At 41.4% G+C, this 62,043-nt stretch overlaps 5 protein-coding genes across 8 annotated transcripts in view; 4 read left to right on the top strand and 1 right to left on the bottom strand.

Annotated features, from left to right (window-relative positions):
• Window positions 1-33,512: 33,512 nt before the first annotated feature.
• On the top strand, window positions 33,513-43,434 carry prmt7 (protein arginine methyltransferase 7). The gene is made up of 17 exons (XM_054619939.1): window positions 33,513-33,726; window positions 34,576-34,612; window positions 35,616-35,765; window positions 36,483-36,591; window positions 36,704-36,816; window positions 37,473-37,702; window positions 37,793-37,973; window positions 38,947-39,074; window positions 39,185-39,323; window positions 39,409-39,492; window positions 39,594-39,641; window positions 39,726-39,815; window positions 41,256-41,417; window positions 41,808-41,882; window positions 42,209-42,369; window positions 42,469-42,565; window positions 42,696-43,434. The coding sequence occupies exons 1-17, from the start codon at window positions 33,632-33,634 to the stop codon at window positions 42,852-42,854; spliced, it is 2,058 nt and encodes a 685-aa protein (XP_054475914.1). The 5' UTR covers window positions 33,513-33,631; the 3' UTR covers window positions 42,855-43,434.
• Window positions 43,435-43,527: 93 nt separating this feature from the next.
• Window positions 43,528-48,196, bottom strand: ciapin1 (cytokine induced apoptosis inhibitor 1). 4 transcript variants are annotated; one of them, XM_054619942.1, is made up of 9 exons: window positions 48,159-48,196; window positions 47,385-47,547; window positions 47,097-47,240; window positions 46,726-46,805; window positions 46,371-46,530; window positions 45,529-45,608; window positions 44,536-44,654; window positions 44,304-44,385; window positions 43,528-44,211 (listed from the first exon to the last, which is right to left on the bottom strand). In XM_054619942.1, exons 2-9 carry the CDS (start codon window positions 47,539-47,541, stop codon window positions 44,101-44,103), a joined length of 933 nt encoding a protein of 310 aa, XP_054475917.1. In that variant the 5' UTR covers window positions 47,542-47,547; window positions 48,159-48,196; the 3' UTR covers window positions 43,528-44,100. The 4 variants fall into 4 exon arrangements, with proteins under 4 accessions (XP_054475917.1, XP_054475915.1, XP_054475918.1 ...); XM_054619940.1 differs by having other exon boundaries at window positions 47,385-47,569; window positions 48,159-48,191; XM_054619943.1 differs by lacking the exon at window positions 48,159-48,196 and adding an exon at window positions 48,064-48,154.
• Window positions 48,197-48,490: 294 nt separating this feature from the next.
• On the top strand, window positions 48,491-55,256 carry coq9 (coenzyme Q9 homolog (S. cerevisiae)). Its single transcript, XM_054620252.1, has 9 exons — window positions 48,491-48,601; window positions 49,652-49,847; window positions 50,913-51,048; window positions 51,745-51,887; window positions 52,031-52,115; window positions 52,539-52,643; window positions 53,121-53,276; window positions 54,633-54,686; window positions 54,908-55,256. The coding sequence occupies exons 1-9, from the start codon at window positions 48,544-48,546 to the stop codon at window positions 54,941-54,943; spliced, it is 969 nt and encodes a 322-aa protein (XP_054476227.1). The 5' UTR covers window positions 48,491-48,543; the 3' UTR covers window positions 54,944-55,256.
• Window positions 55,257-55,638: 382 nt separating this feature from the next.
• Window positions 55,639-59,580, top strand: polr2c (RNA polymerase II subunit C). Its single transcript, XM_054620246.1, has 9 exons — window positions 55,639-55,823; window positions 56,233-56,282; window positions 56,512-56,580; window positions 56,725-56,777; window positions 57,677-57,805; window positions 57,885-57,936; window positions 58,657-58,825; window positions 58,929-59,003; window positions 59,080-59,580. The coding sequence occupies exons 1-9, from the start codon at window positions 55,738-55,740 to the stop codon at window positions 59,222-59,224; spliced, it is 828 nt and encodes a 275-aa protein (XP_054476221.1). The 5' UTR covers window positions 55,639-55,737; the 3' UTR covers window positions 59,225-59,580.
• Window positions 59,581-61,095: 1,515 nt separating this feature from the next.
• LOC129108684 (diacylglycerol O-acyltransferase 1-like) overlaps window positions 61,096-62,043 on the top strand; it is a 13,118-nt gene continuing 12,170 nt past the window's right edge. Inside the window, 1 exon segment of the mRNA XM_054620578.1 lies at window positions 61,096-61,132. The gene's annotated coding sequence lies outside the window, so the exon portion shown is untranslated.

Below are 62,043 nucleotides of genomic sequence, written 5' to 3'. Positions count from 1 at the left end.
GCTGGTAAGTTTCTGAAGTTACCAGCCAATCAGAATTTCCACTAGCCACATTTTTTCCCGTGCAAAAAAGACAGATTATGAGAGCCACTGAATTCATTTGATCATTTTATTAACTAAAGCTTTAAATTCATCTTACAGTGAAGTTGGGAATGTATATCCAATTAAAATTAAATCCTAACCGCCAGAAGGTGGGGCTGGGGCCAGCGTTTTACAACTTAAAACTTTAAACAACTCTAAACATGTTTTAGTGCAGATAATGTACAAAATTACACAAATGTATTATGTACAAAGAGACAGGTTAAACATCATCAGAGGCAGAGCTCTCTGAGGACTCTGACTCAGAGCCCCCATCTACATCAGTTCCATTTTTTTTTTTTTTCCTTTACTGCTTCTACTTTGAAATTATTGGTTCCTACCACGAAATTATTCGTTTTGTGTTTTTCTTTAGCATACATTCGGCAATCCTGACAGAACATTACGCTGTTTTCGTGATCATACACGAGCCACTCACGACCAGTTAGCCATTTACAGTTAAATTTCCTTTTTTTTTTTTTCGCGAGGTCCAATATCCTCCTCCTCCCCTACCTCTTTGGTAGGAATATCCTTTCTCTTGATGGCCGGCTGTCCCAACCATCGCCACATCTTGTTTGTGTTTGTGTCTGTATTTGTATTCGTTTTTTCCAACCCAAGAGTGACCTACGCCCCCTCCCCTAGTACGGCAGCCTCGACGGATGCGTTCCCATAGAAACCGTGCTCACGCGTCCCGCGAAATAGATGGTAAAGTTACTCATTTATCACCGGCCAAGCCGGCTAGTGAGTTTTTTTTAATACACGCCAAAATGAATTTTCACCCGCATTTGGCGGGTTGGCGGGTGTTAATTTAGAGCCCTGGTTACACCATTTGACAATATAAAGGGCCATTAGTTCTGTATTTGGTTAAAAATGGTAAAAATGTCATGTCAAATACTATGAAACCAACAGAAATCATTATCAGTAAACTACATCTAAATTAGTAGGAATCCTGAAATAAAGGAATTCACCTCTGTGGTCATTTAAAAATATTGACGGCAGCCTAACAATTTCAAGGTAGTTTAATTTACCACAACTTAAAACTGTTTCAGAAAAGGCTGTAATAATTACCAATTTGTTACAGGAGTAGTTAATGCAGGGCTGTTGTTTTTCACTAAATTATTATTATTATTATTATTATTATTATTAAATGAAAGCTGTCACGAACCAAAAGTTTGAAAGGCAATACTATGATATTGAGAGAGCATACATTGTTCCGTATTGTTCCATATGTTCTGATTTATTTTTTTATATGTTTATGTGGGGCACTTGATTTAAAATAATGTGTCTCTCTTTACACAAGCAAACTTTATTTTCCAAGTAGTATTTAGTTATTAAGAAGAGAAATATTCACACCTTACAGTGTTGCGAGGCGAGTAACACTTGTATATTTAACAAACGATCCCATTAGAGAATTAATCAGATGAACTTACACTGGTTTGTGTTAAGAAGTGTTACATTTTCACTCCAAAAAGAGTCAGTAATAACACTAAATTAGTGTTAAAGGTACCAACTCTCCAAAAAGAGTTAAATGAACTCGCATATATACACTTTGAAAGTGTTGAAATCAATTCTGACAGAGTCAATTTGTGATTTTGCTCTGAGTAGTCTGGTATCGAACAGTGAAGTGGCCTTGAAAACAAAATATTTTCTTTTACCTTGGTTAATAATTTGATACATTTTAAGAATACCTCATTTAAAGCACGGAATCTGTCTGTTCATCTATCCGTGTGTTCTTCACATATCTCGCGAACAATTCATCTGATCCTCTTCACATTTGATGGCTGTTTTATTTGGGACCCCCGTGGAGATTGTTGTCAAATTTCGGTCAATTTTGACGCATGACATATTCAATAATAATAATCTTTGCATACATTTGTGAACAGCGCTCTGTGTAGCAGCGCGGCGCAGAGCCTCAGGGCTCTGGTGACTATTTAATTCCACATGTTTACTTGTGTATAACACCTTCATCACCAAGTTTATATGTAATACCAAACATGTAATCTTTGTCAAGGCAGAGCTCTGTGTTGACAGCTGCATCTGGACTCACCTCTCCCAGCAGAATGTTGCACACCAACACTGAGAGATCTGAGAAAATGTAGATTTTATATGCAGCAACTGTGTGAAACTCTGAAATGTATTGATTTTGTGATTGGATGTTGCTCTAAGAGTGACTCTATAACAGTAAAGAAGATTCATTTAGATGTTAATTTGGTTATATAAAAATGAACCGTTTAGCACAGGTCAGCTTGACATCCCTAGCACTAAAGTATCTACTTACTATTTTGGGTCATGATTATTACATTAACGCTGGTGCGAGTGGTTTTCATATGAAAAAAGGAAAATCTGTTGCAAAAGACCACCCTTTTTTATTTGTACTTATTTTGGTACTTCATTTGTATGGTATATGAAGGTAAAATTCACTGAATCAGAATAGTTCACCTCTTACAGCGTATGAAAAGTGAGATATGCATTTTTTAAAATTAATTTCATTTATTTATTGAATCAGTTATTAGATGTTACACTGAATGGGGGAAAACCGGAGATCCCGGGGTAAACCCATTTCTTAGAGCTCAAGTCCTGCCCCACATGTAGGTCACCTCCTGCTCCAATGGTCTCAGTCCCTCTATGATGAAAGACGGAGCACAGTGGAGGAGACGGTACCGGATGTAAGGCAGGACTGGAGCTCTTGGTTGAATTCATTTTAAAGGAAAAAAAGGGACTGGCAGTTTTCTTCCTTCAAGATGAATACAACACTTTAGAGATTTTTTTTTCTTCATTTGATGATTGTGGGAGAAACCGGAGCACCCGGAGAAAACCCTATTTGTTGCATTTCACCTATACAACGGCGTAGCTGCAACTCAAGCAGATGATGGTGAGGACTTCGCACACACCCAATAAGAACCTGCAGATGGGGCTCTTCTTTTTTGGCCGTGGCGTCAGGTGTTCTTTTACAGCAGAGACAATGCAGTTTTCAAGCGCTGGTTCCCACATTTTCATGGAGAGCAGCACCATTTCTGCAGAGCCCCACTTCCTGCACAGTTCCTGGAAAATGGCCTTGACGAGTTTTTTCAAGATTTTCGAGGTGACGTTGAAATCAACATCCTTGACTGCGGCCCATATCCTTTCAAACATGATCCTCATGATGGCCTCGGGGTTTGCTGTGGTCCAGGTCACTTTTGCTTTCCTGAATACCCTTGAAACCAGCATCTCCGCGATAATCTCAATGGCCATTCTCTTCTTTTCTGCCTGTGCTGTTGCTTCTTGGGAAGGTTCCACAAGAGCTGGCGAGGGTACGCTGGTCTGGATGTCGCGAACGGTGACTGTGGTTCGGCGCTAGTTGGTGAGGGTACGCTCTTCTCGATGACGCTGACTGGTGACTTTGGTAGTTCCAGTGACTCAGCTTCCGCTATAGCGTTTCTCAGTCTTTGAGTGTGGCCGTCGACCTGAGTGTTCTGCCACCACCACTGCAGTCTCAAGAAAACCAGCACTTTGCTCCGTATCGTGGCATACACGTCCGCATGTGACTCAGGGATGTTCACTGTCCTACGAGAATTTCTGTTCCTTGTTTGTTTTGGGACGTCAACGGCCGCCATCCACTGTGCGATGTGTTTGTAGAGGAGATCACTCAGCTCCTGTGTGAAGATCAGGGCTTTACCTTCTGACATTTTCTTGAACATCGGAAACGCAGAAACCTCATTTCTGGCCTGTGGTCTCTCGTCGTCCTCTTTCACGAGTTGATCGACGATGGAAGTTAAGCCTGACAGCGGTGAGTAGCCGCTTTTGTCTTTGGAGTTATGGTGGAATTTGGCCTTCAGTTGTTCCACCAGAAGTAGTAGCCATGTCTTGGCAAATCGCTTTGCAAGAAAGGTCTTGATTTGGCTTCCAATTCCTTTCATAGACTGTTCAGGCTTTGGACTTGGAGCAGCAGAATCTCTCTCCTCTAAACTGATCTCTATCTCAGCAATGGCCTCAGCGATGTTTTCTGCCACGTCTTCAGCCTCCCGAGAGCTCTCAGATTCCAGCCGCTCATACTCGGGGTCCGGTATGTCATCCAGGAGAGGATCCATGATTTCTTTCAGCTCCTTCTCAATTATGTCTTTGACTGACTGAATTGTTTTGAAATCAAGCACAGGGGTTGATGTGACAAATTCCAGGTTTTCTTGTCCTACAATTGTATCTGAGGACTGAGAGCGGTCATCAGGCTCTGAGAGGTCTGGTTCCATGGATTCCAACGGTGAAGCAGACCGGTCATCACCTGACGCCACACTATCGTCCTGTTGTTCCTGGGAGCTGGTCGGTTTTGTTCGTTGCCTACGTGTGCGCGGTAAGAACTTGGGTTTCATCTTGGCTGTGAATGCTTCTAACATTTTGATGGTATTACAAACCATTGTGTTGAGCCTGCGGGGGTTAGTGAAGTGCTGAATAATTACAGGATCTTCAACAGTGGAGAGGGCAGATTTGACACTGATTGAAACCTCTGCGCTTATCAACTTTGCCAAGCTTTCTGAGCTGGCACACTGCTCTTGGTCTTGGACGTTCAGGACATCCGAAAAAGCCTTTGTGACCGTCTCCCCCACACTGGCCTTCAAATCTTCTTCACACACCTCTTCACCTTTGTTTGTAACGGCTGTCTGGATGGATTTTGACACTGTTGTTATTATCTCCAAAAGCAGTTCTGCCAGGAGAATTTTGGTGGTGTCATCTGCGGTGCCTGTTTTCAACGTTTTCCACTGTTTCGCCGTCATCCTTCTAAAAAAGGTTTCGATCAGCGTGTGAATAATGTACCTGACCTTCATCCTGTCTTCGGTCTGTGGTGTTGGTGACGTATCCATGGTGCTTGTTGCTGTGTGGTTATGGCTGAAAATGTTTCCGCTTGTGAGAACTCCCTGTTTTCACGTTCGTTTAAACTGAATGACTTGTGTGTTGTTGAACACTCGAGAGAGGTCCTGTTGTGATTCAATCCGTGGGAGCATTAAGACTATATAATGTTTAAGCCTACATATTCAAAGAATCAAATCAAAGCATCAAAGACGATGATGTCACATATTAAACCCATGACTGTAACGTAAGCCCCGCCCCCAACTGTTGCTAAGCAACGGCAACACTAGCTAGAACCTCTGGCTGGAACCAGGGGCGTTTCCGCTAAATGTGAGATCCATTGCACGTGACCTAATGTGTGACGTCGCTTTTAAAGATGGCGGCCTCCATCAGTGCACCGCTGCAACAGTAGTGCAACTTACTTTTAGGCCTGACCCAGTGAACACTAGACGGGATTTAGACGTCTAAATCTGGTCTAAAACTGGTTGAAATGGTCTAAACGTCTATAGATGTCTTTTAGACGTCTTTTCAACCGGCTTAAACACGGTTACAACTTCAACATGTCACAAAACACCATTTGGTTGATAATGTGTTCTGTTGTAACGTAAGGCTGTAAGAGAGACGATATTAACATATTCTATATATTATAGTATTTATGTAAAGTATTCAACTGGTCGTTGAAATGTGGTCTACACGTAGACGTGATTTCAACGCATTTAATGTTTCATATAAAAAGTCGGACTTTATCGACTGTTTGTTGCTAAAATAAGCTTCTAGGATGTCGTAATCCGGTCATTTTTATACATTACTCTGAAATAAGAAAGTTTGCTTACAGCTGTAACGCGCATGCGCAAGAACTTGGACGCTAGAGTTTGGAACTTCGACTGAACTGCACGAGAGCAACTGTCGAAACTCACGAGCCGAGACTCACGAGACGAGACTCACGAGACACAACGACAGGAACGGGCTGATGAACCCGAAGCTTCACGCTGCACACACTGTGTAAGTACTGAACTACTGGATTCAGTTATTCAAAGCGAAATTAGCATCATTAATATCATTTTAAACTGCTCACGATGCAGGCGAGGCTGCTAGCTTGTAGCGTTAGCATGTTAGCTTGTAGCTACTGCTACATGGACCAACAGTAAACATTAATATGTGTGTAAGTTAATGTTGACTGTGTTTATGGGCTGTCGCTGTAGTTCAGTGATATAAAGTGAGTTTTAGGCCATTTTACATCTAAAATACATCACAGAGAGCTAGTGGGGCTGTACACAGTTTAAATGGTGCTGTACACAGTTTATATGGGGAGGAAATGAGTAAAACTATTTGATGTACAAACAATAAGACGGTCAGAACAACTTATAAACAATATAAAGTATTACAATGTGTAATATGCCAGTGAGCATCTTTCCGTTGAAAAGACGTTTAAAAAACGACTAAGGTCACCGGTGAAAAGACGTTCAACAGTGAATATGTTTTTCTAATTCTTGTTTAATTTACAGACATCTGAAATATGGCAGATCATCTGAAACTGGCTCCTGGAGGCTTTGACAACCACATTTAAAGAAGAAACGGGAGATTCTGTTGTGTGTTTTTTCAATTTCATTGTAGTTGTATGAATAAAAACAAATGAATTGTTGCCTGTGTCAGATGGTCCTATTTGTCCTGTCAATGTAAACTGGTAATGTGTTACTATGACTACGTGTTTAATTGGTCTTTTAGACGTCTATTAGACAGAAAAATGCTCACTGGGGTGTACAATATTCATTAAAAATGAATGAAGACCTTCTGTGGAAGAGCAAACCCGAGCACTGGAGCTTTAGACTGGGTGGAGGAGAGTGAGGAGTACGACTACCACCAGGAGATAGCCAGGTAGCGCTAACGTTAGCTCCGATCCTAGCACCTCAGCATGGAGAGAAGCGGCACACGTTTGAATGGTGTGGTGTTTGTGGTTTCCTGAAAGTTGTTTAGCTTAGATCCACATGTAGAATCTTTCGGATGAGCGTGTGGCTTTGTCACCGTGGTGATGCTAAGAACCCCATAAAGAGAACGAGAAGAGCAATTGGAAAGAGCACCTACCGCAGATTGTATAATTGCACCAAACCTGAAGCCACAGGTTTTTTCACCACACCACTAACTGTATGGATGTCATCCGCGCCTACCTGTTGACCTATTGTTGGGGCTGTCCCCCCTTGATGAGGAAGCAGATTCTCCCATGGGTTACGCAGAGAAACGGTCAAAGAGAATGAGCGAAGCCTATTCATAGTTTTCACGTGACGTCACATCCTTAGGGGAACGCCCCCCTTGGAGGGGAAAACAACGCTGTCCTCGGCTGCCCGGCAGGTTACGACGCAAGTGATTTCTGTTGTTTTCTTCAAAAAAAAAAAAAACGGAGAACGGAAGTGACCATAATTGGACTGCGGAGGAGTGGCGTAGAGACGCCGTAAATTTCAGCGTTTTTAAATATTTGAACACAGAGTCCTTCTAAATGCAAAGCATACTTTAATAACCTGTATATGTACATTGCCTTTCTGTTTATGTTTCCATTATGTTTGGGGGCGAAGTATCTGGGAAGTTGCAAAGCGGCCTGTGTATTTCAAGGACAGTCATCCTTGGAAAGTCAGAGTCCATCCTTGCAAAGAAAAGTCATTGCACAATGTTAGTGTCCCCTCAAAAGGTTGCATGCTTTAATAAGTACATTATCAGTAAACTACATCTAAATTAGTAGGAATCCTGAAATAAAGGAATTCACCTCTGTGGTCATTTAAAAATATTGACGGCAGCCTAACAATTTCAAGGTAGTTTAATTTACCACAACTTAAAACTGTTTCAGAAAAGGCTGTAATAATTACCAATTTGTTACAGGAGTAGTTAATGCAGGGCTGTTGTTTTTCACTAAATTATTATTATTATTATTATTATTAAATGAAAGCTGTCACGAACCAAAAGTTTGAAAGGCAATGCTATGATATTGAGAGAGCATACATTGTTCCGTATTGTTCCATATGTTCTGATTTATTTTTTTATATGTTTATGTGGGGCACTTGATTTAAAATAATGTGTCTCTCTTTACACAAGCAAACTTTATTTTCCAAGTAGTATTTAGTTATTAAGAAGAGAAATATTCACACCTTACAGTGTTGCGAGGCGAGTAACACTTGTATATTTAACAAACGATCCCATTAGAGAATTAATCAGATGAACTTACACTGGTTTGTGTTAAGAAGTGTTACATTTTCACTCCAAAAAGAGTCAGTAATAACACTAAATTAGTGTTAAAGGTACCAACTCTCCAAAAAGAGTTAAATGAACTCGCATATATACACTTTGAAAGTGTTGAAATCAATTCTGACAGAGTCAATTTGTGATTTTGCTCTGAGTAGTCTGGTATCGAACAGTGAAGTGGCCTTGAAAACAAAATATTTTCTTTTACCTTGGTTAATAATTTGATACATTTTAAGAATACCTCATTTAAAGCACGGAATCTGTCTGTTCATCTATCCGTGTGTTCTTCACATATCTCGCGAACAATTCATCTGATCCTCTTCACATTTGATGGCTGTTTTATTTGGGACCCCCGTGGAGATTGTTGTCAAATTTCGGTCAATTTTGACGCATGACATATTCAATAATAATAATCTTTGCATACATTTGTGAACAGCGCTCTGTGTAGCAGCGCGGCGCAGAGCCTCAGGGCTCTGGTGACTATTTAATTCCACATGTTTACTTGTGTATAACACCTTCATCACCAAGTTTATATGTAATACCAAACATGTAATCTTTGTCAAGGCAGAGCTCTGTGTTGACAGCTGCATCTGGACTCACCTCTCCCAGCAGAATGTTGCACACCAACACTGAGAGATCTGAGAAAATGTAGATTTTATATGCAGCAACTGTGTGAAACTCTGAAATGTATTGATTTTGTGATTGGATGTTGCTCTAAGAGTGACTCTATAACAGTAAAGAAGATTCATTTAGATGTTAATTTGGTTATATAAAAATGAACCGTTTAGCACAGGTCAGCTTGACATCCCTAGCACTAAAGTATCTACTTACTATTTTGGGTCATGATTATTACATTAACGCTGGTGCGAGTGGTTTTCATATGAAAAAAGGAAAATCTGTTGCAAAAGACCACCCTTTTTTATTTGTACTTATTTTGGTACTTCATTTGTACGGTATATGAAGGTAAAATTCACTGAATCAGAATAGTTCACCTCTTACAGCGTATGAAAAGTGAGATATGCATTTTTTAAAATTAATTTCATTTATTTATTGAATCAGTTATTAGATGTTACACTGAATGGGGGAAAACCGGAGATCCCGGGGTAAACCCATTTCTTAGAGCTCAAGTCCTGCCCCACATGTAGGTCACCTCCTGCTCCAATGGTCTCAGTCCCTCTATGATGAAAGACGGAGCACAGTGGAGGAGACGGTACCGGATGTAAGGCAGGACTGGAGCTCTTGGTTGAATTCATTTTAAAGGAAAAAAGGACTGGCAGTTTTCTTCCTTCAAGATGAATACAACACTTTAGAGATTTTTTTTTTTTCTTCATTTGATGATTGTGGGAGAAACCGGAGCACCCGGAGAAAACCCTATTTGTTGCATTTCACCTATACAACGGCGTAGCTGCAACTCAAGCAGATGATGGTGAGGACTTCGCACACACCCAATAAGAACCTGCAGATGGGGCTCTTCTTTTTTGGCCGTGGCGTCAGGTGTTCTTTTACAGCAGAGACAATGCAGTTTTCAAGCGCTGGTTCCCACATTTTCATGGAGAGCAGCACCATTTCTGCAGAGCCCCACTTCCTGCACAGTTCCTGGAAAATGGCCTTGACGAGTTTTTTCAAGATTTTCGAGGTGACGTTGAAATCAACATCCTTGACTGCGGCCCATATCCTTTCAAACATGATCCTCATGATGGCCTCGGGGTTTGCTGTGGTCCAGGTCACTTTTGCTTTCCTGAATACCCTTGAAACCAGCATCTCCGCGATAATCTCAATGGCCATTCTCTTCTTTTCTGCCTGTGCTGTTGCTTCTTGGGAAGGTTCCACAAGAGCTGGCGAGGGTACGCTGGTCTGGATGTCGACGAACGGTGACTGTGGTTCGGCGCTAGTTGGTGAGGGTACGCTCTTCTCGATGACGCTGACTGGTGACTTTGGTAGTTCCAGTGACTCAGCTTCCGCTATAGCGTTTCTCAGTCTTTGAGTGTGGCCGTCGACCTGAGTGTTCTGCCACCACCACTGCAGTCTCAAGAAAACCAGCACTTTGCTCCGTATCGTGGCATACACGTCCGCATGTGACTCAGGGATGTTCACTGTCCTACGAGAATTTCTGTTCCTTGTTTGTTTTGGGACGTCAACGGCCGCCATCCACTGTGCGATGTGTTTGTAGAGGAGATCACTCAGCTCCTGTGTGAAGATCAGGGCTTTACCTTCTGACATTTTCTTGAACATCGGAAACGCAGAAACCTCATTTCTGGCCTGTGGTCTCTCGTCGTCCTCTTTCACGAGTTGATCGACGATGGAAGTTAAGCCTGACAGCGGTGAGTAGCCGCTTTTGTCTTTGGAGTTATGGTGGAATTTGGCCTTCAGTTGTTCCACCAGAAGTAGTAGCCATGTCTTGGCAAATCGCTTTGCAAGAAAGGTCTTGATTTGGCTTCCAATTCCTTTCATAGACTGTTCAGGCTTTGGACTTGGAGCAGCAGAATCTCTCTCCTCTAAACTGATCTCTATCTCAGCAATGGCCTCAGCGATGTTTTCTGCCACGTCTTCAGCCTCCCGAGAGCTCTCAGATTCCAGCCGCTCATACTCGGGGTCCGGTATGTCATCCAGGAGAGGATCCATGATTTCTTTCAGCTCCTTCTCAATTATGTCTTTGACTGACTGAATTGTTTTGAAATCAAGCACAGGGGTTGATGTGACAAATTCCAGGTTTTCTTGTCCTACAATTGTATCTGAGGACTGAGAGCGGTCATCAGGCTCTGAGAGGTCTGGTTCCATGGATTCCAACGGTGAAGCAGACCGGTCATCACCTGACGCCACACTATCGTCCTGTTGTTCCTGGGAGCTGGTCGGTTTTGTTCGTTGCCTACGTGTGCGCGGTAAGAACTTGGGTTTCATCTTGGCTGTGAATGCTTCTAACATTTTGATGGTATTACAAACCATTGTGTTGAGCCTGCGGGGGTTAGTGAAGTGCTGAATAATTACAGGATCTTCAACAGTGGAGAGGGCAGATTTGACACTGATTGAAACCTCTGCGCTTATCAACTTTGCCAAGCTTTCTGAGCTGGCACACTGCTCTTGGTCTTGGACGTTCAGGACATCCGAAAAAGCCTTTGTGACCGTCTCCCCCACACTGGCCTTCAAATCTTCTTCACACACCTCTTCACCTTTGTTTGTAACGGCTGTCTGGATGGATTTTGACACTGTTGTTATTATCTCCAAAAGCAGTTCTGCCAGGAGAATTTTGGTGGTGTCATCTGCGGTGCCTGTTTTTCAACGTTTTCCACTGTTTCGCCGTCATCCTTCTAAAAAAGGTTTCGATCAGCGTGTGAATAATGTACCTGACCTTCATCCTGTCTTCGGTCTGTGGTGTTGGTGACGTATCCATGGTGCTTGTTGCTGTGTGGTTATGGCTGAAAATGTTTCCGCTTGTGAGAACTCCCTGTTTTCACGTTCGTTTAAACTGAATGACTTGTGTGTTGTTGAACACTCGAGAGAGGTCCTGTTGTGATTCAATCCGTGGGAGCATTAAGACTATATAATGTTTAAGCCTACATATTCAAAGAATCAAATCAAAGCATCAAAGACGATGATGTCACATATTAAACCCATGACTGTAACGTAAGCCCCGCCCCCAACTGTTGCTAAGCAACGGCAACACTAGCTAGAACCTCTGGCTGGAACCAGGGGCGTTTCCGCTAAATGTGAGATCCATTGCACGTGACCTAATGTGTGACGTCGCTTTTAAAGATGGCGGCCTCCATCAGTGCACCGCTGCAACAGTAGTGCAACTTACTTTTAGGCCTGACCCAGTGAACACTAGACGGGATTTAGACGTCTAAATCTGGTCTAAAACTGGTTGAAATCGGGTCTAAACGTCTATAGATGTCTTTTAGACGTCTTTTCAACCGGCTTAAACACGGTTACAACTTCAACATGTCACAAAACACCATTTGGTTGATAATGTGTTCTGTTGTAACGTAAGGCTGTAAGAGAGACGATATTAACATATTCTATATATTATAGTATTTATGTAAAGTATTCAACTGGTCGTTGAAATGTGGTCTACACGTAGACGTGATTTCAACGCATTTAATGTTTCATATAAAAAGTCGGACTTTATCGACTGTTTGTTGCTAAAATAAGCTTCTAGGATGTCGTAATCCGGTCATTTTTATACATTACTCTGAAATAAGAAAGTTTGCTTACAGCTGTAACGCGCATGCGCAAGAACTTGGACGCTAGAGTTTGGAACTTCGACTGAACTGCACGAGAGCAACTGTCGAAACTCACGAGCCGAGACTCACGAGACGAGACTCACGAGACACAACGACAGGAACGGGCTGATGAACCCGAAGCTTCACGCTGCACACACTGTGTAAGTACTGAACTACTGGATTCAGTTATTCAAAGCGAAATTAGCATCATTAATATCATTTTAAACTGCTCACGATGCAGGCGAGGCTGCTAGCTTGTAGCGTTAGCATGTTAGCTTGTAGCTACTGCTACATGGACCAACAGTAAACATTAATATGTGTGTAAGTTAATGTTGACTGTGTTTATGGGCTGTCGCTGTAGTTCAGTGATATAAAGTGAGTTTTAGGCCATTTTACATCTAAAATACATCACAGAGAGCTAGTGGGGCTGTACACAGTTTAAATGGTGCTGTACACAGTTTATATGGGGAGGAAATGAGTAAAACTATTTGATGTACAAACAATAAGACGGTCAGAACAACTTATAAACAATATAAAGTATTACAATGTGTAATATGCCAGTGAGCATCTTTCCGTTGAAAAGACGTTTAAAAAACGACTAAGGTCACCGGTGAAAAGACGTTCAACAGTGAATATGTTTTTCTAATTCTTGTTTAATTTACAGACATCTGAAATATGGCAGATCATCTGAAACTGGCTCCTGGAGGCTTTGACAACCACATTTAAAGAAGAAACGGGAGATTCTGTTGTGTGTTTTTTCAATTTCATTGTAGTTGTATGAATAAAAACAAATGAATTGTTGCCTGTGTCAGATGGTCCTATTTGTCCTGTCAATGTAAACTGGTAATGTGTTACTATGACTACGTGTTTAATTGGTCTTTTTGACGTCTATTAGACAGAAAAATGCTCACTGGGGTGTACAATATTCATTAAAAATGAATGAAGACCTTCTGTGGAAGAGCAAACCCGAGCACTGGAGCTTTAGACTGGGTGGAGGAGAGTGAGGAGTACGACTACCACCAGGAGATAGCCAGGTAGCGCTAACGTTAGCTCCGATCCTAGCACCTCAGCATGGAGAGAAGCGGCACACGTTTGAATGGTGTGGTGTTTGTGGTTTCCTGAAAGTTGTTTAGCTTAGATCCACATGTAGAATCTTTCGGATGAGCGTGTGGCTTTGTCACCGTGGTGATGCTAAGAACCCCATAAAGAGAACGAGAAGAGCAATTGGAAAGAGCACCTACCGCAGATTGTATAATTGCACCAAACCTGAAGCCACAGGTTTTTTCACCACACCACTAACTGTATGGATGTCATCCGCGCCTACCTGTTGACCTATTGTTGGGGCTGTCCCCCCTTGATGAGGAAGCAGATTCTCCCATGGGTTACGCAGAGAAACGGTCAAAGAGAATGAGCGAAGCCTATTCATAGTTTTCACGTGACGTCACATCCTTAGGGGAACGCCCCCCTTGGAGGGGAAAACAACGCTGTCCTCGGCTGCCCGGCAGGTTACGACGCAAGTGATTTCTGTTGTTTTCTTCAAAAAAAAAACGGAGAACGGAAGTGACCATAATTGGACTGCGGAGGAGTGGCGTAGAGACGCCGTAAATTTCAGCGTTTTTAAATATTTGAACACAGAGTCCTTCTAAATGCAAAGCATACTTTAATAACCTGTATATGTACATTGCCTTTCTGTTTATGTTTCCATTATGTTTGGGGGCGAAGTATCTGGGAAGTTGCAAAGCGGCCTGTGTATTTCAAGGACAGTCATCCTTGGAAAGTCAGAGTCCATCCTTGCAAAGAAAAGTCATTGCACAATGTTAGTGTCCCCTCAAAAGGTTGCATGCTTTAATAAGTACATTATCAGTAAACTACATCTAAATTAGTAGGAATCCTGAAATAAAGGAATTCACCTCTGTGGTCATTTAAAAATATTGACGGCAGCCTAACAATTTCAAGGTAGTTTAATTTACCACAACTTAAAACTGTTTCAGAAAAGGCTGTAATAATTACCAATTTGTTACAGGAGTAGTTAATGCAGGGCTGTTGTTTTTCACTAAATTATTATTATTATTATTATTATTAAATTAAATGAAAGCTGTCACGAACCAAAAGTTTGAAAGGCAATGCTATGATATTGAGAGAGCATACATTGTTCCGTATTGTTCCATATGTTCTGATTTATTTTTTTATATGTTTATGTGGGGCACTTGATTTAAAATAATGTGTCTCTCTTTACACAAGCAAACTTTATTTTCCAAGTAGTATTTAGTTATTAAGAAGAGAAATATTCACACCTTACAGTGTTGCGAGGCGAGTAACACTTGTATATTTAACAAACGATCCCATTAGAGAATTAATCAGATGAACTTACACTGGTTTGTGTTAAGAAGTGTTACATTTTCACTCCAAAAAGAGTCAGTAATAACACTAAATTAGTGTTAAAGGTACCAACTCTCCAAAAAGAGTTAAATGAACTCGCATATATACACTTTGAAAGTGTTGAAATCAATTCTGACAGAGTCAATTTGTGATTTTGCTCTGAGTAGTCTGGTATCGAACAGTGAAGTGGCCTTGAAAACAAAATATTTTCTTTTACCTTGGTTAATAATTTGATACATTTTAAGAATACCTCATTTAAAGCACGGAATCTGTCTGTTCATCTATCCGTGTGTTCTTCACATATCTCGCGAACAATTCATCTGATCCTCTTCACATTTGATGGCTGTTTTATTTGGGACCCCCGTGGAGATTGTTGTCAAATTTCGGTCAATTTTGACGCATGACATATTCAATAATAATAATCTTTGCATACATTTGTGAACAGCGCTCTGTGTAGCAGCGCGGCGCAGAGCCTCAGGGCTCTGGTGACTATTTAATTCCACATGTTTACTTGTGTATAACACCTTCATCACCAAGTTTATATGTAATACCAAACATGTAATCTTTGTCAAGGCAGAGCTCTGTGTTGACAGCTGCATCTGGACTCACCTCTCCCAGCAGAATGTTGCACACCAACACTGAGAGATCTGAGAAAATGTAGATTTTATATGCAGCAACTGTGTGAAACTCTGAAATGTATTGATTTTGTGATTGGATGTTGCTCTAAGAGTGACTCTATAACAGTAAAGAAGATTCATTTAGATGTTAATTTGGTTATATAAAAATGAACCGTTTAGCACAGGTCAGCTTGACATCCCTAGCACTAAAGTATCTACTTACTATTTTGGGTCATGATTATTACATTAACGCTGGTGCGAGTGGTTTTCATATGAAAAAAGGAAAATCTGTTGCAAAAGACCACCCTTTTTTATTTGTACTTATTTTGGTACTTCATTTGTACGGTATATGAAGGTAAAATTCACTGAATCAGAATAGTTCACCTCTTACAGCGTATGAAAAGTGAGATATGCATTTTTTAAAATTAATTTCATTTATTTATTGAATCAGTTATTAGATGTTACACTGAATGGGGGAAAACCGGAGATCCCGGGGTAAACCCATTTCTTAGAGCTCAAGTCCTGCCCCACATGTAGGTCACCTCCTGCTCCAATGGTCTCAGTCCCTCTATGATGAAAGACGGAGCACAGTGGAGGAGACGGTACCGGATGTAAGGCAGGACTGGAGCTCTTGGTTGAATTCATTTTAAAGGAAAAAAAAGGGACTGGCAGTTTTCTTCCTTCAAGATGAATACAACACTTTAGAGATTTTTTTTTTCTTCATTTGATGATTGTGGGAGAAACCGGAGCACCCGGAGAAAACCCTATTTGTTGCATTTCACCTATACAACGGCGTAGCTGCAACTCAAGCAGATGATGGTGAGGACTTCGCACACACCCAATAAGAACCTGCAGATGGGGCTCTTCTTTTTTGGCCGTGGCGTCAGGTGTTCTTTTACAGCAGAGACAATGCAGTTTTCAAGCGCTGGTTCCCACATTTTCATGGAGAGCAGCACCATTTCTGCAGAGCCCCACTTCCTGCACAGTTCCTGGAAAATGGCCTTGACGAGTTTTTTCAAGATTTTCGAGGTGACGTTGAAATCAACATCCTTGACTGCGGCCCATATCCTTTCAAACATGATCCTCATGATGGCCTCGGGGTTTGCTGTGGTCCAGGTCACTTTTGCTTTCCTGAATACCCTTGAAACCAGCATCTCCGCGATAATCTCAATGGCCATTCTCTTCTTTTCTGCCTGTGCTGTTGCTTCTTGGGAAGGTTCCACAAGAGCTGGCGAGGGTACGCTGGTCTGGATGTCGACGAACGGTGACTGTGGTTCGGCGCTAGTTGGTGAGGGTACGCTCTTCTCGATGACGCTGACTGGTGACTTTGGTAGTTCCAGTGACTCAGCTTCCGCTATAGCGTTTCTCAGTCTTTGAGTGTGGCCGTCGACCTGAGTGTTCTGCCACCACCACTGCAGTCTCAAGAAAACCAGCACTTTGCTCCGTATCGTGGCATACACGTCCGCATGTGACTCAGGGATGTTCACTGTCCTACGAGAATTTCTGTTCCTTGTTTGTTTTGGGACGTCAACGGCCGCCATCCACTGTGCGATGTGTTTGTAGAGGAGATCACTCAGCTCCTGTGTGAAGATCAGGGCTTTACCTTCTGACATTTTCTTGAACATCGGAAACGCAGAAACCTCATTTCTGGCCTGTGGTCTCTCGTCGTCCTCTTTCACGAGTTGATCGACGATGGAAGTTAAGCCTGACAGCGGTGAGTAGCCGCTTTTGTCTTTGGAGTTATGGTGGAATTTGGCCTTCAGTTGTTCCACCAGAAGTAGTAGCCATGTCTTGGCAAATCGCTTTGCAAGAAAGGTCTTGATTTGGCTTCCAATTCCTTTCATAGACTGTTCAGGCTTTGGACTTGGAGCAGCAGAATCTCTCTCCTCTAAACTGATCTCTATCTCAGCAATGGCCTCAGCGATGTTTTCTGCCACGTCTTCAGCCTCCCGAGAGCTCTCAGATTCCAGCCGCTCATACTCGGGGTCCGGTATGTCATCCAGGAGAGGATCCATGATTTCTTTCAGCTCCTTCTCAATTATGTCTTTGACTGACTGAATTGTTTTGAAATCAAGCACAGGGGTTGATGTGACAAATTCCAGGTTTTCTTGTCCTACAATTGTATCTGAGGACTGAGAGCGGTCATCAGGCTCTGAGAGGTCTGGTTCCATGGATTCCAACGGTGAAGCAGACCGGTCATCACCTGACGCCACACTATCGTCCTGTTGTTCCTGGGAGCTGGTCGGTTTTGTTCGTTGCCTACGTGTGCGCGGTAAGAACTTGGGTTTCATCTTGGCTGTGAATGCTTCTAACATTTTGATGGTATTACAAACCATTGTGTTGAGCCTGCGGGGGTTAGTGAAGTGCTGAATAATTACAGGATCTTCAACAGTGGAGAGGGCAGATTTGACACTGATTGAAACCTCTGCGCTTATCAACTTTGCCAAGCTTTCTGAGCTGGCACACTGCTCTTGGTCTTGGACGTTCAGGACATCCGAAAAAGCCTTTGTGACCGTCTCCCCCACACTGGCCTTCAAATCTTCTTCACACACCTCTTCACCTTTGTTTGTAACGGCTGTCTGGATGGATTTTGACACTGTTGTTATTATCTCCAAAAGCAGTTCTGCCAGGAGAATTTTGGTGGTGTCATCTGCGGTGCCTGTTTTCAACGTTTTCCACTGTTTCGCCGTCATCCTTCTAAAAAAGGTTTCGATCAGCGTGTGAATAATGTACCTGACCTTCATCCTGTCTTCGGTCTGTGGTGTTGGTGACGTATCCATGGTGCTTGTTGCTGTGTGGTTATGGCTGAAAATGTTTCCGCTTGTGAGAACTCCCTGTTTTCACGTTCGTTTAAACTGAATGACTTGTGTGTTGTTGAACACTCGAGAGAGGTCCTGTTGTGATTCAATCCGTGGGAGCATTAAGACTATATAATGTTTAAGCCTACATATTCAAAGAATCAAATCAAAGCATCAAAGACGATGATGTCACATATTAAACCCATGACTGTAACGTAAGCCCCGCCCCCAACTGTTGCTAAGCAACGGCAACACTAGCTAGAACCTCTGGCTGGAACCAGGGGCGTTTCCGCTAAATGTGAGATCCATTGCACGTGACCTAATGTGTGACGTCGCTTTTAAAGATGGCGGCCTCCATCAGTGCACCGCTGCAACAGTAGTGCAACTTACTTTTAGGCCTGACCCAGTGAACACTAGACGGGATTTAGACGTCTAAATCTGGTCTAAAACTGGTTGAAATCGGGTCTAAACGTCTATAGATGTCTTTTAGACGTCTTTTCAACCGGCTTAAACACGGTTACAACTTCAACATGTCACAAAACACCATTTGGTTGATAATGTGTTCTGTTGTAACGTAAGGCTGTAAGAGAGACGATATTAACATATTCTATATATTATAGTATTTATGTAAAGTATTCAACTGGTCGTTGAAATGTGGTCTACACGTAGACGTGATTTCAACGCATTTAATGTTTCATATAAAAAGTCGGACTTTATCGACTGTTTGTTGCTAAAATAAGCTTCTAGGATGTCGTAATCCGGTCATTTTTATACATTACTCTGAAATAAGAAAGTTTGCTTACAGCTGTAACGCGCATGCGCAAGAACTTGGACGCTAGAGTTTGGAACTTCGACTGAACTGCACGAGAGCAACTGTCGAAACTCACGAGCCGAGACTCACGAGACGAGACTCACGAGACACAACGACAGGAACGGGCTGATGAACCCGAAGCTTCACGCTGCACACACTGTGTAAGTACTGAACTACTGGATTCAGTTATTCAAAGCGAAATTAGCATCATTAATATCATTTTAAACTGCTCACGATGCAGGCGAGGCTGCTAGCTTGTAGCGTTAGCATGTTAGCTTGTAGCTACTGCTACATGGACCAACAGTAAACATTAATATGTGTGTAAGTTAATGTTGACTGTGTTTATGGGCTGTCGCTGTAGTTCAGTGATATAAAGTGAGTTTTAGGCCATTTTACATCTAAAATACATCACAGAGAGCTAGTGGGGCTGTACACAGTTTAAATGGTGCTGTACACAGTTTATATGGGGAGGAAATGAGTAAAACTATTTGATGTACAAACAATAAGACGGTCAGAACAACTTATAAACAATATAAAGTATTACAATGTGTAATATGCCAGTGAGCATCTTTCCGTTGAAAAGACGTTTAAAAAACGACTAAGGTCACCGGTGAAAAGACGTTCAACAGTGAATATGTTTTTCTAATTCTTGTTTAATTTACAGACATCTGAAATATGGCAGATCATCTGAAACTGGCTCCTGGAGGCTTTGACAACCACATTTAAAGAAGAAACGGGAGATTCTGTTGTGTGTTTTTTCAATTTCATTGTAGTTGTATGAATAAAAACAAATGAATTGTTGCCTGTGTCAGATGGTCCTATTTGTCCTGTCAATGTAAACTGGTAATGTGTTACTATGACTACGTGTTTAATTGGTCTTTTAGACGTCTATTAGACAGAAAAATGCTCACTGGGGTGTACAATATTCATTAAAAATGAATGAAGACCTTCTGTGGAAGAGCAAACCCGAGCACTGGAGCTTTAGACTGGGTGGAGGAGAGTGAGGAGTACGACTACCACCAGGAGATAGCCAGGTAGCGCTAACGTTAGCTCCGATCCTAGCACCTCAGCATGGAGAGAAGCGGCACACGTTTGAATGGTGTGGTGTTTGTGGTTTCCTGAAAGTTGTTTAGCTTAGATCCACATGTAGAATCTTTTGGATGAGCGTGTGGCTTTGTCACCGTGGTGATGCTAAGAACCCCATAAAGAGAACGAGAAGAGCAATTGGAAAGAGCACCTACCGCAGATTGTATAATTGCACCAAACCTGAAGCCACAGGTTTTTTCACCACACCACTAACTGTATGGATGTCATCCGCGCCTACCTGTTGACCTATTGTTGGGGCTGTCCCCCCTTGATGAGGAAGCAGATTCTCCCATGGGTTACGCAGAGAAACGGTCAAAGAGAATGAGCGAAGCCTATTCATAGTTTTCACGTGACGTCACATCCTTAGGGGAACGCCCCCCTTGGAGGGGAAAACAACGCTGTCCTCGGCTGCCCGGCAGGTTAATGACGCAAGTGATTTCTGTTGTTTTCTTCAAAAAAAAAAACGGAGAACGGAAGTGACCATAATTGGACTGCGGAGGAGTGGCGTAGAAACGCCGTAAATTTCAGCGTTTTTAAATATTTGAACACAGAGTCCTTCTAAATGCAAAGCATACTTTAATAACCTGTATATGTACATTGCCTTTCTGTTTATGTTTCCATTATGTTTGGGGGCGAAGTATCTGGGAAGTTGCAAAGCGGCCTGTGTATTTCAAGGACAGTCATCCTTGGAAAGTCAGAGTCCATCCTTGCAAAGAAAAGTCATTGCACAATGTTAGTGTCCCCTCAAAAGGTTGCATGCTTTAATAAGTACATTATCAGTAAACTACATCTAAATTAGTAGGAATCCTGAAATAAAGGAATTCACCTCTGTGGTCATTTAAAAATATTGACGGCAGCCTAACAATTTCAAGGTAGTTTAATTTACCACAACTTAAAACTGTTTCAGAAAAGGCTGTAATAATTACCAATTTGTTACAGGAGTAGTTAATGCAGGGCTGTTGTTTTTCACTAAATTATTATTATTAAATGAAAGCTGTCACGAACCAAAAGTTTGAAAGGCAATACTATGATATTGAGAGAGCATACATTGTTACGTATTGTTCCATATGTTCTGATTTATTTTTTTATAAGTTTATGTGGGGCACTTGATTTAAAATAATGTGTCTCTCTTTACACAAGCAAACTTTATTTTCCAAGTAGTATTTAGTTATTAAGAAGAGAAATATTCACACCTTACAGTGTTGCGAGGCGAGTAACACTTGTATATTTAACAAACGATCCCATTAGAGAATTAATCAGATGAACTTACACTGGTTTGTGTTAAGAAGTGTTACATTTTCACTCCAAAAAGAGTCAGTAATAACACTAAATTAGTGTTAAAGGTACCAACTCTCCAAAAAGAGTTAAATGAACTCGCATATATACACTTTGAAAGTGTTGAAATCAATTCTGACAGAGTCAATTTGTGATTTTGCTCTGAGTAGTCTGGTATCGAACAGTGAAGTGGCCTTGAAAACAAAATATTTTCTTTTACCTTGGTTAATAATTTGATACATTTTAAGAATACCTCATTTAAAGCACGGAATCTGTCTGTTCATCTATCCGTGTGTTCTTCACATATCTCGCGAACAATTCATCTGATCCTCTTCACATTTGATGGCTGTTTTATTTGGGACCCCCGTGGAGATTGTTGTCAAGTTTCGGTCAATTTTGACGCATGACATATTCAATAATAATAATCTTTGCATACATTTGTGAACAGCGCTCTGTGTAGCAGCGCGGCGCAGAGCCTCAGGGCTCTGGTGACTATTTAATTCCACATGTTTACTTGTGTATAACACCTTCATCACCAAGTTTATATGTAATACCAAACATGTAATCTTTGTCAAGGCAGAGCTCTGTGTTGACAGCTGCATCTGGACTCACCTCTCCCAGCAGAATGTTGCACACCAACACTGAGAGATCTGAGAAAATGTAGATTTTATATGCAGCAACTGTGTGAAACTCTGAAATGTATTGATTTTGTGATTGGATGTTGCTCTAAGAGTGACTCTATAACAGTAAAGAAGATTCATTTAGATGTTAATTTGGTTATATAAAAATGAACCGTTTAGCACAGGTCAGCTTGACATCCCTAGCACTAAAGTATCTACTTACTATTTTGGGTCATGATTATTACATTAACGCTGGTGCGAGTGGTTTTCATATGAAAAAAGGAAAATCTGTTGCAAAAGACCACCCTTTTTTATTTGTACTTATTTTGGTACTTCATTTGTACGGTATATGAAGGTAAAATTCACTGAATCAGAATAGTTCACCTCTTACAGCGTATGAAAAGTGAGATATGCATTTTTTAAAATTAATTTCATTTATTTATTGAATCAGTTATTAGATGTTACACTGAATGGGGGAAAACCGGAGATCCCGGGGTAAACCCATTTCTTAGAGCTCAAGTCCTGCCCCACATGTAGGTCACCTCCTGCTCCAATGGTCTCAGTCCCTCTATGATGAAAGACGGAGCACAGTGGAGGAGACGGTACCGGATGTAAGGCAGGACTGGAGCTCTTGGTTGAATTCATTTTAAAGGAAAAAAAGGGACTGGCAGTTTTCTTCCTTCAAGATGAATACAACACTTTAGAGATTTTTTTTTTCTTCATTTGATGATTGTGGGAGAAACCGGAGCACCCGGAGAAAACCCTATTTGTTGCATTTCACCTATACAACGGCGTAGCTGCAACTCAAGCAGATGATGGTGAGGACTTCGCACACACCCAATAAGAACCTGCAGATGGGGCTCTTCTTTTTTGGCCGTGGCGTCAGGTGTTCTTTTACAGCAGAGACAATGCAGTTTTCAAGCGCTGGTTCCCACATTTTCATGGAGAGCAGCACCATTTCTGCAGAGCCCCACTTCCTGCACAGTTCCTGGAAAATGGCCTTGACGAGTTTTTTCAAGATTTTCGAGGTGACGTTGAAATCAACATCCTTGACTGCGGCCCATATCCTTTCAAACATGATCCTCATGATGGCCTCGGGGTTTGCTGTGGTCCAGGTCACTTTTGCTTTCCTGAATACCCTTGAAACCAGCATCTCCGCGATAATCTCAATGGCCATTCTCTTCTTTTCTGCCTGTGCTGTTGCTTCTTGGGAAGGTTCCACAAGAGCTGGCGAGGGTACGCTGGTCTGGATGTCGACGAACGGTGACTGTGGTTCGGCGCTAGTTGGTGAGGGTACGCTCTTCTCGATGACGCTGACTGGTGACTTTGGTAGTTCCAGTGACTCAGCTTCCGCTATAGCGTTTCTCAGTCTTTGAGTGTGGCCGTCGACCTGAGTGTTCTGCCACCACCACTGCAGTCTCAAGAAAACCAGCACTTTGCTCCGTATCGTGGCATACACGTCCGCATGTGACTCAGGGATGTTCACTGTCCTACGAGAATTTCTGTTCCTTGTTTGTTTTGGGACGTCAACGGCCGCCATCCACTGTGCGATGTGTTTGTAGAGGAGATCACTCAGCTCCTGTGTGAAGATCAGGGCTTTACCTTCTGACATTTTCTTGAACATCGGAAACGCAGAAACCTCATTTCTGGCCTGTGGTCTCTCGTCGTCCTCTTTCACGAGTTGATCGACGATGGAAGTTAAGCCTGACAGCGGTGAGTAGCCGCTTTTGTCTTTGGAGTTATGGTGGAATTTGGCCTTCAGTTGTTCCACCAGAAGTAGTAGCCATGTCTTGGCAAATCGCTTTGCAAGAAAGGTCTTGATTTGGCTTCCAATTCCTTTCATAGACTGTTCAGGCTTTGGACTTGGAGCAGCAGAATCTCTCTCCTCTAAACTGATCTCTATCTCAGCAATGGCCTCAGCGATGTTTTCTGCCACGTCTTCAGCCTCCCGAGAGCTCTCAGATTCCAGCCGCTCATACTCGGGTCCGGTATGTCATCCAGGAGAGGATCCATGATTTCTTTCAGCTCCTTCTCAATTATGTCTTTGACTGACTGAATTGTTTTGAAATCAAGCACAGGGGTTGATGTGACAAATTCCAGGTTTTCTTGTCCTACAATTGTATCTGAGGACTGAGAGCGGTCATCAGGCTCTGAGAGGTCTGGTTCCATGGATTCCAACGGTGAAGCAGACCGGTCATCACCTGACGCCACACTATCGTCCTGTTGTTCCTGGGAGCTGGTCGGTTTTGTTCGTTGCCTACGTGTGCGCGGTAAGAACTTGGGTTTCATCTTGGCTGTGAATGCTTCTAACATTTTGATGGTATTACAAACCATTGTGTTGAGCCTGCGGGGGTTAGTGAAGTGCTGAATAATTACAGGATCTTCAACAGTGGAGAGGGCAGATTTGACACTGATTGAAACCTCTGCGCTTATCAACTTTGCCAAGCTTTCTGAGCTGGCACACTGCTCTTGGTCTTGGACGTTCAGGACATCCGAAAAAGCCTTTGTGACCGTCTCCCCCACACTGGCCTTCAAATCTTCTTCACACACCTCTTCACCTTTGTTTGTAACGGCTGTCTGGATGGATTTTGACACTGTTGTTATTATCTCCAAAAGCAGTTCTGCCAGGAGAATTTTGGTGGTGTCATCTGCGGTGCCTGTTTTCAACGTTTTCCACTGTTTCGCCGTCATCCTTCTAAAAAAGGTTTCGATCAGCGTGTGAATAATGTACCTGACCTTCATCCTGTCTTCGGTCTGTGGTGTTGGTGACGTATCCATGGTGCTTGTTGCTGTGTGGTTATGGCTGAAAATGTTTCCGCTTGTGAGAACTCCCTGTTTTCACGTTCGTTTAAACTGAATGACTTGTGTGTTGTTGAACACTCGAGAGAGGTCCTGTTGTGATTCAATCCGTGGGAGCATTAAGACTATATAATGTTTAAGCCTACATATTCAAAGAATCAAATCAAAGCATCAAAGACGATGATGTCACATATTAAACCCATGACTGTAACGTAAGCCCCGCCCCCAACTGTTGCTAAGCAACGGCAACACTAGCTAGAACCTCTGGCTGGAACCAGGGGCGTTTCCGCTAAATGTGAGATCCATTGCACGTGACCTAATGTGTGACGTCGCTTTTAAAGATGGCGGCCTCCATCAGTGCACCGCTGCAACAGTAGTGCAACTTACTTTTAGGCCTGACCCAGTGAACACTAGACGGGATTTAGACGTCTAAATCTGGTCTAAAACTGGTTGAAATCGGGTCTAAACGTCTATAGATGTCTTTTAGACGTCTTTTCAACCGGCTTAAACACGGTTACAACTTCAACATGTCACAAAACACCATTTGGTTGATAATGTGTTCTGTTGTAACGTAAGGCTGTAAGAGAGACGATATTAACATATTCTATATATTATAGTATTTATGTAAAGTATTCAACTGGTCGTTGAAATGTGGTCTACACGTAGACGTGATTTCAACGCATTTAATGTTTCATATAAAAAGTCGGACTTTATCGACTGTTTGTTGCTAAAATAAGCTTCTAGGATGTCGTAATCCGGTCATTTTTATACATTACTCTGAAATAAGAAAGTTTGCTTACAGCTGTAACGCGCATGCGCAAGAACTTGGACGCTAGAGTTTGGAACTTCGACTGAACTGCACGAGAGCAACTGTCGAAACTCACGAGCCGAGACTCACGAGACGAGACTCACGAGACACAACGACAGGAACGGGCTGATGAACCCGAAGCTTCACGCTGCACACACTGTGTAAGTACTGAACTACTGGATTCAGTTATTCAAAGCGTACGGGAGCTCTCTGAAGCCAGAGAGCTGTCAGACGTGTCAAACAAGCGCAAGTTGCCAGGAGCTGCGGTTTATCTGGATAAAAATCACGATAACCTTTTACATTTCGCAACCAATTTCATGGAGTATTCAAGGGTTTATGCTCTACGTGAAGTGTGTGAAAAAGATTTGCCTCTACGTTACTTTGAATCTCGCTAGTTAAATCGCCAGTCATACATGTGCATGGGTCTATGATAAACGCTCACTTTTCTTGCACAGCCCGTGCACTTTGAAAATACTGAGAAGATCTATAAACTATCGAAATAGTGCTTCTTTAGTTACTACGTATTGACCATCATTAAGAGAAAGAGCATACATCAAATAGTGAGAAACTGGCAGTCAGTGTGTTTTTCATAGTTTAATAGTTCCTTTTCAAGTATGTGCATTAAGAAACCTTGAACAGTGCAATTGGCAATACACATTTATTTCACAAATCAACATTACCAAAAAAAGCTATATATTTCTATAGCAGTAAAAATATACACATCTCAATATATACATACACATCTCAATAGTTGAACTGTAATATAAATAACATAGCATATATATAATACAATATAATATAATGACTCAGTATAATGTGCAATGGAATAACATATATATGATATATATAATATGTGAAACAATATAATATATTTTAAGTATAGGTATATATTCATATTATATAATATATATATATTTGTACATTTGTACAATTTGACATAATATACAATCATTCTCATAACATTTTCACATCTATGCAGTGCAATTGACACAATATATAATTTCACACAATATATGATATAATATAATAATTGAATCTAGGCTAGAACCCTTTAAAAAGTATTGTCTTGCTGAGCTTTTTTCGACTGTTGCCAGTCTGTAATTGCAGCGTGCTCAGTTTTGCAATGTGGTGCAGCCTGATCTTGTGAAATACAGACACAACCAAGGACAACAGTGCAAAGTGGTGGTTTTCAATGCCAAATTGTGTGTCCTGAATGTGCTCCTTGAGGAGAAACACATCATCTGTCCAGATGTCAGCCCGGACAAACTGCTTGACCACAGACACACTGACAGCTTGCCCTGATGCACGCTGGCGAATGAACCGCTCTGCTGACCTGACCACCTTCACTGTCCCCTCTGAAGGAATCATCAGCCCTCCTTTGTTCTTCAGAGTCATAATGGAAGCTAATGGAAGATCTGAAATGCAGATAGCACAGAGTAATTAATAATTAATTAATTAATTAATTAATAATCTTTTGAGATGTGTTGAGAAACTGAACACAGATGGTTTAGTTCCATCCCTGAGCCTGACATTTTGGCCTGTCCGGTCAAAATCCTCCGGCTGAAAGTGCTGGCTACAGAGCATTGACCTTAAAATTGCGAGAAAGGTTAGCTAGCCAGTCAGTCAGATTCATAATACAGATGTATCTTTAAAAAAACAACAACATTTAAATAGAAATAACGTTTAAAACGTCAATTTCGGCCGGCGACTGACTGCAGGTGCATCTCACAGGTGCATGTAGAGTATCGTGACATTTTTTCCGTAGTTTCATTCATTACGTGACACCTTCATATATTGTAGAACCATTACATATACAGTGGCATGTTTTGAGCCTTTTTTTGTTTTAATCTAGTCTCTTTTTTAAATACATCACAGAGAGAAATTAAGGCCAGTCGCTCAGCCGAAACGCAGCTTTCCGTCGCGACCATAAATGCTATATAATTACATTATACATACATTGTAATTACTCACAAGCAAGTAGTGGTAGATTATATATATATATACTGTATATCCTATATTTCTTGACAATATTATCTCCTGTTGACGAACGATAGAATAAGGCTTTGCTCACCATGTCCGTTTCACGTTAGACTAGCTATAGTCTGATTCTGGTGGCAACTTAGCTGTCTCAACAGCTCTTAGCTCTCAACATAACACATGATCTACGTGACATGACTGAATTTTACAATTACAAATATGTGTGTAAGTTAATGTTGACTGTGTTTATGGGCTGTCGCTGTAGTTCAGTGATATAAAGTGAGTTTTAGGCCATTTTACATCTAAAATACATCACAGAGAGCTAGTGGGGCTGTACACAGTTTAAATGGTGCTGTACACAGTTTATATGGGGAGGAAATGAGTAAAACTATTTGATGTACAAACAATAAGACGGTCAGAACAACTTATAAACAATATAAAGTATTACAATGTGTAATATGCCAGTGAGCATCTTTCCGTTGAAAAGACGTTTAAAAAACGACTAAGGTCACCGGTGAAAAGACGTTCAACAGTGAATATGTTTTTCTAATTCTTGTTTAATTTACAGACATCTGAAATATGGCAGATCATCTGAAACTGGCTCCTGGAGGCTTTGACAACCACATTTAAAGAAGAAACGGGAGATTCTGTTGTGTGTTTTTTCAATTTCATTGTAGTTGTATGAATAAAAACAAATGAATTGTTGCCTGTGTCAGATGGTCCTATTTGTCCTGTCAATGTAAACTGGTAATGTGTTACTATGACTACGTGTTTAATTGGTCTTTTAGACGTCTATTAGACAGAAAAATGCTCACTGGGGTGTACAATATTCATTAAAAATGAATGAAGACCTTCTGTGGAAGAGCAAACCCGAGCACTGGAGCTTTAGACTGGGTGGAGGAGAGTGAGGAGTACGACTACCACCAGGAGATAGCCAGGTAGCGCTAACGTTAGCTCCGATCCTAGCACCTCAGCATGGAGAGAAGCGGCACACGTTTGAATGGTGTGGTGTTTGTGGTTTCCTGAAAGTTGTTTAGCTTAGATCCACATGTAGAATCTTTCGGATGAGCGTGTGGCTTTGTCACCGTGGTGATGCTAAGAACCCCATAAAGAGAACGAGAAGAGCAATTGGAAAGAGCACCTACCGCAGATTGTATAATTGCACCAAACCTGAAGCCACAGGTTTTTTCACCACACCACTAACTGTATGGATGTCATCCGCGCCTACCTGTTGACCTATTGTTGGGGCTGTCCCCCCTTGATGAGGAAGCAGATTCTCCCATGGGTTACGCAGAGAAACGGTCAAAGAGAATGAGCGAAGCCTATTCATAGTTTTCACGTGACGTCACATCCTTAGGGGAACGCCCCCCTTGGAGGGGAAAACAACGCTGTCCTCGGCTGCCCGGCAGGTTACGACGCAAGTGATTTCTGTTGTTTTCTCAAAAAAAAAACGGAGAACGGAAGTGACCATAATTGGACTGCGGAGGAGTGGCGTAGAGACGCCGTAAATTTCAGCGTTTTTAAATATTTGAACACAGAGTCCTTCTAAATGCAAAGCATACTTTAATAACCTGTATATGTACATTGCCTTTCTGTTTATGTTTCCATTATGTTTGGGGGCGAAGTATCTGGGAAGTTGCAAAGCGGCCTGTGTATTTCAAGGACAGTCATCCTTGGAAAGTCAGAGTCCATCCTTGCAAAGAAAAGTCATTGCACAATGTTAGTGTCCCCTCAAAAGGTTGCATGCTTTAATAAGTACATTATCAGTAAACTACATCTAAATTAGTAGGAATCCTGAAATAAAGGAATTCACCTCTGTGGTCATTTAAAAATATTGACGGCAGCCTAACAATTTCAAGGTAGTTTAATTTACCACAACTTAAAACTGTTTCAGAAAAGGCTGTAATAATTACCAATTTGTTACAGGAGTAGTTAATGCAGGGCTGTTGTTTTTCACTAAATTATTATTATTATTATTATTATTATTATTATTATTAAGAAAGCTGTCACGAACCAAAAGTTTGAAAGGCAATACTATGATATTGAGAGAGCATACATTGTTCCGTATTGTTCCATATGTTCTGATTTATTTTTTTATATGTTTATGTGGGGCACTTGATTTAAAATAATGTGTCTCTCTTTACACAAGCAAACTTTATTTTCCAAGTAGTATTTAGTTATTAAGAAGAGAAATATTCACACCTTACAGTGTTGCGAGGCGAGTAACACTTGTATATTTAACAAACGATCCCATTAGAGAATTAATCAGATGAACTTACACTGGTTTGTGTTAAGAAGTGTTACATTTTCACTCCAAAAAGAGTCAGTAATAACACTAAATTAGTGTTAAAGGTACCAACTCTCCAAAAAGAGTTAAATGAACTCGCATATATACACTTTGAAAGTGTTGAAATCAATTCTGACAGAGTCAATTTGTGATTTTGCTCTGAGTAGTCTGGTATCGAACAGTGAAGTGGCCTTGAAAACAAAATATTTTCTTTTACCTTGGTTAATAATTTGATACATTTTAAGAATACCTCATTTAAAGCACGGAATCTGTCTGTTCATCTATCCGTGTGTTCTTCACATATCTCGCGAACAATTCATCTGATCCTCTTCACATTTGATGGCTGTTTTATTTGGGACCCCCGTGGAGATTGTTGTCAAATTTTGGTCAATTTTGACGCATGACATATTCAATAATAATAATCTTTGCATACATTTGTGAACAGCGCTCTGTGTAGCAGCGCGGCGCAGAGCCTCAGGGCTCTGGTGACTATTTAATTCCACATGTTTACTTGTGTATAACACCTTCATCACCAAGTTTATATGTAATACCAAACATGTAATCTTTGTCAAGGCAGAGCTCTGTGTTGACAGCTGCATCTGGACTCACCTCTCCCAGCAGAATGTTGCACACCAACACTGAGAGATCTGAGAAAATGTAGATTTTATATGCAGCAACTGTGTGAAACTCTGAAATGTATTGATTTTGTGATTGGATGTTGCTCTAAGAGTGACTCTATAACAGTAAAGAAGATTCATTTAGATGTTAATTTGGTTATATAAAAATGAACCGTTTAGCACAGGTCAGCTTGACATCCCTAGCACTAAAGTATCTACTTACTATTTTGGGTCATGATTATTACATTAACGCTGGTGCGAGTGGTTTTCATATGAAAAAAGGAAAATCTGTTGCAAAAGACCACCCTTTTTTATTTGTACTTATTTTGGTACTTCATTTGTACGGTATATGAAGGTAAAATTCACTGAATCAGAATAGTTCACCTCTTACAGCGTATGAAAAGTGAGATATGCATTTTTTAAAATTAATTTCATTTATTTATTGAATCAGTTATTAGATGTTACACTGAATGGGGAAAACCGGAGATCCCGGGGTAAACCCATTTCTTAGAGCTCAAGTCCTGCCCCACATGTAGGTCACCTCCTGCTCCAATGGTCTCAGTCCCTCTATGATGAAAGACGGAGGACAGTGGAGGAGACGGTACCGGATGTAAGGCAGGACTGGAGCTCTTGGTTGAATTCATTTTAAAAAAAAAAAAAAGGGACTGGCAGTTTTCTTCCTTCAAGATGAATACAACACTTTAGAGATTTTTTTTTCTTCATTTGATGATTGTGGGAGAAACCGGAGCACCCGGAGAAAACCCTATTTGTTGCATTTCACCTATACAACGCCGTAGCTGCAACTCAAGCAGATGATGGTGAGGACTTCGCACACACCCAATAAGAACCTGCAGATGGGGCTCTTCTTTTTTGGCCGTGGCGTCAGGTGTTCTTTTACAGCAGAGACAATGCAGTTTTCAAGCGCTGGTTCCCACATTTTCATGGAGAGCAGCACCATTTCTGCAGAGCCCCACTTCCTGCACAGTTCCTGGAAAATGGCCTTGACGAGTTTTTTCAAGATTTTCGAGGTGACGTTGAAATCAACATCCTTGACTGCGGCCCATATCCTTTCAAACATGATCCTCATGATGGCCTCTGGGTTTGCTATGGTCCAGGTCACTTTTGCTTTCCTGAATACCCTTGAAACCAGCATCTCCGCGATAATCTCAATGGCCATTCTCTTCTTTTCTGCCTGTGCTGTTGCTTCTTGGGAAGGTTCCACAAGAGCTGGCGAGGGTACGCTGGTCTGGATGTCGACGAACGGTGACTGTGGTTCGGCGCTAGTTGGTGAGGGTACGCTCTTCTCGATGACGCTGACTGGTGACTTTGGTAGTTCCAGTGACTCAGCTTCCGCTATAGCGTTTCTCAGTCTTTGAGTGTGGCCGTCGACCTGAGTGTTCTGCCACCACCACTGCAGTCTCAAGAAAACCAGCACTTTGCTCCGTATCGTGGCATACACGTCCGCATGTGACTCAGGGATGTTCACTGTCCTACGAGAATTTCTGTTCCTTGTTTGTTTTGGGACGTCAACGGCCGCCATCCACTGTGCGATGTGTTTGTAGAGGAGATCACTCAGCTCCTGTGTGAAGATCAGGGCTTTACCTTCTGACATTTTCTTGAACATCGGAAACGCAGAAACCTCATTTCTGGCCTGTGGTCTCTCGTCGTCCTCTTTCACGAGTTGATCGACGATGGAAGTTAAGCCTGACAGCGGTGAGTAGCCGCTTTTGTCTTTGGAGTTATGGTGGAATTTGGCCTTCAGTTGTTCCACCAGGAGTAGTAGCCATGTCTTGGCAAATCGCTTTGCAAGAAAGGTCTTGATTTGGCTTCCAATTCCTTTCATAGACTGTTCAGGCTTTGGACTTGGAGCAGCAGAATCTCTCTCCTCTAAACTGATCTCTATCTCAGCAATGGCCTCAGCGATGTTTTCTGCCACGTCTTCAGCCTCCCGAGAGCTCTCAGATTCCAGCCGCTCATACTCGGGGTCCGGTATGTCATCCAGGAGAGGATCCATGATTTCTTTCAGCTCCTTCTCAATTATGTCTTTGACTGACTGAATTGTTTTGAAATCAAGCACAGGGGTTGATGTGACAAATTCCAGGTTTTCTTGTCCTACAATTGTATCTGAGGACTGAGAGCGGTCATCAGGCTCTGAGAGGTCTGGTTCCATGGATTCCAACGGTGAAGCAGACCGGTCATCACCTGACGCCACACTATCGTCCTGTTGTTCCTGGGAGCTGGTCGGTTTTGTTCGTTGCCTACGTGTGCGCGGTAAGAACTTGGGTTTCATCTTGGCTGTGAATGCTTCTAACATTTTGATGGTATTACAAACCATTGTGTTGAGCCTGCGGGGTTAGTGAAGTGCTGAATAATTACAGGATCTTCAACAGTGGAGAGGGCAGATTTGACACTGATTGAAACCTCTGCGCTTATCAACTTTGCCAAGCTTTCTGAGCTGGCACATTGCTCTTGGTCTTGGACGTTCAGGACATCCGAAAAAGCCTTTGTGACCGTCTCCCCCACACTGGCCTTCAAATCTTCTTCACACACCTCTTCACCTTTGTTTGTAACGGCTGTCTGGATGGATTTTGACACTGTTGTTATTATCTCCAAAAGCAGTTCTGCCAGGAGAATTTTGGTGGTGTCATCTGCGGTGCCTGTTTTCAACGTTTTCCACTGTTTCGCCGTCATCCTTCTAAAAAAGGATTCGATCAGCGTGTGAATAATGTACCTGACCTTCATCCTGTCTTCGGTCTGTGGTGTTGGTGACGTATCCATGGTGCTTGTTGCTGTGTGGTTATGGCTGAAAATGTTTCCGCTTGTGAGAACTCCCTGTTTTCACGTTCGTTTAAACTGAATGACTTGTGTGTTGTTGAACACTCGAGAGAGGTCCTGTTGTGATTCAATCCGTGGGAGCATTAAGACTATATAATGTTTAAGCCTACATATTCAAAGAATCAAATCAAAGCATCAAAGACGACGATGATGTCACATATTAAACCCATGACTGTAACGTAAGCCCCGCCCCCAACTGTTGCTAAGCAACGGCAACACTAGCTAGAACCTCTGGCTGGAACCAGGGGCGTTTCCGCTAAATGTGAGATCCATTGCACGTGACCTAATGTGTGACGTCGCTTTGAAAGATGGCGGCCTCCATCAGTGCACCGCTGCAACAGTAGTGCAACTTACTTTTAGGCTTGTGTACAATATTCGTTTAAAAAAATGAAGACCTTCTGTGGAAGAGCAAACCCGAGCACTGGAGCTTTAGACTGGGTGGAGGAGAGTGAGGAGTACGACTACCACCAGGAGATAGCCAGGTAGCACTAACGTTAGCTCCGATCCTAGCACCTCAGCATGGAGAGAAGCGGCACACGTTTGAATGGTGTGGTGTTTGTGGTTTCCTGAAAGTTGTTTAGCTTAGATCCACATGTAGAATCTTTCGGATGAGCGTGTGGCTTTGTCACCGTGGAAGTCGACTTAATGTTGACATTATTTCATATCGACTTCTTACAAGAATATAATTTCATTGGTTCATGTTTGTGTAGTATTCTTCGTGTAATTGCGATAATATCGGCACTATGCACTTGTGACCAAGACACTGTTATGACTGAACAGGACATTTCACATTTACAAAAAAGGCTCAGGCATTTCTGTTCTGTGCAATGTACTATTAATAGTATTATGTTGCACCTTAAACTACACTGTACTATACAGTACTATATAAGAGTACTATGTTGAAATGTTTGTATATTCTTACCTCATCATATACTAGTATTTCATTTCTATGTGTATTCTATATTAATACAATTCATCATCATTACCTAATAATAGTACATATTATACTGGTGTACACTGTTAAAAAATAATGTTATACTATCAATGCTATTAATCATACCATGTCACTCACATCACAGCATTGTCCTAGTATAGTTCTTGTATAGTTGCTACTTTTCTAATGGTTGTTTGCGAATAATATTATTTGCTTATTTAAATTAAATTTCTTGCTGCAAAACCTGGCTCATCTCAACTCATCTTACTTACATCTCTTGTTAGTTATTGGCCGACATGTACACCGATTGTGATACATCATGTTTCGTTACTGCAACAAAAACATCAAATATACCAACACCGGTCCATCTGAATCTGTTGTCCTGTTTATCTTTCAGGTCCTGTTATGCGGATATGCTACATGACCATGACAGGGTGAGTCCACCTGTGCTGAATGAATACATAAATATGTATCACATGATGCACATTTGTTTGCTGTCATAATGAAGTTATTTAAAAAATGAGTGTCTTATATGTTAAATGAGACTTTTGCCAGATAGGATGCCTTCTGTATATACTTTAATTTTCTTGAGTGTGTGTGTGTTTCACAAAGTCACAAAATCTACACTTACTAAACCTGTAATAGTTTCCTTTAGTTCTAGGCATTAAACCTTTCTCTGTCAAAACAAAAAACTAAACACCTCTGATGGTAATAATTAAAACACACTGTGATACTTGTGAGTTTACATTAGGGCTGTTCACGAATAAAGAAATTAAAAGTCCACTAAGACTGAAACGACAGATTAATCTTTGTTAATACTTGTGCTTTGCACCGTAGCACGAGCCTCCACAGATGGCATACAAGTTCACATGTTTATGCCCCACGCACTGTTCTTTGAATTATTCTCCCAATCGCCTGACAGCGAACAAACCAAATTTTTTGTGAAGAATCAAAAATACGAATGTTAACTGTGACACTTTTGGTGTGACACTTTTGGTGTTTGTGCAAACTTAAATTTCTATTTATTGCCTTTGTACAAGCCCTTTAACTAAATAAGTAGAGTATCAAATGCATCAAAAGAAACAAAGGTTGAATATCCTGTAACAATTTGTTGTGGCTGCAAAATATTTAGTCCCTAGCCATGTAAATTAAGTTTTTATCAATTAACTATTTGTGACAGTCACATGATGACGCGTGCCATATTGCTAAATTTCAGAGGTGCGCGACCACATTCGATCCTTTTAGAGTAAGAGGAGGCAGCCCTTGAGAACACACTGTTGATATACTCTGTTTATAGTCATTAATGTTTGTAGAACAAAAGAAAGAAAACAAACGTGATGAGGCAGAGGCTCCACACTGACTTTTTATTAAATCTGTCAGCGGAGCGTTCTTGCTCTTCTTCTGCATTGACGCAGCTGATGTCCTCTCTGCCTCCAGAATAAGAAGTACTACCAGGGCATCCGGGCAGCCGTAGCCAGAGTTAAGGCCCGTGGTGAAAAGGTCATCGTCCTGGACATCGGGACAGGAACAGGCCTACTGTCCATGATGGCCGTCACTGCTGGAGCTGACTTCTGCTACGCTGTGGAGGTAGAGATGCTCTTTCTGTATGAACTGGATGAGGACTGTACATCCCCCATTCCCCTCCCCAATTTTACTGTGTAGTATCTACTCGTAAAGATGTGTAATCTGTGAAAAGTTCTTTTAAAAAGTAACTTGGTGCCACCAGGCTGAAAAGCAGTGATTTAGTGTCCGTGCTTGAGGCCTGTTTGGGTCAGAGGCCGGCTCTGTTGCACCTCTAACTATCGTTAGGATTTCATCGATACTATTGATTTTGCTTATCAGTTTGGTTCCTTATCAATACACTTATTGGTTATTTTTTATTATTTTGTGAGAAAAAAAAATATGCTGCTGTATCCTCATGTCATTGGGTCTTGAAGTACACCTGTACATCACTGTAGTGAGGTGAAAAGTTGAACCACTGAAGGTCAGCAAAAACAAGATTTTCAGATGGTGATAATTTAGAAGAAGACACAATTTGCATGTTGTGACATGTTCTGAAAAACACCACGACAGCTTTCAAACGAGAAGTTGTTGGAGAATTCCTTGATACTCTGAAAACAATGTCCTCTCAGTGCTATAGATGTTATAATGACATGAAAGTAAACACAGCTTTACACTGAACTGTACTTGTTTTCAAGTCTGTTACATGTACACACTGACTGTTCTGTCCTTGTTACCTTGACATGATTTGCCGCATTTCCCAGACTGCCTCAGGTGTCACCTCTGTCTCTTTTGTGTTGGCAGGTTTTTAAGCCCATGGCTGAGGCAGCGCGGTGCATTGTGGAGAAGAACGGCTTCACTGAAAAGATCAAGATCATCAACAAACACTCCACCGATGTCACCGTGGGGCCAGGTCACTGCTGCAATATATGAATACTGGGGTCGCCTGTGATTTTCTACACTACCAAATGTGATGTTGGTCGCTTTGATGAGATTTGTGTCGTGTTTTTTGTAATTGAACACAGATGGAGATATGCAAATGAAGGCCAACGTTCTGATCACAGAGCTGTTCGATACAGAGCTGATAGGTGAAGGAGCCCTGCCCAGCTATGAACATGCTCACCAAAATCTTGTCCAGGTGTGTGTGTGTGTGTGTATGTTTATATGACTGACTATACGAATGTGTTTGCATAATCTGCAGGTTTTCCACTGCACTTAAAAAATATATTTGAAAGTCCATATTGTAATAAGTGAGATTCTCATGTTTTTCTTTTTAGTATAAAGCATGTGTAGATGCTATGTAAATACTGTGAATTTATTTAAATGCTCAATCCATGTAGAAATACACAAAGCCCCTATTCAGACACTGTGCTTCAAGGTTTTTCGTACGGTTGTGATGTCACAACTCAATATATATCCAGTTTATTCGGGTACAATGAATTGCAGCAATAGACCATTTCCGTTTGAAACTTAAAGAATCTAAATGTGTCCCAGCTTATTTCCTGTTGCACGAAGTAAACATAGAACCAAGCTTCAGCCTAGCAAAACAATTACGTTGAAAAGTGCTAAAACAGAGAGTTTCAGACAGTGGGTGAATACAGGTATATTCAGAAACATAAACATGTTCTAGTAGAAACCCAAAATACAGGTATGAACCTGAAAATGAGTACAATATGTCCCCTTTAATATTTGTTAAATCCAGCGATGCATAAAACAACCTACAGCCAGTGCAGGTGAAATGTCTAATCCTCATTGGTGGTCCGATCTGTCTCCTCGTGTCCCTCCATCCTACAGGAGGCTTGTGAGGCAGTCCCTCACCGGGCCACCGTCTACGCCCAGCTGGTGGAGTCGGAGCTGCTGTGGAGCTGGGCTCAGCTGCAGCCGGTGGAAGTGGAGGGGGTCCGCCTGGTCCCGCCGCCCGCCGTTGGCCACTGCGCCGGAGCCCACTCTGTGTGTGACATCCAGCTGAGCCAGGTGTCTCCGCACAGCTTCACCCCGCTCGGTCCCCTCTGCACCATGTTCAGGTACGAGAGTGACACGCCATCTTCTCCTAGATCGTTTTCACTCAACATCACTTTTCACTCCCTCCCTCTTCACGGTCCTCCCCCTCTCAGCGTGGATTTCAGTAAGCCAGTGAGCAGCGCATTCAAGTCCCACACCTCCCAGTTTGTGTCCAAGTCCGGCGGTCGGGCCCAGGTCGTCTTATCTTGGTGGGACCTGGACATGGATCCCAGTGGAAGCGTTGTGTGCACCATGGCTCCCAGCTGGACATACCCACAGCCAACGATGGCTCCGGTGAGTTCAAGGACACTATGGCTGTTTTTAAAAGTCAAGGATGCATCCTTGGTAGGACGGGTCCTTCCAAGTCAGGTCCTACAGAGGCTAGGCCAGACTCTTTTCTAGCATTGAGAGAGCACACGTTGGGAAAGTGTAGTGAGTGTGCCGGTGTGTAAAAGCAATCCACGCTTTTTTAAACTTAATACTGTTAAATACATAATCATTTCTAGTTGGAATATTGATTTTTATTTTATTTTTATCCCAAAACAATCTTCATATTCGAAACATGCAGGCGTATTAAAAATAAATTAAATCAACAGAGATCTTTACAATTTTTATGATCTATAAACGTGTAAAACCTACAATTAATAAGCTCTCCTAAAAGCCACCAGACTCCATTGGAAAAATACATGTATTTAACTCAAACATGACAGAAACAAAATAAAGCACACCAAACCGTTGTGGTTGGTTCATTCTATCTTCCACCATCACCAACTTTGTTTTAGTTGAAACAAAGCCCTAAATCACAGAGTTAGATATGAAAATATGCTGACTTTACCTCCCTGTCTCTCTCTGCCGCTGTCAGCGTCACTGCTATAGATAGCTCCCTGAGCGCTGAAAGTCGGATCAAACTTTTAAATAAGGCTTTGTAGATCTACTATAAGTGAAGCTGCAGCAACTGGATTGTTTACCAGCATATTTCCCGTTTCCAAATCAGATGACAGGAAATTCATCATGCGCATACACTAGGACTGTGGGTGTCTTCAGGAAGGCGGAGGATAGTTGCATGCATCTTTTGAAAAAGGACTCAGTCCTCGTTAGAATTTGAAGGATCCTAGACGTCGACACAATGCTTCTTCAGAGGGATTGCCTACAAAGCCTCCTTCTGAATTCAGCTGTAGAAGGATCTTATTTGACTTTGAGAAACAGGCTCTGTTCTGATGTTCTAAGACTACCATCACCCCCTGCTGATCACCGCGATGTGTTTCAGTGGCGGGACCACTGGATGCAGAGTGTGTACTTCCTGCCTGCGGAGAGAAGAGTGACAGAAGGGGAGGAGCTGAGTCTGACTGTGTGCCATGACGACTACAGCCTGTGGTACAGCCTGCAGTCTCCAAGGTAAAAGCTCAGAGGCTTTACTTTAGAAACACTGTTTGAATCTCCTTTAGCTCTGAATAATGCAACAAAAAACAGCAGCACCTTTGTTTTTTTCTGGTCGCCGTTCTCAGCCAGCATGACTCCCAGACCGAAGCTCCTCCCTCTCGGCCCTGTTGTACTTGCCAGGCCCACCTGGTTTGGACTCGACCGCGTTTCGGCGAACTCAACGACAGGCAGCGCACAGAGAGCTACGTCAGCGCGCTGCGCAGCGTAAGTTAAGGGCCGACGAAAGTCCAGACTGTCGATGCGTCAACAGATACGGTTGTTGTCTGATCACCTGCTGTGTTCACTCCAGGTCCTAAAGGAGGACAGCGTCTGTCTCGGCGTCAGCGATGGAAGTCTACTTCCTGTGTTCGCTCACATGATCGGAGCCAAGAAGGTACTCTGCTTCTACCGTGTGGGGCGCATGCCGTACCTTTCTAAACCTAATACCATACTGTGTTATTGACCTGTCTTTATTTTCTTGGGGCCTCTACCCAGGTCTACGGTCTGGAGAACTCCAGAATGTCTAAACAGGTTATCAAGCAGGTAAATAACTCATTACTGTACTACCTCATCTTTGAGAGGTTCATATCAAGATAAAAACTCATTCAACTCAATTTCTCCTTGCAGGTGTTGGAAGCCAACTCCACTGAAGGAGGTGTTGAGCTGCTGGAGATCCGGCCAGAGCAGCTGACGAGTAACGATCTAGCAGGGGAGCAGGTACCTTTTGAAACAAGCCTCTCCGTCTGCTACAGTATTATGGTCGATAAAACGGCATACTGTAATGGCCTTGGAGCTGCACCATACAAAATGTTCATAATCTAATAAAATAAGTGTGCGTTTAAGCCATGAAATACAAATGAAAGTAGAGGACATTATTGTTGCTCGTGGTGACAAACCCACATAGAATTATCACTAACTCTGACGTTCCCTACCATGGAGCGTTTTAGCATCTTTTAGCTCGTTATTTGGTTTTCAACCAAAAAGTTACAGCTACATGGACTTTTGAGACATGATATGACAGAGAGTTCACATGCCTGAGGATTTTACTGAGGCAAACAACTCTTTTTTTAAGATGCTTTAGAAAAAAGAGGTCATAAAAAATCTCCATTTGAGTAAAACATTTTCTTAAACAGGCCCTATTATGCTATTTTCCAGGTGCATATTTTTATCTCAAGTTACAGTTACATCATGTTTACATGCATTAATGCTCATAATCCCCCTTGTTTTTCTCATCCTGGCTGTCCTGCTACACCTCTTCTCACCCTCTCTCTGAAATGCTCCATTGTAGCGCTTGCTCCTCCCTCCAGAAAGCAAAGTCTGCTCTGATTGGTCAGCAAGCCTGCTCTGTTGTGATTGGTCAACGTTTCACATTTCAAAAAACTCTCCCTCCAGAAAATGACAAATAAACGACAGGTCACAACGAAATTCGAACCTGGGCCGCCTGGGTGAGAGACTGCTGTCTTAACCACTACACTATGGTGGATGTGAGCTTCAGCTCCGTCTCTCTCTCTTGTTGTTTGAGGGCCAGACTAGCCGGAGAGTTTTAGGTGACTTCCGTTACATTGTGACCTCATAAAGTTACAGAAGTGAAGGAGAGAATTCAATGGAGCCGTTTCAGGCAGCTCAGGAGCTTCTGAGGGGGAGGGTAACTCCTTTTAGGCGTGGACTGGAAAAGCATAATAGGGCCACTTTAAATTTCTTTACAGATCTTGAACAAAGTATATGAAGTAGTCTATTTATAGGAGATATGAGTTTACAGTTATTAATCAAGTTCTCATCTGTATTTGGTGGGTTGGTTTATGGCGTTTTGCCGGTTACACTTCTTGCTTTTTCCCACAATATTTTGCTTGTATGCCTTCTGGTGTTTTGGAGAATAATGCAACACAAGCCTGTAGAGTGTGAGCGGGCACGTAACTTGTGCCACGCGAGTACAGACAGAGCTGTATGGTTTATTCTCAGTCCTTTCACAAACAGCTGCTCTACTGCCCCCAGTGGTTAGTGCTGCTTTAACTCTTTTCTATCCAGTTGGTCAGCTGCACTTTTGTTGGAATTTAAACATTTGAAGCCAAAAACCTCGCTAGAATGTATTTTGTACAATTTTGGGAATTAAATAAAACTTCAGAAGTGTGGACTGAGTGCAGAGCGTCTCTCCTCCAGATCTCGGTCCTGATGGGTGAACCGTACTTCAGCACCAGCCTCCTGCCCTGGCACTCCCTGTTCTTCTGGTACTGTCGGACCGCCCTGGCCGGCCTTCTCCGGCCCAACGCCACAATCCTGCCCTGCTCCGCCACTCTTCACATGGTGGCTGTAGAGTTCCAGGTGAGAGAGATATAAATAATTTTATACATACAGTATACATGTTTTTTTTTTTTTTTTTTTTTTTTTTTTTTTTTTTTTAAATGCGTCTAAGATTAATAAACTTAACATAAAGGAATATGCATTCTTTTTTTTGGTTGTAAAACAAAAAGCATTCTTGTTTTGTTGAGGTTTGATATTTATCTTCCTGTCTTGTTCATCAACAATTCTCATTCAGGGTCTCCTCGATTCTTTTAGGAGATTGAAGTCCTCTATGGAAAAACTATTTTAAAGATCCTTAAACACAAAGTTGTAAATGGATAAATTGACATTTTTCTTATGATAGAATAATTATGATTAAAGGTTAAGAGTTAGTCCCTGTTGAATCAGTTGTGTCTTTTCCACGTTTCTTAGGATTTGTGGAGGATAAGAGCTCCTTGTGGAACATGTGAGGGCTTTGATGTCTCACCAATGGATGAAATGGTCCAGGTAAAAGTTTTATTTATTGATTTTTGTAAATATTTCCCATCCAGTGTAATCTCCAGCTAAAGACTGTCTACATTTTTATTGTGGAGAAGAAATGTCTTAATCAGGAAACAATAAAAAAAAAAATAGAATTCATGGCAGAAGATGGACAGCTTTATTCATGGAGTTTTTGTTTGTGTAATTAAGTTAACACCTCTCTGTTGACCTGCACTGTCTGTGGTTTAAGTAGGATTCTGATTCAAACGGACAATGGGCTTCTTAAATCATGTTTTTCATATTTTTGAAAATAATTCTTGTTAAAAATAACTCTCCGCATCCGTCCCCTACAGAGATCTCTGGATTTCCGTGAGTCCCGTGAGGCGGAGCCCCACCCACTCTGGGAGTACCCGTGTCGCGCTCTGACCCGGTCCACAGCGGTCATGACTTTCGACTTCACACAGTGTGTCCCTCAACAGCCAATCAGCAGCCAGGGCTCGCTGCCGTTCATAAGGTACTGAGTTTTCCTAGGAACCATGTGCCAAAGTATAAAAGCTGGATCACTCTAAGGTTTACAGCAGAGTTAATACCCTGTTTTAAATTTCTGCTTCAGGAATGGTCGTTGTCATGGTGTCGCATTATGGATGGAATATCACCTAACCGATGACATCACCGTCAGTGCAGGTCTGATTGGACCAGTCAATGAGCAGGTAGCTCAGCCTACATCCTCTCCTTAACGTATCTATCATCTCTACATGCTTTGTTGCTCCAGTGTTTATAGTCAAACAAATTGCGTCATCAATCATTTTCCCACCAATTGTCTTTGTTCCTCCCTCACAGGGGGAGTGCAAGTGGAGTCGTCACAGGAAACAGGGAGTGTATTTTCTCAGGTCGCCGTGGGAGAGCTCAGGCGACGGCAGAGCTGCAGTGTCTTACAACTTCACCTTTGAACCCGCTTTGGGAGACATTAAGATGGACTTCAGCGTGAAGTCTCAGTGATGTGGACACTGAGGAGGACTGACTCTCGAGTGCTGTGCTTTTATCTCACGTTGCTGTTTGTATTTTTTTCCATATTGGGTGCACATTTAACATCTGTGGTTCGGCCAATATGGTGTTATTATTCTGACTGAAGCTGGCGTCATCATGACTCATGACCGTATTTAGTGTTTCGACACTGTGGAACATAAAAACTGTCATTAACTGACACTACCAAAATCGTACAAATTAACGTCTTAATAATTCATACTAACGGCTTTCCAAAAGCAGCTAGCAATTCTACAATAAAGTATTCAACTAATTAAAAAGGTGTTTGTCAGTAACTGGCTGATAGATGTTCTGTGGGTCAGTTTGGTGCAATTAGGGAGGAAAAAAGAACAGATCACCAGTGTTGCAAAGCCAAGTGTGTTATTGAAATGTTTTACGTTTTATATTGCTTGTCCAGTGATTTTTGTCTAATATTTGCTGAGTTTCCATGAAGGACAAGTTTTGGAAAACAGACTGCAGAGAGTAGCAGGGCAGTGACATCACTGAGTGCTTCAAATCTAATACTCTTAATGTTGGACACTGCATACATTCAGAGTTTGTCATGGTGCTGCTGATAGAATTGAGAATGTACCATCCAGTGACAATTGGCCAAGTTCAGTTCAATAAATGGGTTGCCTACAAACAGAAATCTGGCTTTAGTTTATTCTATTGAAATGAAACACAAAGCAACATGTGGTATTGCCAAACCTTAACATACATAAATAATCATGAAATGGACAGTTACGTAGATTTTACTTTATGATGCGAGTCTGTCAGATGCAAATAGAATGTCGACGGATAAGAACAACAGCATATTAGTGCTTTTTGTACTAACACCCCCCATGGTAGCTCATCATAATTTTGATAATTAACAACAGCATGAGTCAAACGGCGATGACTGTGCACTCCCCAAAGGTCATTCAAAACTCACTCTTGCTCATTTCTAACCAAATTTTCATATGAAGAAACGCCGTTAACTTGGAATGAGTGCATCACAAACGTCACTGGTGAATCACGGAGGTGACCAGACTGTAATTTCAGACACACTTTGAAAACAAGCATCAAAGCAGAAGCCGTCTCACTGAGCAGACAAACTGCTATGACGTCCACTGAAATAAAGAAACTTTCGACTTGTTTTTTTGCAGAGGGAATCGTGTCTCCGGGGCAGCTGGGGAAAATAAAAGGAATGTAATATTTTGTAGCATGTCTGAGATCCAGTGTTTCAAGCGTCTGTCAGCGTTTTCTTGTCCAGCACAATCTTCTCCCCCGGTTTGAACGCTGGCATCCCCATGTACGGGCAGCTGGCACATCGGAACGCGTCCCCGAGGTAACACTGCCACAAGGAGAATTCATTGATAATGTTATTTCTTCTCTGTAACCAGGTGAGAGAGGATATGGAGAGAATCAAAAACATAATATACTCACACTTCCACAGGCCGATTTTGGTAGATTAGTCTTCTGTTTTCCTATACTCTCCTGCTCCAGCTCCTCAGCAAGGCCACATGTGCTGCACAAAATATTGAGTATCATTTCATTTTCTTTTATGCTTCTCCAAGCACAAATGTACAAAACGTAACATTTTCTTGTAGCTAAACCCAGCAGACCTAGGACATGCTTAAGTCTAATGGATGAAATAAGAGTTGGATGTTGAACTCACCAGTTCTTGCAGGCTTTCTTCTTGGCGGCTCCATCTCCACACGTGGGTGCTTTAAGAGAAGCTGGGTCTGGTTTCTTCAAGTCTTCCTCATCCAGCAGAGCGTCGGAGTCCACCAGGTCCTAGAGGGAAGTGGAACAGAAGGCACGAGTAAGATATAGTAAATTATAGGAAGCACAGTGTACAAAAAGTTTTTTGCTGTAGAGTCCCAATAAAGAAATGCATGTGTGTGTGGCATTACATGGGATCTATAAAGGTCTGCAGGGTTGATGTATTTTTGTAGGCCAACCAGGAAGTTAGCATCTTACTGGTTCCATAGACAAAAAGCCAATGGGACTTTGGAAACAGACGTTTATTATACTTAGACGTTTTGTTCAAAAATATTGTTTTTAAAAATTGGGGTTAGCATAACATAACTTTAGGCTTTAAACGAACGACACCACAGTTGCATTAGCTCAAGTATATACGAGGCTTGTCTGCGTGATGAAGTAGTGTTGTTGTTGGATTAGGGACATAGGGGAGCAGGTCCTCTTCAATGAGACCGCAATGTTACAACACCATGTTTCTACAGTAGCCCAGAACGGACAAACCCAACACTGGCTCTAGAAAAGAGCCTTTTGCGTTTTAATGTTATCTGAAGGCCACCGTCGTTCTCTGACACGCTGTGAAACTGAGGTAACATGCGGATTAGTGCAAAATCACGGTGCTTCCAGCCGCAGTCTGACATCTGTTGCTCCTAAAGTAGTGTTATTATGGTATGGATGATACAGTTTTACACTCAACCTCTCATGTTTCCTGGAAAGGGAAGAGTGAGCGGAGGAGTATTCAGTTGGTTGCAATCTGCGACCTCACCACTAGATGCCACTAAATCCCACACACTGTCCATAACGCGTGTGACTATGGAATGTGAGGTGGTATGACGCAGTTATCACAAAATTTCTCCCGCCCTTCCGAGCAGGTCAAAATGTATTTAATGACACAAAATCCACAACTCACCACATCATCATCATCCATGTCATTGGCTGACAGTGTCCACATTTTGACAGCGTTGGGATCCAGAGCTGGTTTCTCTATGACTATACATAATACCAAAAATAAAACACACACTGACGTTGACAAGAAACCGAGAAAAAAAAGTATGTTTTAAAGTACTCAGAAAATTTGTTCACAAATCTTACTCTTTAGTTTAACCTCTAAAATCAATAAACTTTCTTACTTTTTAGTAAGTTTAAATACCTCATGCATGTACTATCAAACGACAAATTTTGTGATGGATCTCACCAGTTCGCAAATTCACTAATTAACGATATATAAAAGATAAGGGATAATATCCGCTATCAGTTTCTGCATCACAGGCGTGTGAAGCTGTGGACCAAGTTAAAGACCAGTTTCACAAATATTGATATGATCACCTACGAGACTAAATTATAATGTTGTTGTACAAAGTTGCATACATGTGTAATAATAACTATCGCTGCAGAGCTTCTTGTCCACACGGCAAATTAATAATTTAACTTTCAACTACATCTCCACAAGACGCAACGACTTAACGACTTAAGCACAATCCCAACATTACCTACAAACATTAATTGGTGTTTGCACATTTAGAGAGCCAGGTTTGTCATTTCATCTAACCTGCATCAAACAGTGTGTGAGATTTGAAAGGTTATCATGCTTTTTCATTTTCAGACACATTATAGTTTGGACAGACTATGACTGGTGGTTTCACATGTGACAGAGCTAAGGTAAACGTCACGACAGAAACAAAGTGGTCTCGTTCAATGTGTGGGGAAAAAAACCGCTTCGAAGAAACAAGAAAAATGTGTTTATAAACCTACCTGGCTTTTTCCCGAACGACAGTTTAATCTGGCTGGATGACCCCACCTCAAAGCTGGGTTTGGAGGCACATATGCGGACTCTGGACAGCATGTTTCCTTGGTAACCAGAGGCCATCCTGAAGGAGCTCAACGCCTCAGGACTCAGTTCTGCTTGACTGACCTGAATGGAAAAGGAAGCAAGAGGGTCAACTGGGTCAGAGAGAGGACATTCTGCAACGGGATGCCACTGGTTCAGATGTTCCCGTTTTAGGTCTTTACACTCTTTGCATGCATTTGTGTGTGTGTGTGTGTGTGTGTGTGTGTGTGTGTGTGTGTGTGTGTGTGTGTGTGTGTGTGTGAGAATGCACTCACGCACCTCCGTCACTGACATGAACCCTGACAACTTCAGAGCTGACACCAGCTTTTCAGCAGTCCTCACACTTTGCGCCTCAGCTCCTGCCACACAGAAAGAAATAGTCAAAGTCAAGTACGCTGTAATACAATCAGTGCAGCACAGTGACCTAGTGGATAAAGACCCCCATCCTAGGTTTATTTGTTTTACTTTGATATTTTGAAATGGATTATATCTGTGCAGCATTTTTAGTGTATTTTGCCATTCTCGTAGCATCAGGGGACTCCATCTTTGCTTTTCTGCCTTCAAATTCCAACATAATACGGAGCATATTATTCTATTTTCCTTCTAATTGACAGTCTATAAATATGAATCTAAAAGAAGTTCACATTCACCTGTGACTGCCTCGTCCAGAACAAGTTTCCCACCAGGTTTGAGCACTCGGGCCATTTCAGCCAGAGTCTCTGAACTGTGGATGGAGGAGCTGTCAGCCAGGAGGCAAGAAAGCACCCAGTCAAAGGTGGACACCGAGTGGGAGGCTGAGGAGAGGAGAGGAGAGGATAGTTTCAATATTGACTTTTCAACCTGACTTTGTGTTCATGCTAACTGGTTAATTATGTGCTGTAAAGTTGTGGTGATAACACAGTATTTGATTCATAAAGCAAGTGTGTCGGGTCACTCACACAGCAATAATCTCTCCATGTTCTCCACTGACACTTGGCAGCCGGCACCCACAGTGGCACCCAGTTCCTCTGCGTACTGCTTCAGGGCTGCTGGTGCTGAGGGCTGGGCCCAAACCAGCAGCACCTTGTCTCCTGCTTTAATGCCGAGCTCTGCCATGACTTTCTGGTGAGAGAGAATGTTATGCCTACAAAAATGAGTTAGCTATCAGTCACTGGATTATCTAATAGTGAAGACACGTGTCTGCTACTCGAGATTATCCAACCACACCAACAAAACTAACCACACTGATATCACAGTAACGTTTCATCATAACGTCACAGATTATAAGTAGAGGAATACACTCTCATTTCATCCGTGTTATTAAATGAAAGAATGCAAAAACGGTGAAAAGGCAGTTTCGCGCTAACGTTAGTCTTATTAGCCAGTGATTCCTCTTAAACGTCGATACGTAGTGAAGAAATGTGGTTGTTTATTCCAGCTTTAGTTTGAAGACGTCACGTTAAAAGGGTTAACCCGGCTAACTACTAGGTAGTTAGCTTGTTTGTGGACACAGGTGAACTGAAAAGCACAGGTCATGGTGAGCAAACAACGTGACGCAGAAAACGCTGGTGCCTATTAAGTTCATAAAGCCCGTTTTTAAATCCAGCACGCGGCTACCCGCTAACAAAATATACTCACACTTGTGTGTGTTTGTTCTTAGACGTATTTGGTGTTCAAATCGCTATAATAAATTAACATTTCAATCTAATGTACTCAGTTACTCAGTTACTCACCTAACGATATCTTGAGGGAAGTTTCACTGTGCGTTTCCGGTTTGTGTTTTCAAAATAAAATCATTTTTAATGTGTAGTAATGTTTGGCCATTCAAAGCAACGTCATCAGGGCACATGTAGCTGGCTATATACTGTAGGGATTATATTAAGTCATGAAGTCACAAAATAAAGCAAACCAATACATTGTTGTTGTTGTTGTTTTTTCAATTTATATATACATAGCGTTATATCATGTATGTGTCATGCGTTTAAGTGTGAAGGGGACATCTTTGGTTTTTTTTAGTTCTGGTGCTAGCTTGATGTTTTGTATTTCACATAACTGAGTCGCACTAAAGTGACGCAGCAGGGCCAAAAAAAACACAAAAAAACACAACGCAGCGCGAACATGGCGGCGCTGCTGAGAGGTCTCCGTGCTGGAAGGGCACTCAGGGGGCTGGGCAGCGGTGAGACAGGACTGCTGTATTGTTGTTGTCATATGTTACTAACGGACTGCCGCTGTCCATTTCTTCGGTTATATGTTGCATTTAGTGGGAAACTTGCCAGTGCTTGACGTAAGCTATCAGTGCCAAAGTCACTTGTCACAGACGGTGATAATGAAGGGCAGAACTAATGCCACCATTATGCTGGCTGTGGCGTTTGAAACTTCATTATTAGCAGTTTAATTGTTGGTTGACATGCTGCTACGTTTTGTTTTTTAAACCTTACTTTTTAAAAGAAACACTTTGCCGCAACTGTTGGGAGCCTTCTATCTGGTTATGGAAGCTGTCAAAGTCTGCTTCACCCAAATTGGCTATATTTAGCTAACGGTAGATTGTCTTGTTTGAAAGTACAACAAGTACTTACCGCTGACACTGACATACAGTGTGAAGTCATATTATAGTACATATAGACGTGGCCAGCCAGATTGGGTACTATTGCACTTTTTCCTATAATGCATAATCACCTCCTGTAACTGTAATTATTATTAATGTCACGGTACTACATATTCATTTGATTTGCAGGTGTCTGCACTAAAAAAAGGATTTCATTAAGCACTGATTACCTGTCTGTAATGTCATGATGTCCTCTGAGGAAAACAAATCAAGTGTTACAAACAGAACTCTATGCAATAGCCTTCACAAGTTTTCTATACGATGCAAAAGCTTTGTCTTGTATAGCTGAAGGTCTATGACCCAAAACCTGTAATGGCCCGTGCGTGTGTAGCAGTGTGCCGATGTATTTTCTTGCACCAAGTGTTTTCTGCGAGAGAAAAGCTGCTGAAAGATTACAGTGAAGGGTTATACTATAGGTGGTGGAGAGAGCGCCTGAAGTAACAGCCAGATTGACACAAGGTGCAAAAGTTTAGGTCCAAGTTTTACTTGGAACAAATTACAAAGTCCAAATATTTGTGGCAATGACTGTACGATATAAATGTGAAATCTCATCATGGGGTTTTGTCACATTTCTCTCCAAACCAAATCCTTAGAAGCTAAGGACTATATTTCTCTTCACAGTGGTTGCTGCACCAACAGTGCAGAGCGTCAGCCTGAGACGAAGCTTTCACCGTGCAGCACTGAGGCTTCAGGATGAATCCAAATCTGACAAACCCCCTTCCTCCTCATCCTCAACCTACCACGAGCACTACCAGGCCCACCAACACAACCCGGAATCTGACCCAGCAGCCGAGGAGGCCTCCAGGCCAAACACCAGGTCAGTCGATTAAAAAAACCCTTCACATCTTGAGATTGAAGAGTCATCGGAGTAAATTGGAGATGAAAATGTGTTGTTATGTCGGTAAACATAAGATTGTAGTGTGTAGGTTTTGATTCAGTTTTAATGTATCTGTAAATAATAGTTATGTAAATATTGTCACATGAGTGAGTTAAAATAGCTGTATAGTTGCTATCATGTTAGAGAAGTAAAAACATCAAGCCTGATTTTAAAAAAATATACAGGAATTATAATGTAAAAAAGTTTTTTAAAATAGGTTGGAAATATTTTGGCTTTCCATATAAAAAGAGATCATGAATTAGCGATATTTACTGGTATTCGAAAGTGTTGTGTCTTAATTAGCCTCTAATTATTGTGGTATATTTAAACTTAAAAAGATATTCAAGATGCAGAAAAACAGGTCCCCGTCTCTCCCTGAAGGTGATTAGTTAGTTGTCTTATTTCACAACTAACAAGTATATATGTCTAATTACATTGACTCGTAATTAGACATACTATATACTTGCGTTTTTGTAATGTTTGTTTTTTCACTATAAAGGATGTAAAAAGGTGTGGTCCTATCTGCTGCAATATGTATCAATTTGCACATTTGTATGTGATGTTGATGGTTAGTCGGACTTTTCACCTCACAGTCAAACAACTTCATTATGTTCACCATTGTCTCTAACAACAGAAGAGTGTGTGCACAGGAATAAACGCTCATACGCAGGTGCAGCGTTGTCTGGGTCTGTTTTAATTTTTTAATTACTGATGCTACAAATATTAAAAATGTATTTAATTTGGGGTGCACGTTTTGCTGTTGGCCACTGATTGCAACTCAAGTCCAAGAATGGGGCGCCAATTTCTCAAAACTATTGCCAATGGCAACCTGTCACCTCTTCCTGTCGAGCCGTGGGCTGTGTCTTCACAGGATTTCTGGGTAGTGAAACCCAAAGCCGTTCACCTTCATGCAAGAGGCTATTTATGAGCTCAACTCGTGTCATGTAGTCTTTCTGTCATTATTTTATCTGAACACATGTCTTTTTATTGTGTGTCTGTGTAAAGTTACCAGGACCAGGGCGGAGAGCAGGGTGAAGAATACGAAACAGAGGAGCAGCTTCAGGCTCGAGTCCTGGCTGCCGCTCTGGAGTTCGTCCCTCAGCACGGCTGGTCCATGGAAGCCATCGCTGCTGCTGCTGAGGTGAGCTGCTGTTAAAGAGGAAAAGTGAAGCTTTATGACAATTCTGCTGGCTGCATGGTAAAAAGACTTAACTCTCTCTATACATTAGTCTTAGTGTATTAGATACATGTATATGTATATAGTACACTAAGACAAATGTACCAATACATGGTAAAGGTGGGCTGATTTTATCAGACCCCAAAGACAAGACGTAAAAGTTACACATAAGTTGAATATTACCTGTCCTAGTTCTGTTTGGTACCAGCAATGGGTGCCTGCAAAATATGGCATATGAAGGAACCCAGTGTATTTTCATCTGGAAGTTGAGATGTGTCAGGTAAAACAAGTGACAAGTAAAAGTGTCTTTCAATGGTATTTGTTATTTTTTCATTTATTAATACATTTTTATGTTAGTTACAATTATTATCATTATTATATTTATATATTTTATAATTTATTTTATTTTAATCCAATCAATCAAAGTGTAAATATAAAGGGAAGTAAAACATTCCTTCTGATAATACAGATGATGTCTTGATGATTAATCGTGTGTGTGTGTGTGTGTGTGTGTGTGTGTGTGTGTGTGTGTGTGTGTGTGTGTGTGTGTGTGTGTGTGTGTGTGTGTGTGTGTGTGTGTGTGTGTGTGTGTGTGTGTGTGTGTGTGTGTGTGTGTGTGTGTGTGTGTGTGTGTGTGTGTGTGTGTACCGTGTGTACCAGACACTGGGCCTGTCCTCTGCCTCCACTGGTATGTTCTATAATGGAGCTGGAGACTTGGTCCTGCACTTCATCGCCCACTGCAACTCCCAGCTGACGGAGATCCTGGCTGAACAACACAACCAGGTCCAGCTGGGCCAGGCCGAGTAACACACACACACACACACACACACACACACACACACATCTGCTGTTTTTATAAGCTGTAAAACAAAAACAACTTTCACAGTTAGAGCTCCAAATGCAAAATTGCAGATTTCAGCTTTTGACTATGACATCTGTATTACAGACCAAAGAAGACTGCTGAATTTCTGAGAGATGCTGTAGAGACCAGGCTGAGGATGCACATCCCCTACATTGAATCTTGGTCACAGGTACAGTTCACCTGATGATGAGCACAATGAACAGCTGACCTCTTTGTCTTCTTCCATTTGTTTCTTCTCATCACTGGCAGAAGTCAGGACTGAAGGAGAAAAAACTTGCAAACATATTCCTACACAAAAAAGTTAAAATTAGTAAAATACAAAGTCCAATAGAAAAAAATATTCTAAAAAGTAAAAAACGGAAATTTGGTAAGTCCAAATGTTTTCCCCTTTTCACCCCCCTTTTTTATTTTTGGGAATTTTTGAAAACAAGTTTATTTTTCATTTGACTTCACACATTTTGACTGTTTTGTGTAGGTCTGTTACATAAAAATCAAATAATAATGCAACAAAATAGGAGAAATGTCTGGGGTGGGGTAGCACTTTTGCAAGGTTTTGCACATTTGATCTTTGACTTTGTGTCTGTGTCCTCAGGCGATGAGCATCCTGCTGCTTCCTCACAACATCCCGGACAGCCTGAAGCACCTCTCCACCCTGGTGGACGACATCTGGTACTACGCCGGTGACCGCTCCACAGACGTGAGTGGATCCTATCGCCCTCGATCCCCTTCTTCTTCTTCTTCTTCTTCTTCTGCTGCTCACACCTTCCTGTCCCCCTTTCATCACCACCCCCACAATATCAGGCCTGCAACCTCACAGGTTACTCCCCCCCCCCACCAACACCAGACTCCATCCCTGTTGACACCGTGGCCAGAGACATGACTTTTTACTGATTATCCGGCAGGTTTAGGTCATAGCTCCAGTCAGAAGTGAAATAACCATTCCAAACCAATGCTCAGCTTACATTAGCTTATGTATTCCTTTAGTAAGTTGCCATGGTCTAAGCATGATATTGTCTTAATAATGGGAAATAATGGACTTTAAAAAAAAATGGTCTTAACCTGCAATTGGTCAAAATGTTTCACTTGTTGCTGCTCGTGTAATGTAAGGCCCTTTTGGGGCCTCTTTCAAAAGTGTATGACATGAACTTTTCTGCACCGCCCCTCTCTGTTGTAGATGAACTGGTACACCAAGCGGGCGGCGCTGACGGGCATCTACAACACCACAGAGCTGGTGATGCTGCAGGACTCTTCTCCAGACTTCCAGGACACCTGGAGCTTCCTTGACAACCGCATTCAGGATGTCGTCAACATGGCCGCCACCGCCAAGCAGGTAGGGTGCTTATGTAGCATAACACAGGGGCCAGGGGCCCTTTACAGGCTGTTTGGAGAGGGATTTAGCTCTGAATAGTTTGATAACTCAGGCTACTCGTTGATATACTCAAACTAATCTCGTTTTGGCCTAAACGATAATAATTAAAGTTGATATCTCACGAGATCAACAGATGTACACTAAAAATAAAATAAGGCTTGTTTAAAAGAATAATTCTAAGACGAAAGGACAAGAGGGTGAACAAAGGAAATCTCCTGGTTTTATCTGTTCAGGATAGGTGTCGGGTCCCAGGGTGTGGCTTGATTTTATGGCTTTGTTTCTGCCAAGATTTCGGATTCCTTTGTTTCCTAGTTTCGGTGTGTTCTGGTTTGGTAGCTTAACTAATCTAACATTTTAAACAAATATCCCACATACTTTTCTTCACTATGAGCTTAATAGACCTTACACACTTGTATGGATACAGAGATGGAATTTCAGTTACATACATTTGGTATACAGAAGTTAACAGAGGTTATGCGTGTCAGATATGTGTTATCATCAATTGACCACTGGAGGGCAGTATGGTCACATGAGTCCGATCTGAAATATCTAAAAAAAATGATTTTTAACTCTGTTTCCCACGTCATAAAGACGGGAGAAAGACGTATTTTTATGAACTCAAATGTGAAACACTTTGAGTGGGGTTATTGAATACTCCAAAGACGTATACAGTGTTATACCGAGCTACATAGAGTAATTGTTAGACACTAAGGGTCAGTTCCTGTTTCCTTGACCCAAGTAGTTTATTACTTTGACCTCTGAAGCCCTTTGGTTCTAGTTCCTGGTGGGGCAAAGGGAGGAGGGGATGTTTACACATACAAACGAAAGGCATGCTTGAGTTCATCCCTTCATGTTTGCTTTTCCAGATGTTGCGTAATCATAGCAGTTTCTAAAGCTAATTTAGGTGGGTTAACGTACAAGACACAATATGGTTGTGTTACTGACGCAAATGGCCCCCATCTGTAGTTATGCAGTCTTATATGATACGGCACAATTTCATAATTTTATAGCTAATTATTTCGTTGACCACACACTACACTGTGAGAATCACTGGCATATAGCAATAAATAGCTGAACAAAGGGTTGAACAGAAGTGTGGTCACTGAGGAGTTGTTTTAAAGGGCCCATGTTGTAAAAAGTGAGATTGTAATGTCTTATTTGTATGTAGGAATTCCCACCTCTCTGTGTAACCCAACTTTAGCCATCAGATTTACCTGAATATGGGGCCAAATGAAAATGAAAACTGAACAATGGAGATGCTTTAATAAATCAATCTTATGTCCCTCAATCATAAGTGTGTTTCACTTTATTCTGTAGGCGCAGGCAACTGGTGAAACAATGGTGCAGGGGCTTATGGGAGCTGCTGTTACAGTAAGTGTGTTCATCACTCTTCTTTTCAATCTCTGCTCCTAAATTAGCAAGAAACCCCTCCTCCCCTTTGTAAATGTATACACACAGTCAAGTCTATCCTCTTAATTTGAAATTCTTCTTCATGACGGTACTAGCAATTGAATCATGTATTAAGAGTTACACATTTGATGCATTTTAACGAGGCAACACTGAAGGATGGATGTTTGTATTGTGTTTTACAGCTGAAGAACCTCACAGGACTGAACCAGAGGCGATGATGGAAAAAATCTCTCACCCATGCTGATCCCAACTGCCTGGACAGTGTCGAGAGCTGACGATAAATTTTAATTTTGCTCATATTTCTGATAACTGTAAAAGTGTGAAAGTATTGGGTTATGGATTGTGTTACTCTATTTGTCACAAGCCATGGTGATAAGCCAGTCTCTGTTCCCCTGGAAGACCGGTGGCTAGTCTTGTTTTGCTGTCCCAAGATTTCACTCTCCTGCTCAGATTATTTTTTCCCTTCGGACATAATGATCTGTCATTTCTTGTTGGATCGAAACTTCAATAAAGACAAAGTTATATATTGTGTATGTAACGTATGTGTTTGTTTTGTTACTTGTCTGGTTAATATGAATTCAGTCACCCATAAGATAGTTTGGGAGTATGGTTTTGAAGTTCATAGTCACTATTATTTTTGTCTCCGTGTCAAAAAAGATACAGTGACAAAAAAGACAGCACTGAACTGCTGCATTTATACTTATTAAACAAAAAAAAGTTTAATAATATACTAAAATTAAATTGTAAGCAAATGTAAGGCACAAGTCATCTTACAGAAAAATAATTGAGCGCTTTTATTTTGAAGAAAACCCTCCGGGTACAGTGTGACCCGGATATTAAAAAAAGGACCCGCCTCTATACATCATCGTGACCAATCAACGCTCAGATTGACATCTCCTGGCCAATCAGCGTGTAGTAAATAGTTCCGTGGAGGCCTTCAACTCGAAGCAGCGGTAGTTGAGTGTGTTGTCGAATTAATAACGCCAATTTTTAGGCTCATTTCACTCCAATAATGCCGTATGCTAACCAGCCTACGGTGAAAATCACAGAACTGACGGACGAGAATGTCAAATTCGTCATTGAAAACACCGACTTGGCGTGAGTATTCACTTATTTGTTCATTCAAGAAAGCGTGTGTGTGAGCAGCCATTATTAGTCTCATTCTCTGAGACGTTAACGTTACATTAACAATACACGTTAAATAACTGCGCAAAGGTGCTTACGCCACGCACTTAAATTATAATTATAGTATTATAATGCTGTTTGTAACTGAGAATCTCTGTAACCAGCAATTGTTTTTAGATAACTCTAGTTTACAATACATTACATACACGTTTAAAGGTGGAACACTTGCTATTCTGGGCAACACTGAGGTTTAGGAAGGATTGAAAGTAAAACGAAAATATTCTTAAAGGGTCGTTTTGTTAGTCAGCAGTCGTGTGTTTCCCGGCATCCTTAATGATTAATTCAGTGTAATTTCTCTTACTTTGTCTTTTTTCCTTTTCAGGGTTGCAAACTCCATCCGCCGAGTCTTCATGTCAGAAGTCGCCACTATAGGTATAGTGACCTTTTGTTAGCTTCTATTCTAAATTATGAGTATCATTGTGTGAAAATGTGTCTCGGGTAACTGGATATATATATATATGACAAATTATGAAGTTGAAGAGAGTTGAGATGGGACTGCATCAGCACCATTGGAACACTGGGAATTGTAGTCTGTCTCACAGTAATAGGCCACAAAAACATTCTAATTGACTAAATGGAACATGTGTTACTTTATTTGCAGCAATTGACTGGATCCAGATCGATGCCAATTCCTCAGTACTGCACGATGAGTTCATTGCACACAGAGTGGGTATGTATCACGGTGTTTAGGAATGCGCTTTCAGTGAAACTCCATGGTAGTAATTGTACATGCGTTGTTGCAGTATAACCAGATAGGTCTGGTACTTGTAAATGCTGCTGTTTGACATTTATGTTTCCGTTCCTTTTTCGTCAGGTCTCATACCTCTCACAAGTGATGACATCGTGGACAAAATGCAGTATTCTAGGGTATGTTTACTGTCGTATCAGTGATCAGGGAACCTTAAATGCATCACCATTATTAAGTGACCACTTCCGTTGTTTTCCAGCTCTGAACTCAAGACTAAAAATAATTTGGATTTAACAAAGAGGTCTGAGGACAGATGATCCTCAGGTTGGGGTGCAACGGATCGCAAAACTCAAAGTTCGGATCGTATCACAGTCACAGTCATTTTGAGTCATGGGTCGGATTAGTAGGAAAAAGGGAGCAAATATAGTTTTTAGAGATACCTTGATCACCTCATCAGTCCACTCCAGTTTTTGTTTTTGTTATGGCAGCTGCTCTACAAGGCTCCAGAATATCCTTTTTTCACCAATGTCCCAAAAAGTAATTTCAGTTTCCCCAAAGACAATATAAACTGTCAAAAAACATGCTGATCTCCAGATCACATCATTTTCAAATGAGCAGATGGTGATCGACAGTAAAACCTCCGGTATCCACCGTGTCTGTCTATAATTTCTCTTGTGAATAATTCCTGTTTTGCCACCTCCTTTATTATGTTTTATTATCATTTTTTGTTCAAAAGTGCCCAATAAGTGTCTGTATCATTTATATATTTTTTGAATACTAATGTAATAATTTCATGATGGCCTTATACCCTGAATCTTGATGCAGTTTTGTCTATAGACTACAAAATAGCTAGTACATTGATGGACATCAGCTTGACTGCTTTGCATGTGATTTTTCTATACCTGAACAGATGGTGTATATATTCATGTTTTTTTAAAACAGATCCCCAAACCCATGTTTTATTTAGAATATTGTGTATAATAATAAGAATATTATACCACTGTGTTGGCAGCGCTTGTTCCTGTTTGTAACTTAGTTCACTAGACGACAGACATTATTTTCTCTGCTCCTCCCACAGGACTGTACCTGTGACGACTTTTGCCCGGAGTGTTCCGTTGAGTTGACGATGGACGTTCGATGTACCGAGGACCAGACGCGTCATGTCACCTCTCGTGACCTTTTGTCCAACAACCCCAGAGTCATCCCGGTGAGTCCTCTGTCCTTTTATTGAAGTCATTATAGGGGAGCTGAAGCAGAAGAAGAAGCTGACCGTGTTGTCTTTCCAGGTGACCTCCAGGAGTCGAGACAACGATCCCAACGACTACGTTGAACAAGATGGTAAGCTTTAATCTATCCTGAGGGATAAAGACTGGCTGTTAAAGGAGACATATCATGCTCATTTTAGGGTTCATTCTTGTATTTTGGGTTTCTATTAGAGCATATTTACATGTTTTATTATTCAAAAATCACTTTATTTTCCTCATACTGTCCTTTAGTCACCCTATGTCTGAAATGCTCTGTTTTAGCGCCAGTCTCTTTAAGCATTCATTCAGAAAAAGCCCAGTCTGCTTCCATGTAGACACAAACCACTTATCATCAAACATGGCCAAAATAACCTCTATTGCTACTTGGAAACCAGGCAACGTCCTGTGTGGGTCCATAACATCACCCCGATACTGTGGTATGAGCCCAAAATAAACCCATTTTTCTGTGCAATAAACGAATGAAAAGGATGCCGGAATAACTTTACATGGGGGATTTGTGAAAAGTCTAAATTCATGCTTGGTCAGGTCTGTCACCAAGACGAAAAGCAAACAACTTTTGAAATGCTTGTTTTCTGAATGGAGTTTGGATCAATGAGTAGTAGGCTATGCTAACATTTTTACACATAGTTTCATCCCGTCCCTGCAAAAAAAATCCTTAGCATTTGGTGTTAGCACCACTAGCCACATTAATGTTGGGTGTCCTGTTTTTTTCCATAATTTTATCTCACATTTGAAACAACCTTTCCCCTACTCTCTCCACTTCCACCTCTTGTCGTTTATTGACACAACGTAGACATTTTACTGGTGAAGCTCCGTAAAGGTCAGGAGCTACGGCTCAGGGCGTACGCCAAGAAGGGCTTCGGCAAGGAGCACGCCAAGTGGAACCCAACAGCGGGGGTGTCCTTCGAGTACGACCCAGACAACGCACTGAGGCACACGGTCTTCCCGCGACCCGAGGAGTGGTACGATTACATTTCAATACGGCTCTTTGTGGCTGGATTAATGTTTAAATATTGACCGGTGGCCGAGTGATGAATTGATGTCCTGCTTCCCTCTGGTTCCTAGGCCAAAGAGTGAATACTCTGAGATTGAGGAGGATGAGGTTCAGGCTCCCTATGACCCCAATGGAAAGCCAGAAAGGTGACATTTTACTTAATTATTTTTAATTTAAATTTTTTAGTCCATAAACTAATCTGTGACATTTTCCCCTGCCCAGGTTCTTTTACAACGTGGAGTCGTGTGGCTCGCTGCGACCGGAGACCATCGTCATGTCAGCCCTGGCCGTCCTCAAGAAGAAGCTCAGTGACCTGCAGACTCAGCTGAGCCACGAGATCCAGAGCGACGTGCTCACCATCAACTGAAGACCACGCACCAACGGAACCGGACCTGCATTCATTCTGATCCCGCGCTGCCTGGATCACACATACTGTTTAAGGAATTGGATGGATCCTCCCCCTGTATACAGGCCTCAGATCTGTATGTGTCTGTCAGCAAAATAAAATGTTTCAATATTTGAAATCAACACACATTATTGGGATTAACATCCATGTACAAACATATGAGATTTCAGTACCAGCAGTGATTGTAGCTCAAGCAGTGTGTGGGAGCTTGTCTCAGAATGAAACAGATTTTGGTATTGTTGTCGGCAGTGTATTTACACTATTAGATTATTATTTTGTTACATGTAACTTTTTAAATAAATCTGTCCTGAGGAACTTTGTAATATGTTATTTAGTGTTTCTTTATTGCCATTTCTTAGTGGGTTTTTGAATTTTTAGGATGTTTAGATTTTTAGTACAAATGTTCGAACACATGTAAAATTGGGGGTAAAAAAATACAAATTAGCTCTGCAAAATTTAAAATGAAGACAAGGGAAACTAATAAGTAAAATGTTTTAAGTAACTTTCAAATGAAACAATTTAATGTATTATTTATTTGTCGGAAATCTTCAATTTTTCATTGTATAGGGCTGCATAGCGACAGGTAAACAGCCAGCACTGTGAACTTTGTTTCTTTATGCTTATTACCATAAATATGCTCTTATCGTATATGTACGGTGCCAGACGTCATGGGGGATGCAAGTGGGAACTGCACTGTAAAGAACTTACAGAAGTATTTCAATATCTTGGTCAGACAGAAAATATCACATGGAGGGTAATGTAGCTTCAAAGTAAAAGCACACCTTAGCTGTTGTCATTTTGATAAATTATTATTATTATCTTCACACTTGTTAAAGGGACAGTTCAGCCCACAATCAGAAAACATTTTTACCTTTCCCTTCTTAATTGTAGTGCTATTTATTAATCTAGTTTGTTTTGGTGTAAATTGCTCAGTTTTGGAGATATCTGTCACACAAAATAATCTGCAGAATTTGTGAGCTGCTCACAAGTCGAGTGCCATCTAGTTCCATTATATTAGAGAGAAGGCCGATATCTCCAAAACTAGGCAACTCACACTTAAACAATCTAGACTGATAAATAGCTCTACAGGTAATACATAAATGTGTTATTTTGATTTCGGATTGAACTGTCCCTTTAAAAAAGGCACACGACATCAAAAGTAGACTCCCTTAGGCCATAATATAGCCAGTATCGTGTTCTGGGTTGTCTGGTATGCATTTAGACAATTTGTCTGGTATTCATTTTATCATTACTTGAAATGAGCTAACATCAATATGAGATTAATGTTAAGACAGTATTTGCATGCATTTGCTACATGGGTACAACACCCACCAAAATAAGATTCAAATAAGAATTTGCATTTGCACAAAAGAGAATTTTCTTTTATGAGGCTTTTATTTTGAATGGGGTGATATTTTTGTTATTATGTGCGACACTGACCGTATCCCATTCCCATATAGAATGAGAGGTCAGATCAGCTCCGAGTGTAAACTACATGTATATCCGGACTGGAGGCTACTGAGCTGCGGATGCTGCGGGCTGTAGACCTGCCGGGGAGGATGCTGGGTTTCTTTGCGGGGGATGACAAGGTAAGCCGTATCCTGTTGTTAGCAAAGGTCACGCCGAGTTGCATTTAGATTTCTTTCAATTTAAATGTAAATGTATTAGCAGCACACGCAACGTGAAACATTTAAATCACACAATGTAAACTCTAAATGACCCGAAGCAGTTATTGCATTCGGCATAATTATATCCAACAAGCAGCAACACAAAAAATCAATAAACACCCCAACTTTTATTTTGTGATGTCACCATGGTGTGCTCGTGGGAAGAGAGACGCTGAGATAACTGACCCGACGAAACTAAAAGGTGATTTTAAATTAAATGTATGGCATATTATATGATAAGCATGCATGCCGAATTTATCCGATAAAACTTCACGCTCAGTTAATGTCTAAAAATGTATCTTTTTAGATGTGTATCTCTGTAGATACGCGAGACAACGTTAAACTGCTAATTTACTCAAAGGATTTGGTCAGATTCCTCTCCTAGTGGGAGGACAGAATAAAGCATACAATATCTGGGTTTATGAACATGCAGCTTGCATGTTAATGGTCCACTTCTCTGCTCCCAGTCCTAGACACTATATAGGACACAGTTTCAAGAAAGATAATGATAAAACATCACATACATAATGAAAAATTACAGGAAATGTTATGTCAAATAATATCCAAAGCTCTCTGTAGTCTTCTGCGGGCTACATTTGCATGAAGGACATACATCCACGTCAATCAAAAACAAAGTAAATACATACATTTTGTGAAGATTATATACATTCCTACTATTGCAGACTGCCCCGAAAAGCATTTGCAAAATATTATGACGGTAATAGGCTGTATTAATGTAATAATTGTAATATTTCTCTACTTTATCGTGCTATGGCACCAGGTATTTTAGAGCAGAAAATGTGCTTTAAGTAGAGGGAAAGAAACCAAACATTTTTTTAATGTCGTGATATCTGTTCTCTCTCAAATAAACAGCTTTAGCTGTTGTCACTTTACAAAAAGGGTCAGAGCAGACTCTATCTGCTGAGGAGACTGAGGTCCTTTGGAGTGCAGGGAGCACTCCTGAGGACCTTTTTCGACTCTGTGGTGGCATCAGCCATTTTTTATGCAGTGGTCTGCTGGAGCAGCAGCATTTCGACAGCTGACAAGAAGAGACTCAACAAACTTGTCAGGAAGGCCAGCAGTGTGCTGGGGTGTCCACTGGATACGGTGGAA

The sequence above is a fragment of the Anoplopoma fimbria genome, chromosome 19 (genome assembly GCF_027596085.1).
Source record: "Anoplopoma fimbria isolate UVic2021 breed Golden Eagle Sablefish chromosome 19, Afim_UVic_2022, whole genome shotgun sequence".
NCBI classification, from domain to species: Eukaryota; Metazoa; Chordata; class Actinopteri; order Perciformes; family Anoplopomatidae; genus Anoplopoma; species Anoplopoma fimbria.
Note: the sequence above shows the minus strand (reverse complement) of the source record. Positions and strands in the feature narration are given on the sequence as shown.

What these genes read in the sequence shown, in the direction of transcription:
- prmt7 (XM_054619939.1), top strand. Translation starts at nt 33,632, where the DNA reads ATGAAGACCTTCTGTGGAAGAGCAAACCCGAGCACTGGAGCTTTAGAC. An exon ending in ACTTCTGCTACGCTGTGGAG is followed by an intron (nt 35,766 to 36,482) that starts GTAGAGATGCTC and finishes TTGTGTTGGCAG; the next exon opens with GTTTTTAAGCCCATGGCTGA. An exon ending in CGATGTCACCGTGGGGCCAG is followed by an intron (nt 36,592 to 36,703) that starts GTCACTGCTGCA and finishes AATTGAACACAG; the next exon opens with ATGGAGATATGCAAATGAAG.
- ciapin1 (XM_054619942.1), bottom strand. Translation starts at nt 47,541, where the DNA reads ATGGCAGAGCTCGGCATTAAAGCAGGAGACAAGGTGCTGCTGGTTTGG. An exon ending in GGTTCATGTCAGTGACGGAG is followed by an intron (nt 46,531 to 46,725) that starts GTGCGTGAGTGC and finishes TTTTCCATTCAG; the next exon opens with GTCAGTCAAGCAGAACTGAG. An exon ending in CAAAATCGGCCTGTGGAAGT is followed by an intron (nt 44,212 to 44,303) that starts GTGAGTATATTA and finishes TCCTTGTGGCAG; the next exon opens with TGTTACCTCGGGGACGCGTT.
- coq9 (XM_054620252.1), top strand. Translation starts at nt 48,544, where the DNA reads ATGGCGGCGCTGCTGAGAGGTCTCCGTGCTGGAAGGGCACTCAGGGGG. An exon ending in GCCTCCAGGCCAAACACCAG is followed by an intron (nt 49,848 to 50,912) that starts GTCAGTCGATTA and finishes GTCTGTGTAAAG; the next exon opens with TTACCAGGACCAGGGCGGAG. An exon ending in CCGGTGACCGCTCCACAGAC is followed by an intron (nt 52,644 to 53,120) that starts GTGAGTGGATCC and finishes TCTCTGTTGTAG; the next exon opens with ATGAACTGGTACACCAAGCG.
- polr2c (XM_054620246.1), top strand. Translation starts at nt 55,738, where the DNA reads ATGCCGTATGCTAACCAGCCTACGGTGAAAATCACAGAACTGACGGAC. An exon ending in GTCAGAAGTCGCCACTATAG is followed by an intron (nt 56,283 to 56,511) that starts GTATAGTGACCT and finishes CTTTATTTGCAG; the next exon opens with CAATTGACTGGATCCAGATC. An exon ending in TTCCCGCGACCCGAGGAGTG is followed by an intron (nt 58,826 to 58,928) that starts GTACGATTACAT and finishes TCTGGTTCCTAG; the next exon opens with GCCAAAGAGTGAATACTCTG.